Here is a 72,089-nt window from a genome sequence, read left to right as displayed (position 1 = left end):
CCATCTTTAAGGCCCTAAAATGATGCTTAAACATTGTGGACATGAAACATGCTCAAAAATCTGCCGGATGTCGGTTCGTTTGGTCGTACGATCGCGATGTTCGGTTAATTACGACAGAATGCGCATAAGCGCGAAAAACGATCCAAAATGCGAGACGAATGGATTTTTCTCATGCTAAACACTAAGGCATAATATTATGATGCTTACATAAATTTTTGGATGTCCGTATGTATTCAGAACGTAAGTTATGCGCGAAAGTGCAAACTTATGTACTTTTTGACACTTTTAGTCCCTGAATGATCCAAAAGTTTATTTTAGCACACCGAACCCCTCAAAGCCCATTTCTAAGATATATAAAGGATATTTAAGGTGTGTTTAACTTATGGTCATGTTTCGGAATGTCTGTTTTAGTACGAATAGTCATACTTTTGCAGTTTGTCAAGTTTAGTCCCTGTAAGCGAATTAACTTGTTTTTGCCATACCAAAGCCTTCAAAACTTATTTCTAAGTTATGTAAAGGTTATTTAAGGTATGTTAAGTATATGTTGATGTTCCAGAGTATTTGTCGCATTAAACTGAGTACGTTTACGCACCAGTTTGCGTATAATTCTCCAGAAAGCGATGTAGAGTTTAAAATTGAACAAAAGTCAAAACATGAAAAATGTAAAACATAACCAAACAAACATTGGGATCAAATAACTTTGTTTTATAGATAACTGAACTGTTCACAATGATTTCAAGCACAAATGTTACAGTCTCCCCTACTTGTGGAAATTTCGTCTCGAAATTTTATTTAGAGGAAACTCGTGGAAAAAGATGCGGATATTTCGCCTTCATTTGATCTTCGCGTTCCCAAGTAAACTCGGGTCCACGTTTAGATTCCCAGCGAACCTTGACCAAAGGAATGCGCTTGCGTTTAAGCCACTTTACTTCACGTTCCATGATTTTCATCGGTTTCTCAACAAATTTCAGTGTTTTATCAACACGAATTTCGTCAAGCGGTATGTGGAGGTTCTCATCAGCTAAACACCTCTTGAGATTGGACACGTGAAAGGTTGGATGAACATTTCCAAGTTCAGGTGGTAACTCAAGTCTGTAGGCTACCTTACCGATTTTCTCGACGATCTTGAATGGTCCAACGTATCTAGGTGCAAGTTTTCCTTTCTTCCCAAATCTGATCACACCTTTCCAAGGTGAGACCTTAAGTAATACACGATCACCGACTTGAAAATCCAAGGGCTTGCGTTTTAGGTCCGCGTAACTCTTTTGACGGCTTCTAGCTGTCTGAAGGTTATCACAAACTTTCTTAACTTTATCTGTTGTCTCTAAGATGAGGGCAGGTCTAGTAAGCTGAGCCTCGCTGATCTAATTCCAGCAGATTGGTGAACAACATTTTCGACCATAGAGAGCCTCGAAAGGAGCCATGTTGATGCTGGAGTGATAACTGTTGTTGTAGGAGAATTCAATCAACAGAAGATGTGAATCCCAACTACCACTAAAATCGATCACACAAGCTCTAAGCATATCCTCCAGAGTCTGGATTGTTCTTTCAAACTGACCATCCGTTTGCGGATGATAAGCTGTGCTCAGATAAAGTTGGGTCCCCATAGCAGATTGCATGGTTCTCCAAAAATGAGAAGTGAAACGAGCATCTCTGTTAGAAATGATGTTCAAAGGAACACCATGTCGAGCTACAATTTCATCCACATAGATTTTAGCAAGTTTGTCAGCCGAAAAATCCTCACGGATTGGCAAGAAATGCGCTGATTTAGTAAGACGATCAACAACTACCCAGATGGCATCGTGACCTTTCTTGGTGCGCGGGAGTTTAGTAATGAGATCCATAGTAATGTTTTCCCATTTCCAAACTGGGATCTCTGGCACGAATCCCTTTGACATGTGTTTAAGGTTTTGTGCCATTAACAATCTCATATCATAATGCATAACGGTTAGCTAACTACTAGTAATTAACGTTTGATACCCCAAAAATTAAGGTTTTGTACCATTGTCAATACCCCAAAAATACTAGCAGTTAACGTTTGATACTGCAAAGCCTCATAATGTTACAAATCGCTCTTGATCTGTATTAAAAGATCATATTACTCTTTAGTATTAAATAACCGCAAGCCCATTTCCCGAACCACATCCGACGTATATGTATATGTTTGTATTTTATAAGCCGCCTAAGTACGTAACCAGTCTCGTTTATACCAAAATTGACAAAGAAAACAGTATGGGTGGTGAAATATGTAACTTTTAATGACCAGAATTAGTTTTGTGTATACAATATAAAAGGACTAAAATACCTGAGTGCTCAAAGGGTTAAAGGGTTCGAAGGTCAAACAGTCGTAGAGGTGAAGTAAAGTAGTGTGAAAACAGTAGCCAGTCACATCCCGGGATTCCTTCACCAACCACAGCCGCAAAAGCAACGCAGGTCTGCAGAGCACATGCTATTATCCAGGGGTCAAAAGGCTTCAACCCCCGAAAGGGCAAGCCCCTCGCTGCAAGCTAGGTCACTAGTCAAATGAATGCCTCTTTGGGAGATGTCTTCTCCTATATAATTGACACTTCATTTACTGAGTTGGGACATTCCGGACCAGACCTGTTTCCTTAAAACTCTGGTCATTCACATCGTGTACTTGCTTCATGCAAGTTACTCCCTTTCACATCCAACTCACCCATATTCTATTTGTTTCTTCATCTGAATCTGAACACATTTCAGAGAAGGATCCTCAGCAAACAACAAAAATAAACTAGTGAACCTCCTTCCACGTCTTGCAAATGTGGGGGGACCCCACGACCTGCGTTAGGCAAGGTTAAACCCTTTAACCCTTTTGCCTAACCATCCCCGCTACTACGTTTGGTCTATTATTTGTTGCTTCAACAGGGGGAAAGCAACATCTCAATGATTTTCGAATCTTTATCTGTTAATAACTTAAACAGAATGAATAGTAGATGTTGTGTTGTTGATCTTAGACCGGGCCTTTTGATGGCGTTAGCCTCATCACCAAGGTGATGTGTTTTCCTCAGAAATAGCCATTTTATTGTCATTTGGTTTCATCTGGGTCACATTAGAGAGAAACCGAAAGAGAGAGCGATGAGATAGAAGGGGTCGTGACCAGCTTTTGAGCAACTCTGTAGACACGTTTAAGTAAAGATGAAGACGAGTGGAGTGGAAGGGGTTGCCGATTGTTGATTAGGGATGGAATGGTGTCCTGGTTCGACAATGGCGGTGTTGGTTTTGCTGCGATGAAGACGAGTGAAGACGGTGGTTTGATTCCACCGATATGGTATCCGACCACCATCCTCGCCGCCGTTAAGGTTTCCGACCACAACCAACACCGCCATCGTCATCCACATCCATATTTCTTCTAAACGATTCCGAGTACGTGTTTATTAATTGTACGATTGACCTTTGATGATCTAGTTATAATTTGATTCATATTGTTTGCTTTTTAGCTTCTTCACATCAATATCTCTTATTATTTGTTTGAATTTTGATGTTGATTGAGTTTTTTTAACTCGATTTAATTTGGGGTTTTTAATTAAATTGTGTTTCTTTGATCATCAATTTTGAATTTGAGTTGTTTGGTGAATTTATATAGCTAGAGGGGTCAGATTCAGTTCGTACCATTTTAGCATGTACCGTTAAGTTTCCCTTTCATTATTAATGAAAATGAAAATGTTGGTTTGAATGGGCAGCAGCAGATTCATATATACGTACATTCTTCATAGGGTCAACAAATGCTAAACTTTAGCAGATCAAGAACTTGATCGAGGCTAAACTGATCTCATCCTCTGGGAGGTAATTCATTATACACATTTTGTTTGGATCATTTTGCCTTAATATTGTATTGTTTGTTAAACATGTGTTTTGTCACACCCGCTAATAGGCGGAAGCACGAGTGTGATCGTGATTGATTCTCATTGCATACGAATTAGCAAACGTACTATATGAATAAAATAAAATCCAAAATGCCATTACCATAAGTTTCAAACACAAATATAAGTTAACAATATTGTTTACAACACTTTCAAAAGAAATTAAGTTTTTTTAAAAAGTCATACGACATAGTTCAAGTTCAAAAGGTCAAGGTTTTGTTCCCCATATCACCACAAGGAGGCGGATATAACGAACAAATCCTCCAAAAGGTGGCATGGAGTTTTATCACTTGACATCTTGAAGCAAAGTTCCCGCAAAGATCCACTAATCTCCTGAAATACATGTAAGTTGAAAAAGTCAACAAAGTTGGTGAATTCATGTAGATATTATGTATTAAATGAGTATTTGAAAATGTGAGATGTATTTGTATAAAAATCGGTACGTAAACATCTATGAAACCATGATCATTAATGTTTAGCTAGGACATTAACATGTGTGACGACATAGGAAGCAATCCAAACCTTGACGATTTTTTGCCGATTACCCTCGACTGGAACACAAAAGCACTCTTCCATGTGAGTCCTATGGACCAATATTGGGGCTCGTCAAAACCCAATAGTCACACCCCAACTCATGGCGGAAACACCGGGGTGAGGCACTGAGCGAAACAGATTGTCAAGAGATTCCATAACAACTATAATTACCAAATATTTCATCATTACGTCCCATACCGTAACATATAAAGTAACACAGTTATTACAGAGAAATTGTTCTCAAAGACAGATAAAACTATTCCGACAACTCATAAATTATTTAATTTGTTTCTAGACCACCTAAGCTTGATTCCATGACATCCAGCAAATAGAAGCATCCTAAACACCTATCACATACGTTAAAATAGGTCAATACACATAGTGTAAAGGTGAGCATACAAGTTTAATAGCATAATAGATAGTGAAAGCGGTTTACGCACAACCAGCATGTATCATGTTGAAAGGTGAAACTAGCAGGTTATCGACAATGAAATATGCACAGACATGACTGCGAGTTGTAGAATGCGCAACACATATCACCACCGTGACACGTGAAGTAAAACCCTTAACTACCCCTGTCCACGACAGGTGCTGAATCCAAACTATAGTACTATCGCTGCTAAAGTGTCAGGCAACAATCACTGTGTAAATATAACATACAAGCATTCATCGAATAACACGTATAACATGCAGTAACGGTTAGCGTATAAAAGTGTTTGCGTTGTGTGTCGATTGTGATTTGAAATAGGTAACGTATGTAACACCCAAAAGTGCGTAAAGCAAAAAGGGTTCGAGCGTTTAAATGAATAAACACAAGCTTGGATTGAAGGGAGCGCTAGAGAGTTAGCTTGATTACAGAATGATAGCATAAGCGATGAACTGTGCGTTAATCAGTACGAGTGGAATGAGTGACGGATAGTGATCCGACAGGATGACCTTCCGGACGAATGGTCATCCGGATGGATGGCCATTCGGTCGGAGGGTCGTCCGTTTGGGATGGATGTGTTTGTGTATGATGTGAACTTTGAAGTTTTCGTTGTAGCATTTTAAAAAGTGAGAAGTATCTCTACCTATCAGGTCATCCGGTCGAACGGTCATCTGGACGGAGGGTCATTCGCTCGGATGGCAATCCGTTCAGTGAGATGTTTCAAAGATCCGAGTCCCTTGGTAGGATAGTCATTCGATCGGATGGTTGTCCGATCGGATGACTATTCGTTGGAACTGATATTCGTTGAAGTTTTGTAAAATTGTTCAAGTATTGGAAATCACAAGTCATCCGTTCGGATTGTCGTTCGATCGGACGGCAATCCGATCGGACGGCAATCCATTCAGCGACCTGTTCATTTGAAAACTTGTAAAATTCGTTAAGTTAGAAGGTTTTGCGATTGAACTGAGACGGTAAGACAGCGTGTTAAACAACGGAAACCCCATCAGGCCCAACTCATCCGGTCGAACGGGAATCATCCCGTTCGATCCAAACCAGCTGTTCATGACGGTTGTTCATGTTCAACCCGTGAATCGGTTGTCTCTTTAATAGAAACTCGTTCTCAGACCGGCACTTCACTAGAGAATGAGTTGAAGACCCGAACGAGCTCAGATTCTATCAGTTTTATGTGAAAAGTTGAGAATGTTGAAGAAAAGTTTGAAACATTTGAACTAGGTTTAGATTTATGTGAAATCAGTGTTTAAACATTGTAGAAATCTGTTAGATTCGAGTTATTCTTGGTGGAATGAAGTCATTCTCCAGAGTTCATACTAACCCGTGATGACGTCACCCTTGAACAGCCCGAAATCAAGTGATTTCATGGTTAAAAGTTGTGATTTGATGGTGAAATTGATGAGAAAGTGTGTGTGCATCAAGGAAGTACAAGATTTGAGATGAAAACTTACAGGAATCGCGAGGAATCGAGAGAAAAAGGGCCGAGAATGCGCTGGTCGGAGGAGAGTTGTTGTAACACCCCGTGTTTCGAAAGTCAAAGTCAAAGTCAAGATTGACGTCAAAGGGAGAAAAGATTGCTAATTGCGATCTGTCTCTCCTTGCTCGAATCCTGTTTTGACTTCTTTGACTTATAATTAGTCGAATTAACCGTTTACGTTCATTGTATTATGTGGTGTATCTCTTAATAATCGAAGTTTATTCGCTATTTATCGATGTATATCGCTTATCGCTAATCGCAATCGCGCTCGCAACTCGAAATACGCATTTTGGTTACTGTTATGTGTGTGCGTGTGCCTTATGTGTTACTTGCGCATGTTTATTTATGTTGTGTGTGGTAGTCAATCGAAACGCAATCGAACTCAATCGCAATCGAATCGCAAACGCTAAACGAATATGAAATAAGGATGCTTGTATGTTGATATAGTAGTTGGGATTAAAAGTAATTTGACTAGGAAATTCTGTCGCATCGCATCGCAACGCTCGCAATCGCAATCGAAACAACAAGATTTGTCGCACCGAACACACGAACCTGGTGGCCGATCGACCAGGAGACCGGCCAATGGAACAGCCGCTCGACCGATCGACCAGCTGTCCGATCGGACTGCCTAACTGAGCGACCAGCCCCTCTTCACTCCTTTACACTTTGGGTAACCCTATAAATACCCCTTGTCACTATCATACTTACTACTTTTTGCAACTGACGTCCGACCAGTGCTCTTGCTCGTTTTCTCTTCGATTTCTCGCAATTTCGGTAAGGTCTTGTCCTAAATCTTGTACTTCCTTAACCTACACGCACTCCTACACCTTTCTATCTTTTGAATCTTAACTTTTAACTGTGAAATCATCAAGATTCAAGGTGTTCTAGGATGACGTCACCATGTGTTCTTGAGAACTTCATGTTTTGGCCTCAATCTACCAAGAACAACTTAGATCTAACCGATTTCCACATAAACAAACAAAGATCTTTCATAGATCTAGACATATTCACAGTAAAAAGGATTGAAAGATGGTTTTCCAACTTTCTTTCAACCCTTTTACACTCAATGCATAAAAACCGATAGAATCGGAGCTTGTGCCGACATACTACTCATTCTTGTGGAATGCGTGGCCAAGATCTGGATTCTATCCACGAGGTTACCAATCTCGGGTTAAACATGAAACACCGTCTCGAACAGTTAACTAATCGGATTTGGGTGATTCTTGTCCGATCAGGAGTACCAAGTATTGACGTGGTTTCTGTTGCTTAACACGTTATCAAAACATCTCGAGAAAGTGACAAACAATCAAAACTGTCACACCCCCAAAATCCACAAGTGGAGTATCACCGCAGGAGGCGCGACTGACCAGGATCTAGCCACCAATCACGTTGAACTCATAGTTATATTTAAATAAAGCTTTCTTTTATTAACATTAAGTGTTACAGCGTTACAATTAATTCACAGTATACAGCGGAAGCATTATTCATTCGTTAAGTGTTTAAAAATCACATGTAAAAGCCATTAGTCTTGTGTTGCGATCCCATGTATCTCGACCCATAACCACTCCAGCATCCCAGACGGCATTCCAACAATAAGCACCTAAAGGCCTGCAAGGCATGTAACAACGAATCAACAACAAAGTTGAGCGAGTTCACAGTTGGTTGTCCATTTTAAAGTTGTTCCAAGAATCATAAGTTCTTTCGAAAACCAGTAGTTAATCAGTTCCTTGTTTCCCAAACCATAACCAGTGGGGGCTACCCCATGTGAACCACTTATAAGTTGGCGTCCTTCCCAACCGAGGACGGAGGTACGTACTCTACCCAACCGAGAATACCCAGGATTAAATGTGGTCATCCTTCCCAACCGAGAACGAAGATACGTAAGTCATCCTTCCCAACCGAGAACAAAGGTACGTACTCTACCCAACCGAGAATACGCAAGTTAAATGTATTCGTCCTTCCCAACCGAGGACGGAGGTACATATTCTGTTAGAGGTGAATATGTAGGTTTCTTTTTAGCTTCTTAACCCATTCCCAACCACCGGGAATCCCATGCCTTGTAGAAAGTGTGAACTCACCTTGGTTTGCTCGGTTTGACTAATTACATGTTCAGTTGCTCAAATCAATCCTAACATAGTTACCGATAACAATTAGTTCACGTGCACTTAAGTCACATAATCAACATCTTGCATATTATGCATCTAATCTCATAACACACCCTAGTCATTCAGTGTACGTAGCGATTCATAACACGGATTCAAGTTCCCATTTATCAATTTAGTATGTCATATCGTTTATCGCATATCATATTTACAATAACAGTTTGGTGTCACATATAACACCTCAATCACATATCCTTCGCTCACATCTCACAAGTAACGTATAAATAAGACACATAGCCATACTTATTCAAATCATCAGTACACAACTAAGCAAGTCTCGTGTACGTTACATAAATAATAATTCAGTCAAACCTGTAACTCCTAAAATGTACGGCCCCTATAGCTCAAGCCCAACCAAGCATATAATCACTTTAAATACCATGCCCGTTACACAAGTCCAATTGCCCAACCAATTTAACGTAATCCATTATGTTTGACCCAAACAATTAATCACATAAACCAATTCATGTTCACCGTTATCATTAACAATCAGCACTATGATTTCGTTATCATGCACATTCACCAAGACAACAACTTTGTCCATTGTTCAACATGTTAACCTACTCTATGAAAGTCCCATGCAAGTTTCTATGGTGAAAGGCTCTGTGACGAAACTCTTAAGTTTCGTGGAGGTTGCATGTGACGAAACCCTCCAGTTTTGTCAACCACCTATTTCGTCAACCTATTCATTTGCCAAACCCTAATCATTACATAATGAAACAGAACATGTCATGAACTCCATCCTTAGACACAATCATTAAGTCATTAAGTCATTAATTAACGAGAACTCTTTGCAGACTACATCCCATCAAATTTCACATGCCAAACATTACCAAATTGTACACATATAAACAATCATATGTTCCCTGACAATTCACATGCACATATGAACACAATGGCCGACAACCTAAAGTAATTCTTATCCACTTGGCTGCACATTCTAGGCATCTCACATGTATTATATGTAATTCATTCAAGATAAACAACAACCACCAACTGTCAACATATAACGTACAACATATACTACTTTCCTACCTACCAATCATATAATATGTGATCACTCATCATCGTATAGCATCATCATAACAATCTGTATATAATTAATCAACAATTAACATTACATAACAACAAAGACTGAGAGCAATTGCACTAACCGGAGGTTCTATCGAATGGACAAATGCTTCGAAGAAGGGGGGGTCTACTGCCGCACACACTTGGGAGGGGTAGGGTTTTGTTATGTTTGATTTATCAAGTTACATAACTTACATGTGAGTATATATTCTACAGTCAATGGCCGACCCCATCACACAATTCACTTGGGCTCTACCAGGCCCAACATAAATACAAAGCATACTTGTGATCGGGTTGGTTGGGCTTCGGGTAGGGGTGTGTGTCAAGATACAGCCCAACATGTGTAACTATAATACCCGGCCCAAACGTGAACATGTGTATGCTGAACGTACTTGTGATGTAGGCGGCCCAAGCATATTCGGCCGAGATACAAGGAATACGAGTCTTATATATAACAAGCTTCACATATCACGCATAAACACTCATAAACGTTCAATATAAAATAATACATTAACTAGTCACGTAAAGTCCGTATGGGTTACATCCGAGTACGACAAAGGCTCTAAAATACGAGTTGTCACATCATCCCCAACTTGAAAGAAATTTCGCCCCAAAATTTAGCATGTAGCTACTGAGGATGCTAGTTAGGTTGCATGGTTTTCCTGGTTTTCCTGGGGTGTCACATCATCCCCCGTTGGTTTGGAATTTCGTCCCGAAATTCTACAGTTGCTTCTGCCTCAGTAGTGGTTTCATTGTTCTCGAACAACTGGGGATATTTGCGTTTCATTTGGTCTTCTCGTTCCTAGGTAAACTCTGGGCCATGACAAGAGTTCCAACGAACTCGAACAATAGGTATCTTGGTGCGTTTGAGAATCTTGACCTCCCGGTCCAAGATTTCCACTCTTTCTTCGACAAATCGCAACTGATCGTCGATGGTGAGCTCCTTGAAAGGAACTATGAGAGTTTCATCTGACAGACACTTCTTCAGATTTGACACATAGAATACGTTGTGAACTCCACTGAGTTCTTCGGGTAGATTCAATCTGTAGGCCACCTTGCCGATTCTCTTCGTGATTTGGAAAGGTCCAACATGTCGCGGGTTAAGTTTGCCTCGTTTACCAAAATGAACCACACCTTTCCAAGGTGAGACCTTAAGTAGTACTCGATCCCCAACCTGGAACTCGAGTGGTTTCCTATGCTTATTAGCGTAGCTTTTCTGACGGTCACGAGCTGCCACCATCCATAGTCGTATCTGAGCAGTCCTCTATGTTGTGTCTACAACGAGTTCTGGGCCAGTGATTTGGCTATCGTCAACCTCTGCCCAACAAAGAGGTGATCGGCACTTCCGTCCGTACAATGCCTCGAACGGAGCAGCCTGGATGCTGATGTGGTAACTGTTGTTATACGAAAACTCCACTAAAGGTAGATGTCGTTCCCAGCCGTTAACAAAGTCGATTACACATGCTCAAAGCATGTCTTCAAGAGTCTGGATGGTGCGTTCAGTCTGCCCATCCGTCTGTGGAAGATATGTTGTGCTCATGCCTAGACGTGAGCCAAAGGATTTGTGTTCGGCTTTCGACTTGGAATAGATCAGGATATCATCGATGAACACGATGATGAAGCGGTCAAGAAATGGTTTACACACGCGATTCATCAGATCCATGAAAACCACGGGTGCGTTGGTTAAACCAAAAGGCATAACAACGAATTCATAGTGGCCGTAACGGGTGCGAAAAGCGGTTTTGGGTATATCCTCCTCTTGGATGCGTAGTTGGTTATAGCCTGAGCGTAGATCGATCTTTGAGAAACATGAGGCACCTTGTAGCTGATCAAACAAATCATCGATTCGGGGCAAAGGATAGCGATTCTTGATGGTTAGCTTATTCAATTCCATGTAGTCGATGCACATCCGAAACGACCCATCCTTCTTTTTGACGAAAAGGACCGGTGCGCCCCAAGGAGAGGTGCTAGGGTGAATGAAGCCTTTATCAAGTAATTTCTAGAGCTGACTCGAGAGTTCACGCATTTCGGACAGAGCGAGTTAATAAGGAGCTTTAGCAATAGGGTTGGCTCCAGGAATGAGGTCGATACGAAAGTCGATATCACGACTTGGCGGTAAACCTGGAAGTTCATCAGGAAACACATTTGGAAATTCACACACAACGAGGACATCGATTACACCCCGACTCCCTTTCTTTTCTTTCTCCGCTACTACAATGTTAGCCAAGAAAGCTCTGTATTCCTTGCGGAGATACTTACTAGTTTGGAGACATGACATGAGCTTGAGACCCTTCGAAGCAGTTTCACCATAAACACATAATAAATCACCATTAGCGAGCGAGAATCTAATCATCTTATCGAAGCAAACAACTTCAGCATGGTTTTCACGAAGAAAGTCCATGCCTACTATGACATCAAAATTTCCGAGCTGCATCGGAATAAGGTCGATCGAAAAGATGTGATTGTTGAGTTCGAGAGTACAATCACGAAGAACAGAATTGACGGCGACAATTCTTCTGGTGGCAACTTCGACATCGAACGACGAGGGGAGATGGGAGCGCATACGATTAAGGAGCTTCTCTGTAACACCTCGTAAAATCATACCCAATAAACTAAAGACACGTGTCATGTAATTCAAACGTGTTATAAACTCGGATCCAGATAAAGATGTGCGGTAGGATTTAAAAGTGTCAACATGTTAATTTATACCTCTGAGCGACCTATTAATAAGTCCCTAACCATGATATAGTTAATCAACATCTAAAATTTTGCAAATAAATCTGGTTATCCTAAATAATAAATTGATTATAGCCTAAGACATGGATCCAATGTAAATTCTCGGTATATTCGACATTTTAAAACCTCCCACAAGATCCAAAATGTGTAAGGTCATGCAAAGCATGCAAAGTCTGAGCATTTGGTCCCCACTTGGTCCCTCTACTGAAAAGGAGAGCATAAGATTCGGAATTTAAAGAAATGCATGGTCAAAGCTTGGAAGTTTACAAATTTTTGGACTCTGGTCATCGGATACGGACCGTATGGCCTTAGGCTTACGGTCCGCAAGCTCTGCAACTGGGCGACAGAATTCAAGTCGGTTACGGACCGCAAAGCCGAAGGCTTACGGTCCGTAAGCCAGTCGCTGGCAGCAAAAATTGGACAGCTGCGTGTTCAGCAGGTTGCACCGCCTTATTTAGGTGGTTTTTGAAATCAGGGGCTTTGCAACTGGTATTGGGCAACAAAGGGACACCTGGGATGATCTTGCAACATTAATAGACTAGTTTGGCATCATCTTGTGACATTTTGTTCACTATATAAAGAAGTGAAGTTGCAACCATTTTTCACATTCATTCAACTCACTTCAAGACTGGTCTGTGGAGCTTTCTGGTCTGCAACCAACTTCTCTTAGGCTCCATAATCATAATTAGGACACTTGTAAGTGTCCTTAATCCTTTTTAATTCAGTTTGGCTTAGTTAATTAGCTAAAAGTCAAACCGTCGTAATTAAGGTTTGACTTCGAGATTAGTCCATAATTATCCAGTCAAATCTCAAATTAAAAATACCTTTGAGTAGGTAATTATGTGGGTATCAAAACCTTAAAAGGGTACCTTCTGATTCCCACTCTAACTATGTCAATTGTCGGGTCAAAGCTAATTACAAAAAGTCAACAGAAAGCTTTATTCCAAATTAATACATAATTAGCAATGTAGGATCCATGCAACCTGTTTTATCATTAATATAACTTGGTAATTAATGTAGGAACATGTCTAAACATGTTCACCCTGACAATTTTCAGTTTAGGCTCGATTTGGAACCGAAAGTCGCGTAGTTTGACTTATACTTTGACTTTCAGTTCTTACCCGTTTAAGCCAAGTTTAGGATTGCCTTAGAGCTTCTTTTGGACCTAGTTACATGTTAGTATAACCCTCTGTGATTATACGGCTTCGTTCATTAGTTGTCCAATTATTATGCAAGTTTTCGTTAATCGCCTAAATGTTGACTATTATGCCCTTTTCACCTTAAATTATGTTGGTGCACTTACGTCTGTCGACTATGTCTTACATCGAGTCTTAGAGTTGGACAGATCAGGCATGACATGGAAACCTAGAAATACTAGTTTGTAATAGATTCGCTTATATGTACTAGGCTAGGTTCGCTCATATGTCCATGTCTTGATCAGGTTCGCTTATTTGGTCTTGTAATAGGTTCGCTTATATGGGTTGAGTATAGGTTCGCTCATATGGTTGTCTGTATAAGCGAATCTCCTTAGTCTATATATAGGGGTCACTCGAGCGAACCTGAAAACACATAGTTACGGTGTATTTGTTCCGGTGAGCCACGAAGTGCTGCCGAAGTGCTGTCTAACCGTGTAATTGAGCAATTGATCAATAAAACAGCAAGATTAAAGTGAATTCAGCTAGAATAGCACCAAATCATTAGTTTCCGCCTCTTGATTTGGATAGGAATTTCTCTGATCGACTCAAACAGGGCCGAACGCGATCCTACAAGTGGTATCAGAGCTCAGGAGGAGGAGTTCTTGCCATTTTAGCTGCATTTCATCTATTTTTCTACACTTTCTTTACTTTTTCAAAATTTTTCACGGTAAAATCGGCTCAAAATCACACACTGCACTCGGAATCATGGACTAGTAAACCCTTGAAGTTTTCAGATCTAAAATCGACCTAGAAAGTAGATTTTTAGGGGGTTCGCTCGTACGTATTTGTTCAAACAGTGACATCAGCAAGTGGTCCGCTTGAAAAGTATAGGGTTGGTTCGCTCCAAATTACAAACTAGATTCGCTTTTAGTGACATTCTCAAGAGATAGGTTCGCTCAAACTTACTTGAAGTAACAGGTTCGCTCCAATAACAAGACAGGTTCGCTCGAAGCAACAGTAGATCCGCTCCAAATCAGATTCGCTCCAACAGTAGGTCCGCTCAACCGGTTCGCTTATTTGATCCGCTTGATTGGTTCGCTCGACCGGTTCGCTTATCTGATCCAATTGTTGGTTCGCTCAACTGATTCGCTTATTGGTTCGCTCATCTGGTCCGTTTCAAATAACAATTCTGGTTCGCTTTACTGGTTCGCTCAAGCACATATAAGTCCGCTCATTTGGTTTGCTTCAAAGGGTCCGCTTTTGTGACAATTTGGATTCGCTTATTTGAACAGTTTGCATAAGTTTGGAAATTTTTGTGAATTTTGGACATTTGAACAATGGATTCTGAATTCTAAAACGCTTTTGCAACTCCGATTTCAGTGACTCAAAGTGCTTTGATTGAAAATGAAATTGGAACATCTCAGAAACCACCTAAACTTATGGATATTGATGACTATAATGTGTGGTCTGAACGGTTTGCTAACTGGGTTGAGGCTTATCATCTAGATGCATGGGAACACACTGAAGTGCCTTATAAAAGACCGGTTACAAATGGTGTGCAGCAAACAATTCGTGAAATGAGTACTGATGACAAAAAGAAATATCGAGATGAGAAACTCATGGTTAGTCTACTTCAGCAAGCAATAAAAGAAGATATTTTGATTCTGCTTCAACATGACGGAACTGCACATTCAATTTGGACAGAACTGGAAGCAAAGTTTATTGGAAGTGATGATATGCTCAAGAACAAGATGTCTCTCATGAAGAAAGAGTTTGATTTGTTTCGTGGTTTAAAGTCTGAAAACACCAAGCAGATTATTGATAGATATTGTAACTTGGTGAGAAATATGACAAAACTTGGTATTAAGAAAGATACTGATGAATTAGTTGAAAAACTTGCAGGTGCGCTTCCACACGAAACATGGGGAACATTTCTGATGATGCTGAGATCTAACAGAAAAGATTACAAAGCTATGACTTTGGGAGATTTCATCAAGCATCTGGAAGCTCAGGAGATGGAGCAGGAAAAATAGCCAGGATGAAGAATTATGATGGAGAACAGGATATCAGTTTGTAATACAAGAGTGGTGCTACTGATTCAACAAAGTATTCTCCGAAGATCGAAACTGCTTACAGTGTTAAAGATTCTCCTGAGAAGAAGCCATCCCAAGGATCAAGCAGTAGCACAAGATTTTCATCTTTTGATCCAAACATTTCTGTAACAAAGAATGGTAGAAAACTTCAGTGCAACATTGTGCTCAGTCTTGAAAATGATCAAGATTACACTGAAGAGATTGCTAAAAATCAAATGTCTTTGTTGGGAATGATTTTAGAGTCATACAGTTGTTTTGTAGCCGGAAAGATCGGTAATCCAATGCTCGCGAAAGAGGATTACGATCAAATTGATGCTGAAGAAATGGAATTAATGGACATAAAATGGTGCATGGCTAGTGTGATGAGACGTGCTGAGAAGTTTAAACAAATTACAGGCCGAGATGATTTTCGTGATGCAAATGTTTCAACTTTGGGTTTTGATAAATCTAAAGTTACGTGTTTTCGTTGCAGGGAAAAGGGGCATTTCAAGAGGGAGTACAAAAATCGTGAAGCTACCGGAGCCCAGAATCCTTTTGGAAACAACGATTATCACAAAAAGGCGATTTATCATCAAGTCACACCACCAGCACAGCATCAGGCACAAACGGCTCATGGGAGAGATCTGGTTAATAATTCAAAAAGAGCATGTCTAGTTAGTCAGGGAAAATATGATAATTTTACCTGGGAAAAGTATCTTCCAACAAACAGCAAAGTGTGCTTGGCAGAACAAGATGATGAGAAGTTGGCTGAAGGTTTCAATTGGGATGATTTTTGCCCAGATAAAGATCTCATGGCCAAAGAGATGTCCTAAAACACTTTAAATGCTTTCTTTGCTAATGCTTATGATTTGAAATGTGCAGAAAGAACCAGGAAAGTCATAGAAGCTGCTGAAGCAAGACGAAGAAAGCTCGAAGAAGAGGAAGAAGAGGAAGAGAGATTGAAAGCCGAAGCCAAAGCTGAGAAAAAGAGAAGAGCTGAGTTTTTACAATCAATCAGAATTGTCAAAGAGGTTCCTGAGTTTGAAGTGAAAATTGATGCAGAACATGTTGAAGTTCCAGAAAAGTGCATGAACTGTGATTCGTTAATCAAACAAAACAATGAGTTGTTGCACAATATTCACAAACTGAAAGAATCTTATGATACAATGAACAGAGAAATCAACAAGTATACAGATTCGAGTGGAGAACAAGCTGTAGCTATGAATACTTTGAAAGTAGCATACCTTAGACAGCTTGATGATGCTAACTTTCATATCAAGAAATGTGTTGATCTTGAGTTGGAGTTAGCAACACAAAAGATAGAAACTGAGAAGGTTAAAAGGTTATTAGAAAGCTACTCATGTTCTTCTTTTGTTGTTGACAGGATTTACCCGGTTGTGGAGAATTTGAAGACGTTTAAAGAAGTGAAGACGTCTGAAGAAGAGAAATCTGTGACAAAAGATGAAGAAAAAGTGAAAACTTCTGGTAAGAAATCAAGTGTGGTCTACAATAGATGTCCGCCCCCAGTCGAAAATGGATATTCACCTCGAAATCCAAATTCAGAAAGAGTCAATAAAGCAATCAATTTACAATGGGAGTCAGGGCCATCGGATAACTTGCCAGAAAATATTGATGTCACGTACACGTCATCCGACACTGATCATGAGTCAAAGTTGATAAAAAGTGTGGTCGATCAGGTGTTAGATAAAGATGACATTGAGGAGTCAAACACGGAGTCCAAACCCAAGTCAAAGTATGGGTCAAATGTGTCAAAGCCGACATTCAAAAAGGACAAACGAGTTTATGATAATGCGTTTTTACTTTCGAAATCTAATTTGAATGATGAATCGGTCAAAGTGGCATATACTTTGAAAGGTTCTGACAAATTATATTCTGATGAAAGTTTTCCAATAAGAAGTGTCAGATTTGAAATGATTCAAAAGGTTTTCAAAATAACAGAAACTAATATTTCTGAAATAAAAGATTTACATCTTAACGGAAAATCTAAACAATACACTTCAAGAGATCAACAAAGAATCAACAAGAAAATGGGTTACAATTGTGGTTACAGTTTCCAAAAGAAACCAAACCATAATCGTAATTTCAAAAAGAAAGGTCTTGGTTTTGTTCCACTGAAAAACTATAAAAATGAAAAAATGTATAAGCCAAAAACTGTTTTTGTTTCAGGAAAAACGACGGAGGCCGAGAAAGAACAATCTTTCAGAAAGCAGACAAATCGAGAATTCCTTGCCAAGAAACAAGAAGAACTGAAGAAGAATGAAGTTTCAAAGAAAATTGAAAAGAGAACTTGTTTTTAGTGCAAGATTGCTGGTCATGTGGCGAAGGATTGTCCGAAGACATTCAAGACAAAACAGGAAATCTCTGGTAAAATGAAAGAGAAGTTTGTCGAGAAGACTGAATTGTCAACCCGGAAGTTCACTGGCTTTGAAAATTCAACTTTTGAGAAGGGAGAATGTTCAAAGAGTGCTTCAAAAAGAATAGACAATGCCATAAATCGGAAATGGGTTGTAAAAGGTTCAGGTAACAAATCTGGTGATGATTCTGTTCCACAAAGACAGAGGAGCCACAGGTTGTTGTAAAGATTGAGAAGAAAGTTCCGATAGTGGACGATGTGAATTTTCCGCCACTGAATGCTAAAAATTACAAATCCACAATCGGAAAAGTTGAAATTTCAAATCAATTCTTTCCTAAAAAGAAAGAATTAGATGTTGAAAAAGCCTTTAACCCTGCTGTTAAGAACATTTTTGGTAAAATGATTCAGGGGAAGGCTAAAGGGGTAAAAGAATTTTATCAAGTTAAACGGAAAATTGAAACCCCGATTGCAACTGAAAATGTTACACCCAAGGATGGTCAGGCTTGGGTGGACATATTTTTTATTGAATAAGCATCTGACTTGCCGGAGATCCCTAGTTGGTAATCGTGGATCATGAATCGGCATCTTTCTAAATCTGTGTTTGAGGTTTTGCAGGACTTGCCGGAACTCCCAGGTTTGTAAGCGAGGAGTAGGAATCGGCACCTTGAGAATTCAACCAACAGATGGTAATTGATTGAAAAACAAGTTTGAGTTGTATGTGTTAGGCTCTAAAGTGTGAGACTGACGCATCAAATTAATACAACGGACTATGGTTACGAAATGGGTCTTACCGGGTTAGTTTATATTAGGTTTTGGACCTTTATAGGTCACTTGGGCCAAGCTTTAGGCCATGTGGGCCAAGCAGGCCCAAGGGGAGTCCATGTGGGAAGTGGGCTTGAGTTAGTATATAAACAAGTTTCTAACTTGTTTTAGGGTTCGATCATTATTGTTACAATTTCTCTAGAGAGGGAGGTTTTTGATTGAAGTTGTGATCACTTGTACTAGACGGTTTTGCTTATTCAAGTAATAGAATCGTGTGCAAGTGGTTAAAGGTGATTCGGTATTGTTCTTTGTTTTTCATATTTTTCGGTTTATCTTGAATCATCTTGTGATTGGATTCCGCACTCTCACAAGATTAGGTTTGATATCATTGAAAGATCCGGTTAACGGGACTTACAAGTGGTATCAGAGCCTTTAGAACCTATTTCTAGGCTCGGTTTGATATCAAATATTCAAGATTTTCATTGTTTTTGGTTTGGTGTTCTTCACGTTCTTCGTGTTCTTCGCAGTGTTCATCCTAATTTTATTGAAAATTCCTTTATTTTGGTGTTTTTGATCTTCTGAAAGGGTGTTAACAGATTGGTCCAAAAATTTTAAACTTTACAAAATTGTTTTTTTTTTTAAGATTTGATAAAATCAAAAATTGATTTGAAAATCCGAATTTTTGGAATAACAACTGTTTCCTAATTTCCCTTTAAGATTTAGCTAAAATTTTGGAAAAAAGGTTGTTTACACACGGTTTCGAGTCCAATATTTAAGGAAAGAAGGTGCAAAAGATTTCGACTCGTCTTGGTCTCGAGTTGTCTCGAGTCGCAACCGGGTTACATCACCACCACATCATCAGCATTTTGGTCTCGAGTCATCTTCTCAGCAGTGGTCTCGACTGATCATTCTCCTCAGTCGCAACCACCAACATCATTATCATCGTTCATCTCGAGTCGCAACCGTCGTTCCGAGTCGCAACCGTCAAAACCTGCAACTCATCTCCGATCATCATCGTCAAACAACTTCAGAATCTTCACGGTCTCGACTCATCATCCTTCGAGTCTCGAGTCGCAATCTCGATTACGGCCCGCAACCGCTCTCGCCGTCTCGACTCGCAATCTCTTGTCTCGATTGATCAAGTTTCAATATCATCATAACTCGTTCTCGAGTCGCAACCAGCTATATCCAGGTTTCGAGTACACTTCTATTGTTTCTCGAGAGATAAAACGAAGAAGAAGCTAATTTTTTTTTTTTTTGTGACATTTGGTTCCGTCGGTAAAGAAAGAAGTGGAGCATATTAAGCGACAGATTCTTAAAAAAAAAAAAAAAAAAAAAAAAACAGTTTTTAGTGACTGCTCTATTGTCGAGAAAGATAAGAAGAATTGCTAATCACGATAAAATTCGATTCTTTCGTCATCCTCCGACCACCGTTAATCACCATCCTCATCATCGTTGTTCACAACCGTAACCATCATCGTTCAATCCTCGTTCACCTTCGTGCATCATCACTACTCATCACCTTCTTCATTGACCTGCAACTGCCATTATCGACTGTCTTCATCATCTTCGTCGCCGCCGAAATCTCCTTCATAAACATTCCCTCCGACGGAGCTCCGGCGACCATTCCGGTTGTTGTCGTTGAGAGTAAAACGAAGAAGACACGTACAGTTATGCATTTAATGACAATTTAGGTTTTGTTTTAATTTAATATTAATATAATAATTATAATCTTTTGGTCATCATTAGATAATCATTGATTTTATAATAATAATAATAATAATAATAATAATAATAATAATGATAATAATAATAATAATAATAATAATATAATAATAATATTTGTTTAATAATAATAGTTTAGATTATAGATTTTAATTAATTAAAATTTAAAAAAAAGGGTTTGTTTGGTTGTGAATTCGGTTTGACAGGTTTTGAGGCGCGGTTCAGAAAGCGGGTTCATTCGTGTGCAAAGGGTTTGAGTTGGCCAGTACACGGGTTCTTGTTTGGTTTGTGTTTTGAGGAGAAAGACAAAAGTATCAACCACCCGCTGAAATCATGACGTTCATATTTCACAAACCTGTGGTTCAAGAAATGACTGTTGAAGATACACTTTCTGTTTTCTGTACTCCTGAGTGTAGGGAAAGGGTTGAAGCTTATAGAATACACAATGCTGAGCTAATTCAAGATTATCAAGATATAAAAAATAAAAATTTTACATTATCAAAAAACGAAAAACTTTATAAAGAAAAGATTGAAGCTCAGCGAAAAGATATCATCAAACTCAAAGATGATGTAAGTGTAAAAACAGCCCATTTTCTTGAAGCTCAGGAGAAAGTATGCATTTTAACTAAGGAACTGGAAGATATCAGAGATAGATATCAAATAAATGAACTTAATATTAAGAAATATGATTCTTCCAGCAAACTAGTTAAAAACTTGTGTGATCAACAGCTTGCATACAAGAAAAAGAAAGGGTGTGGTTTGGGTTTTAATCAGGCTCCTCCTCCTTATAATGACAATTATACTTATTTACCTATGACAGAGGAGGAGATGATGAATGAAAGTAAAATGACTTATGGTTCCAAAAACAACAAGTCGTCTTCTCATGACAGACAAGTTGAGAAACAGAAGTCTACTCCATTAAATTTTGTTTCCAAAGGCTCAATTGATCCTAACGTTTCGTCTTCATGTGCAGATGATATTTCTGAAGTAAAGTGTGGAGATGTTCATGGGAGTGAACCAGTCGTTATTTCAAATATTTCTGAACCTTATTCTGAACCAACTGAATCTGACATTGCTTTTAGTCGTTCTTTATTTGCGTCGTTTTCTGCTTATGTTTCGTCTTGTGAGCCTGTTGTTTTGGGCAAAACTGATGATGTTTGTGTTGATAATTTGAACAATAAGTGTGGTGATGATTGTTTTTCAGCTAATGTGTGTGATCCTAACGTTTCTAATGTTTCAGTTGATGACAGTGTTACAGGTGAGGTCCCTCAGGACACATTCAGTGAAACCACTGAAACTCCTTCTCAAGAGTATCCTGATTCCTCTTCTGAATCTGTCTCAGTGGGTGTCCCTAATGTTGAATCTAGTGGGACCCCATTGGAAACCGTAGCTGAAAGTAAACCACAAGTAGATTCACATGATACGTGCGTTGATGAAACACGTGTTGATGAAACTTCTACATCTTTTGAAATTAAAACTGAACCAGATTTTGAAACAGAAGAGGTGGTCACATTGAATGAAAGGTCACAAGAAAATGTTTCTGATAAGGGAATTAAAACAGAAACTGAATCGTCTTTTCAAAATGATCCTGATAAAATTATAAAAGACGAAAAACATCATCTGTCTGAATCTCATGCCTCTGCTAGTTCTGATCAACAGGTACAGAAAGAATCAGAAAAGGCACATGGAACACAAGCAAAGCAACCTAAGCAAGCTCAGTTATCTAGACCCATCAGATCAGCAACTGTTGCTAGCATTCCGAATCTCCATACATTGAAGCGACAGACTTGTTTCAACTGTGGAATTCCTGGACACATTGCTAGAAATTGTGTTCATCGTCCAAATGTGCAACAAAATGCCAATACACGCTCTTGTGCTGATGTTTGTGAGCCGGTTCACAAAAAGCAAAATGAGCCAAAACGAGCAGATCAAAGTCGAGGGTTTACGAAGTCTGCTTATCAAGGACAATCACGATCTCATAAGGCTCGTGACAAGGTGATTGAAAGCTCCAATAAGGGAGAAAAGACGAATAATGGTGCTCAGAGCAACAAGACTTCTGCAAACAACAAATACAAGCACCCAAATTCGTCTTCGTTTAAGAGAAATGTGCAGGCGCATCCAACGCAAAAAGGACCGGTTTGTCCTTCAGGACCTGCTAGAGCAAATTAAGTTGCTCAAAATGTCTTTCCGATGAAAAGACAAACTTGCTACAATTGTGGCATTGCGAGTCATATTGCAAGAAACTGCACACATCGTCCCTATATACCCTATCATGTGCAAAATCAGAGGGTTACACCAAAGGGTAACTACCATTCCAAGCCAATGAAGGTTTCTTCACCTAAGGCAATGAAGAATGTGAATCCCAAGGTTAAACCTTCTGATGGGGATTGGAATGCTGCTAAAGCAAAAAGAAAACAAGCTTTAAAACCTATACAAATTTCGAAAAATAACAAGGTTGATAAGCCAACCGTTTTGCCAAAGGCCTCTAAGAAACTAGAAAAGCCTAAACAAATTTGGAGAGCAAAACAAAAAGCAGCTACATCTCCAATCCTTGAAACAAAAGGGGACTTGTGTTTAAAAGAAGTGTCTTATTTTGATGCTTCAGGAAATCCCAGGACCACGATGGCCTGGGTACCCATGTCTTACTAATCTCCTTAATTTTCAGGAACAACCAAGGAGGAGCTGTTGACAATCTCTGGAATGTTGATAGCGGTTGTTCCAGAGATAAAAACGGGTAACATTTCACTGTTGCAAAAAGTTCAAATTTTTTTTACAGATGATATGTTTCCTTTGGAGGAGATGAGAGAAGTAAGAAAAGATCAGCAAAAGGTACCGTTTAAATTCAGTACTTTGATTTGAATATTGATTAGTCTTTAATATGATGATAGAACGGTTAAACAAAAATATTTTCCTCTTTTCTTAGTTTATAACCTTGTATAGAAAGTGTCCTTTCTCTTGTAAATGGTAAATTTGCGCAAAAATACAAGATTTATGCACAAATTTAGGGGGAGAGAGAGACATATATAGAGTTTAGGGGGAGAAAATGAGAAAAATACAAAAACATTAGAAAAATGAAAAAGTCAAAAAGAAAAATTGCATGATATGGGAAGTGAAATAAATGTTCGTGTTAAAGGGTTTTGACTAACACATGTAAGGTGCCATAGCTGAAAAGACTAGGATCTACTGCGATATGTCGATAGGCTTGACGCTCAACATGATAAAAGATACTAAGTGATATAAACATAACGAACTATGTATCATGTGGGTAACATACCAACGGCGTATGATTTTATGGTCTTAAATCTTGCGTTGATAGATAGCCAATATCTGAGGTTTCGGGTCTTTATATTGTTGAATCATCCGGGGATATCTTGGTTGTTCTTCTGCTTAGAACTAAAATTGTACATGACCCCAGGAAAGAAAGTCACTTGGAATTAGCTCATTTCAATTTGAATGTCTGTATGTTGTCCCGATACACACAATTTTGATCTGATTCTGAAATCTTCTCTGAAAAAAGTCGTGTACCTCCTCTGCTGCATCCAGATACATGCTGACCTGGAGGTGCTAGGCAACGACAGCTTCTGCTGCATCCAGATACATGCTGACCTAGCTGTACGTTGTCGCGCTATAGATCTAATACACCCGAAAGAGGCTCTCTAGTGCCCAAAAGAAACCCCAAGAAACCTATATCAAATTGAGAAAAACTCATTTGATCTGTATATTATACCATCTCTGCAAAAGATCTATTCTGTTCTCTTCTCAACCTATTCCCAGTTAAGATTTCAGAAATCTGGATTGGACTTGTGAAATATGTGGTTGGGAAGATACTTGCATGATAGAGTGTGCTGTTTATATTTCCGGGATTTGATTAGTACTTATTTGGGTGTTCATTGTTAAGAAATCAAAACATGATAAAACAGATTATATGCAGACCTAGGCACAGTCAGGATATCTTAAAGGATGACATCAGTATATTCACCTGCTATGATGAATCGTTGTGCTTACCTTGATCGCGGGGGTATGCCTTGGAATGGGACACACAGGTATAATAGTATAATATTACCTTAAACATATCATGAAGTTGAAAAATTGAAAGTTGAGCGTTAAAGTTTAAGTGGACAAACATATTGGCAATCGCATAGACCAGTTTGATTAGGCTCGTACTGAAAAGTGTTCCTTAGTCTGCCTGAGAACGAATTTTGATCCCATTGCAATTGTAATTGTATATTATGGTAGTTGTTTATATTTCGAGTTTTTATTTGTTTTTAGTTCTTAAAATTAAAAAAATTAAAAAAAAATGAAAAATTCAAAAATCCAAAAATAGAGTGCTTATTTGTTTCTTAAAATTAAAAAAAAATTATAACCGTTCTTGAAGATTTGACTGATCATCAAAGGTTAAAAGAATTTAAATTGTGAAATTTTATGTACCTAGTGTTCATGTGGTACTCTCCCTGTTGCATAAGAAATGTTTGCTTATGAGTTTGTGAGCATGTGCAGAACTTGATTTCAATCAAGAACAGGGGTTGATGAAGACTGAGATGCTGTTAGTTGCTGAAGAAGCCTAAAGCATCACAATAACAAGATGTACATGAGTCAGAAGAACTGGATACGAAATGTCGTCTGACAGTGAAAGTACATTCGAAGAAGTACCATGAACCTGCTTGAAAGACAAAGATTGCAGAAGAAAAGAGCTGCTGAGAATCCTCCTCTCACATTCTTTTTAACAAGATTTTCAAGCAAAGCTGATCGTGATCCTGATATGAAGCTAACCACAAATCTGAAGAAAGATACCCAGTGCTGAGAGTTCAGAAGTCAAGAACTTCCACAACATCTGCAGCTTAGAGATAACCATAGATTTCGTTGAAGACGTTGCTGAATTCAAGTTATGAAGACAATTTGATGGCATCAGTCTAGGGGGAGATTGTTAGGCTCTAAAGTGTGAGACTGACGCATCAAATTAATACAACGGACTATGGTTACGAACTGGGTCTTACCGGGTTAGTTTATATTAGGTTTTGGACCTTTATAGGTCACTTGGGCCAAGCTTTAGGCCATGTGGGCCAAGCAGGCCCAAGGGGAGTCCATGTGGGAAGTGGGCTTGAGTTAGTATATAAACAAGTTTCTAACTTGTTTTAGGGTTTGATCATTATTGTTACAATTTCTCTAGAGAGGGAGGTTTTTGATTGAAGTTGTGATCACTTGTACTAGACGGTTTTGCTTATTCAAGTAATAGAATCGTGTGCAAGTGGTTAAAGGTGATTCGGTATTGTTCTTTGTTTTTCATATTTTTCGGTTTATCTTGAATCATCTTGTGATTGGATTCCGCACTCTCACAAGATTAGGTTTGATATCATTGAAAGATCCGGTTAACGGGACTTACAGTATGTTTGTGATTGTTATAAGTGGTTCAGAATTTGAACTAGGTTGATCTTACAAGTGGTTAAATCAAGGTCATTAAATTGAACTTGAGTTAACTGTCATTCATAAACTTGGCAAACAATGTGATGATTTAATCCCCAATTTTACAAGTGGTAAAATCAATAAAACTTATTTTTCGGAAAAACCATTCTGATTAAAACAAACTTGAGTGTTTTGAGATCATTATGGAAAATAGTTTGTTGTGAGGGGGAGTTCTGATTGTTTAAGCCAAACGGATGGAGAATTGAAGTGTTTCGATATCAGTTGTCATGTTCTGTACAGTTTATTTTCAATTTTCATTAGATGTATTTGAATTTTAGGGGGAGTAAGAAATTTTAGAAAATCCAAAAACATCAGAAAATTTGAAAAAGCCAAAAACATGATAAAACTGAAAAATGAGTTTTGTTGCGAAAAAAAGGAAATGATAGTACATCAGTGGACTATCACAGCATGCTAAAGAATTGTAAATCTAAAAGTGATAAACAATCTTACTACGGATGTGTCAGTAGGTTTTCTCACATTTAGTAAATTGAAACGAGATATAAACCTAAATTTGAACTTGCTTAATTTGTGGGTAACTATTCTTGAATATATGGGTAACCCCCGAAATCTTGTTTGAAAGGTCCCGTATTCTGAGATACTAGGTCTTTATGCTCAGTGATATCTGGGGTATTATTCCAGGACTTCTGTTGTATGGAAATACTGACCTAGTCCCCGAATAATACTTTCTGCAAAAAGCTTTGAAACATAAGCTCGCCCTCAGCAATTTGATTAAACAATAAAATTGATAATCTTTGTTGTTGTAATAAAAGATCCTCTAAAGGGGACCCACCAAAAGTCGAAGCCGTCATCTCTCTGCGTATACGGAAGTATCGACCTGAGCTCTCACGGCCCTCACACATTACCCCTTTACAGATATCAGCTGTGGTATACTCACCTGTAAGACTGAATATTTGGGATCTGGATACGAGAGTATATTCAAGTGGAGTGATACACAATTGAGTTTTAGTTTCTAAAACATTAATATCGTATCTCGAATCAATTGAAGTCTGTGTGAAAATTTAAGTGGACAAACATACTGACAATCTAGGTAAATTGTTTAGAACTTAAAATGTAATCAAGCTTAACGGTGTTGGTGATATGTCTCAAAAACTGATATGATCCTCTTGCACAAACTCACAAAAATATTGTCTGTAAATATTTCGTTTATGCATTTACTTTTATTAAAAAAAATCGAAAAGATTTTTGGTGTGTTTTAGCATAAATTTTGAAAAAGCAAAAAGATTTTTGACAACTGGTGTTGAGATACTGATTTTCGAAATTCAAAGTGCTAAACTTGAAGAACTGGTTTGGGAGAGTATATGTGAAGCTGAGCCAGTAAAAGATCCTGAATGTAAAATCATTAATATAGTTTCTGGTACAAGTTTCTAAAAAGTTTGAAGGTTTAATCTTTTAATAGAAACTTATGGTTGGGTAGAGATTGTGCAGGACTTGAGCCAAGTGACGATTCTGTGCTGAAGTGCCAGGTTACAATCTAAGAACCTGTGAAAAGTGAATTCCAGACTACGATCCCAGTTATTTGAGAGGGGGAGTCTGAAGACACCGTGTCAACAGTTGAGAGAGAGGAGTTTGGTGATGATGAAGAAAGAGAACGAGGATTCTTGAAATGACAGATACTTCAAAGGAAGATCGAAGACAGATAAAGACTGAAGATTGACGTTTTGTGAAGACTCGAAGACTCTGTGAAGACTCCGTCAACATCCGAGGGGGAGTCTGTTGGTGCACTTACGTCTGTCGACTACGTCTTACATCGAGTCTTAGAGTTGGACAGATCAGGCATGACACGGAAACCTAGAAATACTAGTTTGTAATAGATTCGCTTATATGTACTAGGCTAGGTTCGCTCATATGTCCATGTCTTGATCAGGTTCGCTTATTTAGTCTTGTAATAGGTTCGCTTATATGGGTTGAGTATAGGTTCGCTCATATGGTTGTCTGTATAAGCGAATCTCCTTAGTCTATATATAGGGGTCACTCGAGCGAACCTGAAAACACATAGTTACAGTGTATTTGTTCCGGTGAGCCACGAAGTGCTGCCGAAGTGCTGTCTAACCGTGTAATTGGGCAATTGATCAATAAAACAGCAAGATTAAAGTGAATTCAGCTAGAATAGCACCAAATCATTAGTTTCCGCCTCTTGATTTGGATAGGAATTTCTCTGATCGACTCAAACAGGGCCTAACGCGATCCTACAAATTATGATTTTTGAAAATGTAAAAGAGTAGACACTTTAGTTACTGATTTATAAACTTGTACCTAAAATTTGACATCAGTTTGAGGTCTAGATTTAGAGTTATGCTCATTAGCGTAATTAGAAGCTTTTTTAGTAATTAAATGGCGCAATTAGCTTATAGCCTATCAACCCAAATATTAATATCAAACTTTTTACCTACTGATATAAAATAATATTTTGGAATTTTTGGAGATTTTTATTTATTTTAGGCTGAGCATAACTTAGAGTTCTAAGCTTATTTCGGTTAATGCCGGTTTTGCCCTTTTGAGCTATAAAATGAGTTTTATAAATCCTTTTGACCCCAAACATTTTTCTACTGATCCAATATGTTAAATAAAATATTTTGAGCCTTCTGGATTATTAAAAATATCAGCTTTCTATACAAAACCCGGAAATGGCTCCAAATCGCCTTTTTAAGCATTTTAACGACATAGTATGTATCAAAACTAGGATCGCCACATGCGAAGCAAACTTTGGCGTGGATTGCGGGTGCTGGAGCTGCTTGTTGTTGACCCTAAGGGGCGGTAAGAAGAGCTTGCTGAGCAGGAGCTGGAGCTGCGGCGTTGCGGGGGCCTGTTCGACAATTGGCGGTGAAGTGGCCATACATATTGCAATGCACACAATATCTGCAGGCGATACCCACCGGGTGATGATAAGTGCATGTCGGGCAGGCAGGGTGAGGGCCAGTGTATGCACGCTTTGCAGGCGGTGCATAGGTAACTGGTACTGCAGCTGGTCGGTGTTGTTGTTGTTGCTGAGCCGGTACGGCTTGAAGCGGGGCAGCGGTAGTGACAACACAGTTCTTGTTGACGGAGTTGCTGTTGTTGCTCTTCCTCTTGCGACGAGAGGACTTTGACGTTTGCGGAGCGGCGGTGGCGGTTTCAGCAGATGTGGCGATGGTAGCTTGATGCAAATTCTTTGAGGCATTGTCCCAGACACCAGTCTTGACGCGCTTGTCATTGATTTCAGCGGCGAGCAGATAAGTCTCCTCGATGGTAGTTGTCTTGGCAGCCTGAACAAAATCAGCCACACAGTCCGTCAGAGCACGGATGTATTTCTTGATCGTGATCTCAGGCATCTTCACTTGATCAGGACAGATGATACTGAGCTACTTGAAGCGAGCAGTTAGAGCAGCGTTGTCACCATCCTTCTGCTTGATATGCCAGAATTCGTCCTCCAACTTTTGGCGCTCATGGGGAGGGCAGAACTCTTCCAACATGACGTTCTCCAACCCATCCCATTTCAGACCATAAGCTGCATCATTTCCGCGTTTGTTCCTCTCGGTCGTCCACCAATCTAAAGCGCGGGACTGGAAGACGCCGGTAGCATTCAGAGTGCGGAGATTGTCTGGACAACCACTCTGGCGCACGGTGACCTCGATCGAATCGAACCATTGAAACAAAGTCGTAGGGCCATCTTCGCCAGTGAATTCTTTCGGTCCGCAAGCTTTAAACTGCTTGAAGCTGAAAGCAACTTTAGGGGTTTCAGTCCTGGACTCTTCAGACGATTTGCTCACATTCTCGTATAGTTCGCTCACAATCTGAGGAACAACTTTCGCCAGCTTAGCGACGAGAGCAGCAAGGCGATTGTCTTTCTGGCTCTAGCGAGCAGCACGCGAGCGACAGGATCCAAATGACGACATTGTCTGCAACAGACATCGCCATAGGACTCAGACACAATATAATCGAATCTCACCTCACACGCCTAGTACTACTAAAGCCCAGGAACACAATCACATAACATAAACACATAGGTCACATAATCACAGATTCACATAGGCACAGAAGCACATAGGCACGTAATGCATAGAAGCACAGAAACAAAGAAGCACAAGAGGTAGTCAGAATACAGAAACCTATTATTCAAGTCCTCAAGCGTTCGAAAACAACGATTGCGATTAGCGAATACACAAGGGGCAACATAGCGTAAGGTCATCCCTCAAGTAGCAGCGATTTGTTAGCGTATTGAGATAGAGGTGCAGGGCGAGTCGTGTGTGTCGATCAATGCGAAGAGCGAAAAGAGAATAAATTACCAAAAATCGAAACACATAAGCAGATAAGACCACATAAACACATAAAAATCAAGAATAGATTATCTGCGACTGTTAGACGTCGACTACCCAAAGTGATTCGGCTATTCACAAGAACCTTTGGTACACACTTTGGCATTTGGGACTGTGCTCTCGCCTCGATTTTGGGCGAATGACATGCATCCTTCCAGTTACAACGTGACTTCAAGTTGTTGGAGTCCGTCGAGACTTTGGTGAGAGTTTTAGAAAACCAAAAATAAGGGCGGAACAAGTCGTCAAGGTTCGGGTTTCACCACTGACTTAACAACTTCGCTCCTGTTTTGATAAAATAGAAAGAAAAATTTGCGTTAAAGTACGGATTTCACTCCTGATTCAACGTAAATTCTCGTTTTTATAGATAAAAATGCGGGTCGAACAAGCAATTTAGTCGAGAGTTTGCGGTTTTCACACCTAATCTCGGCCTAATCACTTGTTCACTTTCGAAAATTAGAGTGCAGTGATAGTGTAGTGCAAGCGAGAATAGCGAGATATAGCAAGCAAGCTCGTACAATACCCCTAAGAGTATGCACAAGTCAGTCTGTTGGTTCTTAACTATAGACTAGGTTGTTTCTAAGACATCGACCCGGACTAGGTCGAGTCTTGCCTAATTCCCTATAGTTATGGCTCTGATACCAATCTGTCACACCCAACCGATGGCGGAATCATCTGGGCGCGACACTGAGCGAAACAGATTGTCCAGAAGTTTCCATAACAACTACGATTACCAACTAGTTAAACATCACGTCCCATACCATGACATACCAAGTAGCATAGTTATTACAGACAAAATCAAGACAAATATTTTTGTTCCGACAACTCAGATTTCAAATAAAAATAAATTGTCTTTGTTTCTAGACTATTTCCTAGCCTCGATTTCACAGCAATCCAAGCATTTAAACATCTTAAGCACCTGCCACATACGTTAAAGTAAAGGTCAATACACATAGTGTAAAGGTGAGCATACAAGTTTAATGGATATAATAGGGTTCGAAATCGTTTACGCATAACCAGCACGTACGGCATATGAAATGAAGCACGTAAGTTATCGACATGATCCTATCAATACCAATGATTGCGGGTTGACTGCGCAAGGCAGTTTGTAATGCATGTTCACCACTGTGAATCATGTGATTAATTGTCCTTAACAACCCCTGAGTGAACAGGTGCTGAGTCCAAACTATAGTACTATCGTTGCTAAGGCAGGTAGACAGCAATCCATGTGTAAACATAACAAACAAGCATTCATTGAGTCACGTATAACATGCAGTATCGGTTAGCGTTAAAGTATTGCGTAGTGTGTTTGATGTGATTTAGAATAAGTAACGTATGTAACACCCAAAAGTGCATAAAGTAAAAAGGGTTCGAGTACACTCACAGCGATAATGGATTGAAGGGAGCGCTAGAATGAGTTTAGCCTGATCAGAACGATAGCATAAAAGATAAGCGGTGCGTAAAATGGTCAAAGTGTTAATGGATCAGACGGTAATCCGATTGGATGGCCATCCGATCGGATGGCCAGTCGATCGGGTGACAATCCTTTCGGATGGTCATCCGATCGGGTGACCATTCGATTGGATTGTTACCTCGTTTGGGATGGTTGTGTTTGTGTATGATGGTTTGTACTTTGAAGTTTTCGTTGTAGCATTTTGAAAACAGAGAAGTGTCTCTACCTTTCAGGTCGATCGATCGGACGACGGTCCGATCGGGCGACAATCCGATTAGTAAGATACTTCAGTGAGAACAAGTTCACAACAGTTTGTCACTCGATCAGATTGCAATCCGATCGGGTGGCAATCAATGCATTGAACATGTTGAAAATTGTTTAAGTGTTGAAGTCCAAACATCACATGGTCGGGTGGTAATCCGATCGGATGGCAATCCGATCGGACGATAGTCCGTTCGATGTTCAAGACCTCAAAAGTTGAAATAAAAGTTAAGTGTGGGACCAAGGTGCAAGCCGATCGGGTGGCAATCCGATCGGACGGCAGTCCGATCGGACGACAATCCGTCCCGGTAGCCTGAACGTCTTGATGCTTGGTCGTTTTGGTAGTTTGCATTTTGTTCGAGGCAGTGTGATTACGTGCTAAACAACAGAACCTCGTTAAGACCCTTGTGAGCCGATCGGACAGGAATCACCCAAATCCGACCCGTTCACTGGTTCGTGACGGTAGTTCATGTTTAACCCGGAATCGGTTGCCTCTTCGTTAGAACCAGATCTTGAACCAATACATCAACAAGAAGGAGTAGAAGATCAGAACAAGATCCGATTCTATCGGTTTTGAGTGCATTGAGTGTAAAAGAGTTGAAAGAAAGTTAGAAACCATCTTTCAATCCTTTTCACTTTGAATATGTTCAGATCTATGATAGATCTTTGTTTATTTATGTGGAAATCGTTCAGATTTAAGTTGTTCTTGGTGGATTGAAGCCACAACATGAAGTTCATAAGAACACCATGTTGACATCATCCTAGAACACCTTGAATCTAGTGATTTCACGGTTAAAAGTTAAGATTCAAAATATAGAAAGGTGTAGGAGTGCGAGTAGATCAAGAAAGTACAAGATTTAGGTTGAAAACTTACAAGAATCGCGAGAAATCGGAAGAAATAGAGGCTGGAGCGAGCTGGTCGAGTGAGAGGCTGTCAACATCAACTGATGTGACATATGAGGGGTATTTATAGGGTTTCCATAAAAGGAAAGTGCGGAAAGTGGCTGGCTGGTCGGGTGGCAGCCCGATCGGGTGGCAACTCGATCGGGTGGCAACTTGATCGGTTGGCCACTCGATTGGAGTGATCGGCGCAACGAGTTTTGCTGTTTCGATTCGCGTGTTGAGCGTTGCGATGCGATAGAGTTTCCCCTTCAAATTACTTTTAATCCCAACTACTATATCTAATATATAATCATCCTAAATAACTTGCGTTTAGCGTTTGCGATTTGATTGCGATAGCGTTGCGATTGCGTTTCAATTAATCACCACAACATAAACATAAACATAAATAAACATGCACAAGTAACACATAAGTAGCACACACACGTAAAACAATATCCAGAACGCATAATTCGAGTTGTGAATACGATTACGATAAGCGATAAAACAAGCGATAAACATGCGATAAATAACGATAAAACCTCGATTATTAACAAGTACTCCACGTAACAACACAAATAGACTAGCTACAAGTCAAAGAAGTCAAAACAGTAGTTGAGCAAGGAGTGACAGATCACAATTAGCAATCTTTTCTTCCTTTGACTTCAATGTTGACTTTGACTTTGACTTTCGAAACACAGGGTGTTACACTAGGGGTGTGAAAAAAATGAGGGCAAAACTCGTATAGGGAGGCTGAGTTCTCTAAGTTCTCACAACTCGAGGGAGTTTTCCCTTGATCTTGATCCTATATATATATGTGTGTGTGTGTATAACTTTTAATAAATGAAAAGAGACCCACAATAATAATGTTTGGCCAAAGATACAAATAGAGCCCATTTAAGTAATTAGAATTGAAGTCTAATACCAATAGTCAATTGTCCAATACTACAATGTCCATTTGAGTGATTGAGTCAAGATGTCAAATAATAAAATGTGAAGCGTTGATCGATACTCTAAATTTCTATCCGCCATTTAATTCGGAAGCACAAAATCCTAATCAAACTCTCCATCTGCCATCATTATTCGATTTCTGCATCGCCACTTGCCAAGACACCAACACACTAGCCTTTTGCTTCAAGCATTTGTCTTCCCGCTCAGTTGATCTCGATAGAACCAATTTAGTGTTTTTTATTCCTTGTTATTTATTAAATTTATACTTGTTATATGTTAAATCTATACTTGTGTTTTGATTGGACGAAACCTCAAGGACGAAAAATGCACTTTACTCTAAAAACTAACACCCCCATCGTCACTTCCCTTTTTTTTGTTTTGCGACTATCTATACTTGCTCTAAAAATAATCAGATCGAAAGATGCTCGTTCGACTTTGAATCCCATTGAAAAAACGCTCAGTTTAATTCGGTTTAATTTGTAAATACACCAAACACGAGCAAAGATGCGGTCACTTGAGTTTGGCTCATACCTCTAATAACGTTAAAAGTGTCGGATGAAAGCCCGGGCCGTTTTTTGGTAATGATCCACAAAAGCCCAACATGAATCAAAACCAAGCAACAAGTGTAGAATCGGTTGCCCTACGTCCCTGCTCCTCCACTCCTTCTCAACGCCCCTTCTTCTCTTTTCCGGCTCTCGTGCGAACCGATTGAAGTAAGTTTCGTTGCTATTGTTAAGGTAAAAATTGTTGGAATATCTATCTGTCGCCTGTATAACTCCTTCTGGTTGTGTTAGATGATCATGCAATGTTGGTGTTTTCTGTATTGATATTGGTAACTAGGTATCAGAGTTTGAAGCTGCAAAGTTTCAACTTAAGCTGGGTGGTTTCTGTTAGCTTTTAGAAAACCTATATTTTAACTATTATTAGGCAGAACTTGAATAAATTAAGATCTTCCGACCGAGGAGTCTCAGAAGTATGGCTGCAAACGAACCGAACGAACACGAACAAGACCTTGTTTGTGTTCGTTTGTTAAGAAATATATGTGTTTGCGAACCGTTCATGAACACTTATCGAACGAGATTTTATGTTTGTGTTTGTTTGTTAAGGAAATGAACTTGTTCGTGTTGGTTTGCATTTGTTTGTTAGTTTTAGGCAACGAACAAAAACAAACGTTGACGAACACAAATGAGCACAAACTAATGTTCATGAACACAAATGGAAACAAACGAACACAAACAATCATTCATGAACAAAATATATAATACACTGACACTTATTAGATATTTAATTTGTGTTGGAATTTTGAAGTATTTAAATACATATAAAAACTAAAAACACTAATTAACTATCGAACACGTTACCGAACGAACACGACCTCTGTTCATGTTTGTTCATTTAACTAAACGAACGAAATTTCTTGTTCGTGTTCGTTTGTTTAATAAACGAACAAACACAAACAGACTTCCCGCCGAACGGTTCACGAACTGTTCGCCAAACGTTTGGCTCGTTTGCAGCCCTACTCAGAAGATATAGGATCAAATTTCTACTTGTGAGTTTTGAATTTGATATTTTCTTAACAGACCTGCACTTGCCACTGCTTTGCTTTGTCCTCGAATGACCTGTTACGAAGATATTTACAAGGTGTAGTTGATCATGAATCCTCATAACAATTCCAATCAAAATCCAGCATCTACTTCTGGGGTTGAACAGGTACACCGATTGTTTTGAGAACATGTCAGTTAATCTTTAAAACACCGAATTCCATCTTTTATATTTATTTAATGATGAACAAACAAACAGGTCATGAATCAGCAGATGTTCAGCTGTAATATGCCAGTTGTGGCTCCACCCTTTCCTATGCAAACTGCCACTGGTCCATTTCCAAACAGTATTCGTGGATTCACTCCGCAGCAGAATTTAATTCCGTTTCCCGTAAACCAGTTTAATCCTGTTCAGCAACAACAGGTTCTTGTGCAGAACACAATCCAAAATATCTATCAGCTTCTCCAATTGCAAAACTCCAATTACGCACAATGTCCTCCTGGTAGTTTTCCCGTGTTCCAGAACCCTGGATTTCCTATGAATCAGCAGTTTGTCATGGCCGGGCCGCAGACTATCGGCCAGCAGTTGCAAGGGAACCCGTTTTTACCTGCTGCTTCTGGGTCAGTTCAACCACATAATTTCCAGGTATCGGTTTTGATTTTCATGCTAAAAGATGATTAGGGTTTGGTTAAAGAGAATGTTTCGACAGTGACTTACGACAAAATCTTCATTTTGTTTCTGGTAATATTCCCATGATTCAGAACCAGATTCCTCAAGGCGTGGGCCCTCAGAATCCCAACTTGTTTCCAAATCAGATGTTTGGCATCCCTAGTTTGAATGGCCCTTTGCAAAATGTTAATCAAGGACAACCGGGATTTGTTTCGCCCAGACAGATACTCAATACGGGTCAAACACATAATCCCTCTCCAACTCCCAAAAATTTTGAGGTATCTTTTCCGTTTATACTTCTTTTTTGGTATACAAAAATGTATGCAAATTACTAGTGCGTTAGTTAGATTACAGAAACAATATCAATCCAACAAGCTTCGCTATTGGTTAAGTTTTTTTTTTTTTTATTTGACCCAAATCGCCTCACAAGTAAACATGCCAAAATTTCCAGTTTTAACTTTTAGTATTTCGGGATTTACTTGTTGAAAGTATGTCATGCCGTAATTTTTGGTGATATAGCAAATCCATTAGCTTTAAATTTCATAAAATATTGTCAGGACAATCATAAAAGCGGGCCTACCAATGTCAATGGCGGGTGGACTGAAGGTCAACACAAAAAATTTACAGGGCATAAAACATATGATCCCTCACAAAAGGGGTATGTTTTATATGTAATAATTTTCTTACATGATTCATTCATTAGTTGATTTGCTAGATGACATAGAGTCTGAGTGTGTGCAGATCCAAGATCCATAAACATGCGAAACAGAAGTTTGGGAGCTACAAAGGAAATATGAATAAAGGTGGACACTTAATATGTTGCATGATTCAGTTGATTAACAGTTTTAGCCTTGGTTTAAAAGAGCGTGAAGCGCTCCGAAGCGTGTTGGTTCCAAAAGCTTTAAGCGAAGCGAGAGCTTCACGTATACGAAGCGCTCAAAATTAAAAAAAATATATATATTGTACGAAACGCTTCAGCGCTTCACGCTTAAAGCGCGCTTTTTTAAACACAGCTTTTAGCAACTTCATAAACTATTTAAATGATAGTAATGAACAACATGTTAAATGTCTGTCTTATTATTGTTGATATCTTTCAGCATATAGGATAAAACTTATCATGATGTTAAATATCTCAGTAATCTTTTATTTTTTTATGATTGTTGAATAGCAGAGGGTGGCAGCAATTTGGAAGTAGATTCGGTGTCTCGAAATTTCACCAACTTTGAAAAGAGGTAATTTCTGTACCGATTAATATTAAAACTTTCAGTTTCAATATTCAATGTGGTATTGTTTCATGCATTTTTTATTTATCAATCAATTCACTAATAACTAAACAAGCTTTTAAAGGTACGCACATCTTTAGTTCTTCACCGTGGCGCAAGTGACCATCACTCTGGCCAAAAAGATAAATTTTGAATAATTGATATCTTTTTAGCCACTTTTTCAACCAGTAATATCATACCATTGCTTAGCTGTTGTCATTTGGCTCTATGTGCGGAATGGGTCACGGGTTTGGGTAAAAACGAAGCTTTTTTTTAGTACGGGTCAAAATGGGTCAGTTTTTGTACAGGTCAAAACATGATGGGTTGTGTTGACGCAAAAACACTTATTTATTGTCCATATATATATATATATATATATATATTTGTAATAAGTGGTTTAACGAAATAAGTATGATTGAAAAAACCACGGTATAACAACCAGAATCTAAATTCTTGACTAAAAATGCTTGAGGTTGTATGCACTAACATTTAAGATAAAATTGACCCATTTTAAGTAGAGTAAATTACAAGTTTTGTCCTTTACGTTTATACCAAATTGCAGGCGGTGTCCTTTGCCTTTAAAATTGACGGGTTTTGTACTTAATGTTTCAAAATCTTGCACGGTATGTCCATTGAGCCTAACCCAATTTTTTTTTTGTTAAATCTGGTCATGTGCCATGCACATGAGGGCATTCTTATCATTTGATCATTTCAGGGGTTATTATGTAAATAATATATAGATAGGGACTGTTTTGTAAAAATAATTTTTTACCTCTTTCTTCTTCTGCTCTCTCTCTCTCTCTCTCTCTTAACTTTCTCTCCCTCTTTCTTCTCTCTCTCTAGCTCTCCACATTCTCTCTAAAAAAAAAAACACTGCCGGAGTGGTGGGTTTAGCGGTGGTGGGAGATGTACGGTGGTGGGTGGTGAATTGTGGTGGGTTTAGCGGTGGTGGGAGGCATACGGTGGTGGGTGGGTGCAATGGTGATGATGGGTGGCGGTGAAAGAGGTGTACGGTGGTGGGTTGTGGATGGTGAAGGTTAGCTTATGTGGATGATTTGGATCCATCGCAATTTTATAACTTTAACCTTCCAATCAAATCTTGCTAACAAAATTAGTTCAAAATAAGTATGTGTTTTGAATCTGCAACAAAGCTCAAAATTGTAAAGTAAGAAGTGCAATACACCAGCAAATATGAAGTAAGGACGTCTCCGTAATATAAAATTCGGAACAATATCAGTCATAAGACCCCAAAGAGGCTTAATAATCCAAGTTATCCCAATAATCCCAGAGTAAAACTGTGCTTCTGAAGGTTGCAACTTTAGCACATCTTTCATATAATACTGCACACTTACACGATACAAACCTATACTTATACCCTGATTAATCCCAAACACAATAATCACATACATACAAATCCACATGAGAAAGAGGGAGAGAAAGTTAGAGAGAGAGAGTGCAGAAGAAGAAAGAGGTAAAATTTTATTTTTACAAAACAGTCCCTATCTACATATTATTTACATAATAACCCCTGGAATGGTCAAATGACAAGAATGCCCTCATGTGCATGGCACATGACCAGATTTAACAAAAAGAATAATAATAAACTGGGTTAGGCTCAAAGGACACACCGTGCAAGATTTTGAAATATTAAGTACCAAACGCGTCAATTTTAAAGGCAAAGGACACCGCCTGCAGTTTGTTGTAAACGTAAAGGACAACTTGTAATTTACTCTTTTAAGTAAATGGGTTGAAACCCTCACCCATTATGTGTGGCCTTCATTTTTTAAACTTGTAGCGTGCTATAATATTCTTAATAATAATAATTTACTACAAAGTTGACTTCTATGTACTGTACTGAAGAGTACCCTCTCTGACTTACACGGAGCAAGAAATAAAGGTGTGGCGTGAGGCTCGTAAGAAGAACTACCCCACAAATGGGGCCGTATTAGAGGTTAGATTTTGAGTGTTTGGTTTGATCTTCGTTGTCTGTCTGTTTGGCACCTTATTGTTTATCATGCAGAAGCATAAGAAAGAAGAGACATTGTCTGATGTCACCAACCAAGACGCCGTGTTACGTCGCCAGGTACAGCATCTCATCTGCCTGGAAAACTGGGCGGGTAGGGTAAACAGGCTTGGATTGGGTTGACTGGCAAATACCTGTCCTTTTTTTTTTATGAATAGTTATTGCTTTAAATATTGTTATTGTAATAATTATTTTTTAGTTTTTAAAATATATTGTTATTGTAAAACTGAGAAAATCAAACCGAGGAACCCAAAACCTGAACCATTGAACACCTATCATGTTAATTAAACCGAACTGAATTCAAATTCGGTTTGACTGTTTTGAGTTCAGTTTGACTGAATAAATAATCAAATTTAAGGAAACTGAAACCCGAACCGATGAATACGCTGACGCACTTTGTTTGCAGCAATTAAAGGAAATATTGACAAAACAAGCCGAGTTGGGTTGTGAAGTTGCGGAAATTCCAGTGTCTTATTTATCTAGTCCTGATAAACAAAACCCTAGAGAGAGAAAACGCGAAAGACAACAACGCTACAAAAAGGGGAAGTTTAATAACAAAAGAAGAACATCATTTCAAGATGCTGACCGGATGACCAAAAAAACAAGGCCGGGGGACGAAGATTCCTTCAAGGGCAATCATCAAACCAAGCAAAACAAGCGAGAACCATCACTTCTACAGAAGCTATTGACACGTGACGTTAAGAGAGACAAAACTCATCTCTTGCAGGTTTTAAGATTCATGACAGCAAACTCGTTTTTCACTACGGAATCTTTGAAATTCCCACCTGTCGTTGTGAGAGAAACAAATGTTGACGTGCCCTCCATAGAGACGACATGTTCTGTTGTAAAGGGAGAGGAGGAGGAAGAAGGAGAAATCATAGATTAATATGCTATTATAAGTATAAGCCCATGCAATGCATTGTAGATGTGTTGGGGCTCTTTTGCTTAGGAAAACCGAAAATGTACTTTGTTTATGGCAGCCTTAATGGTATGGACTTGTAGCTGTTACCATAATGGCAGCCTTAGTGGTTTGAAGTTTATTGTTTTGTTTTTTGTTTTTCCTTAAAGAAGAGAAATATCGTTATCATTTTCAATTATCTAAGTTAAAGTGAAAATTTAAACCAATAATTATCTCAAAAATTAGTAAAACAAGACAATAGTTAAAGAAAACGGTTTAGATAGTTGAACATGTGCTTGCGGAGTATCAAGCTTCTTTAATGTTGAGGTTGAGTTTTGAAGGAGATTTTTAGATTATTGAGTTTTGAAATGGTAAATAATGTTTTGAGTGTTTGGGTAAAAAAAAAAACTGATTATTTGCGTTTAGAAAGTTACAAAACGCAATTTTCCAAAAGCAGCTCCCCCCTACTGCAACAAAACGCAGTTTTACAAAAATTGATTATTTGCGTTTAGAAAAGGATTTTCACTTGTTTATCTTTTTAAATATATATTTGCCAAACACCCAAATAGTTGATTATCTGATTATTGTGATATCAAGCAATATAATCAAATCCAAACACTATCTTTCAACATCACGTTTTGTTACAGTTAATTATCTGATTTTGATTATTCAAAACGCATAATCTATTTTCAAAACTCAACCCCAAACACCCTCTAAATAAAAAACCATGGCAGTGTTTGGTAAATAGGAATGAGAGGCGGAATGAAATGACCCATTATATGAGAATAAAAAAAAACAGGTGTTTGGTTGGTTAATGCATCACCTATTATTATACCAGGATCCTCGCACCCTTCACCAAATATTACAACAAAGTAACTCTATTTCTCTAATTTAGAAGTATTATGAACACTTGTATTTTTTAGGGTAAATTGCATTTTATGTCCTTTAAGTTTCAGCAAATTTCAGGCGTTATATTTTAACTAACAAGATTACACGAATGTTCCTTATGTTTTAATTTCTTTATAGCAAATATCCATTATGTTCTAATTTCTTTACATCAGATATCCATTTTTGTAATCTTTATATGGATAAAGGACACCGCCTATAAAGAAATTAGAACATAAAGGACATCTGCGGTAATTTTGTAGGGAAATTAGAACATAAAGGACACCCCCTGCATGGCCTAGCCGCGTATGCGCACCATGACAACTCACGAGTGGAACAACCAAACATATGGCAGGTGCCTGCAACCAATCAGCGCGATGCGAGGCCCTACCAAAATGATCCCCACGACAGACAATCGTGCAGGGGACAAGAAGTATCAAAGGACAGTGACGTGGATCCAATCAGCTCTCATCACTTGCTGCTCCACAATCTCCACCCAAGGCTGATGACAGACACGACAACAAGTACACTTGGATGATGACGTGTAGCCAATCACGTTGCGCATGTCGCCTCCACCTCTACAGACACTACCTGTCGTGTCAAAGGGGACTAAGTGGATATTCCATGAAAGCGACGTCTGGCCCAAGACCCGTCAGCCCACACTCTTCTCCAAACCCTTCGGCTATAAATACTCTATTCCTCCAAACGTTTAGAGATCCGGTTTCTCTCATTCTCATTCTTAACACACACTTTTATTCTTCTTAAAGCGATACTTATTCTCACACTGGAGGGTGTTTACAAGAAGAACCCCCACCTCTCCTTCTTGTAACGAGCTCACGATGTTACTGCTTTGCATATTAGCTCTTAAGACACCATCGGCTGTCTGATCTAGAAATGATTAAGGATGAACCCCCTGTTGAGACTACCATCTTAGGTTCTATCCCCTACTTATTAGAACTAGTGTTTCTTCAATTTCTTAGTTCAAAAACCTCTTAATATACTTCATAGACATCTAATCATAAATTCCAAAGGTCAAGATAAGATACTACATCAAAAGTCTCTAAGCATTCGAGACTAAGGGGTTGTTTTTTTTTTTTTTCTTAAAAGCTCTTCCTGGTCTCTTTTGTCTGCGCCGTGCAGACACGCACAGACCTTTTGTTTCGCAGAGTGTTTATTTTTTAAAGTGATTCCATTTAAAAACATTTGCTTGTCCTCTTATTCCAGTAGACCTGGACTTCCCTCTTCTAATCTCTTCATACCACTTCCAAACCCTAGTTCTCCTTCCCTTCTCACCTCTGACCCCTCTCCTCCTCCCAAAACGGCTTCCACATCTCTCCTCCACCCCACAGCGCCGCCGCCACCCTCTCCTCCACCCCACAGCTCCGTCACCTCCCCCACCTGTAACGCCCTGCGTTTTGATACTTTTACTATCTAGCAAGTCTCGTCATACTTCCTGTCTTGTGATGCTTTTACACTCGAGACGATCGATCATAATGAGAAATGATACTATTTGAATCTCAAATTTTGTTAAACTATGTGAGACTTTTGTGATGTTATATATATGAACAATATGAATCTTGACTCTTGTGATGCTATATATATGAACGATGTGAATCTTAACTCTTGTGATGCTTTGAATCTTGACTCTTGTGATGCTTTGAATCTTGACTCTTGTGATGCTAGGAACTTGACACTTGTTATGCCTTGATACTTGATAAACGAGAGACTAGTTTTAACCCAAATCCAAAACACGAAGTTACCCTTGTTATTGGATACCTAGAGGAATAATAATGCTATAATAATGATCATTCACAATAATACACAACGCAATACTTAACGTAGCTCGCAAAACGAACCAAAGTCGGTAAACTAACAAACGCGAATCGGCTGTCCGAATGGACATCCGATCAGATGACCATCCGCTCGGATGACCATCCGCTCGGATGGCCATCCGACCGGATTGCCATTCGACCGGAACGCCATCCGACACTTGACACTTTTGCACCGATTTAACCCCATTCGACTAGCCCTGCCACTATCACCTATAAATAGGGCACTTAACCCTTCATTCTTACCTTTCACTCGGCCATCCAACCACCTGCACTCAAATCACTCTCAGTCACTTTAATCGCGATTCAAGGCGATTTCGTAAGTATTTCACCTCAAATCTTGTACAACTTTGATCGTTAATCACTTCTACACCACATTCTTCATCAAAATCACACGGACACTTCAATTTTTTCTCGAAAACCAACTGATTTAGGGCTCGTGAAGGTGGTTTCCACTCGGTTGCTTGTGCAAATTGTGGTGGAGCACCATTTAACCAAGATTGGTACCAGATCTAGCGGATTTTCACAACTTTTATACAAGATCTAAAGGATTATCACACTTTTATACCAAATCTAACGAAATTTCACATGTTTGATAAACCTCACGTTTTACAACTGATTTCCGAACTTTTCTTTAGTTTTTATACAGAACCTTGGTGAAATCGGACTCAAACAGACTCTCGACTCGTTCCTTAGTCGAGAGTCGGCTTGAAAACCGATTTCCATAGGAAAAACGGCCGATTTACGGGTCCAAACATGAAATTCCATCAAAGACAACTCGTCGGTTCGAAAGGGGTGATACCCATCCGACCGAAGTAGCTGGGTTAAGTATGTGTCCATTGTTTGACACGTTGTCACACCGTCTCCATGAACCCAAAACTTAGAAAATTTTACAAAACTTCACCCACTGACCATCTGTTCGAATGGTCATCCGATCGGATGACCATCTGTCCAAATGATCTGATTATGATAACACTTGTTGTTTGCTATACAGGACACTAAGATCAAAACATCGAAAACCTTAACAGTTCACAGAACACACTGTTCGAATGGCCATCCGTTCGAATGGTCATCCGTTCGTGTGGCCATCCGTCCGGATGACCATCCGCTCAGGTTGTAACACCCCGTGTTTCGAAAGTCAAAGTCAAAGTCAAGAATAAAGTCAAAGGAAGAAAAGATTGCTAAATGCGATCTGTCACTCCTTGATCAATTCCTGTTTTGACTTCTTTGACTTGTAGTTAGTCTTTTTATGCTTTTATGTTAGTTGTATTATGTGGTGTAATTAGTAATAATCGAGGTTTATTCGATGTTTATCGCATGTTTGATCGCTTTATCGCTTATCGCAATCGTACTCGCAACTCGAATTACGCGTTCTGGATATTGTGTTATGTGTGTATGTGTGCCTTATGTGTTACTTCTGCATGTTTATTTATGTTTATGTTGAAGTGATTAACCGAAACGCAATCGAAACTGAATCGCAATCGAATTGCAAACGCCAAACGCAAGATAGAATCATCCTAATTCACTAATGATTGTATGTTAGATATAGTAGTTGGGATTAAAAGTAATTTGAATAGAAACTCTATCGCATGGCAACGCTCGCAATCGCAATCGAAACTGCAAAACTCGTCGCACCAAACACTCGAATCAAGTGGCTAATCGACCAAGCAACCAGCCGATCGATCAGCCTCTCGATCGAGCTACCACTCGATCGACCAGCCACTCGATCGGGCTGCCAGCTCAACCAGCCACATTCCACCCTTTCCTTTTTGGGAAACCCTATAAATACCCCTGTCAACATCACCACTTACCACTTTTGCACTCTCTTGTCCGACCAAGCGCTCCAACCTCACCTTTTCTCCGATTTCTCGCGATTCCGGTAAGATCTCGTCCTAAATCTTGTACTTCCTTAATCTACATGCACTCCTACACCTTTCTATCTTTTAAATCATAACTTTTAACCGCAAAACCACTAGATTTGAGGTGTTCTAGGATGACGTCATCATGGTGTTCTTATGAACTTCATGTTTTGGCTTCAATCCACCAAGAACAACTTGGATCTAACCGATTTCCACACAAATAAACAAAGATCTTGCATAGATCTAAACATATTCGCGGTGAAAAAAGGATTGAAAGATGGTTTCTAACTTTCTTTCAACTCTTTTACACTCAATGCACTCAAAACCGATAGAATCGGGCCTTGTTCTAGCCTTCTACTCTATCTTAGTGATGTGTTAGCTCAAGATCCGACCTCTATCCACGAGACCACCGATTTCGGGTTAACCAAGAACAACCATCTTGAACTGGTTAACTGGTTGAACTTGGGTGATTCCTGTTCGATCGGGCTACTGGGGTCAAGGTGGGGTTCTGTTGATTAACACGTTGTCACACCGTCTCGATAAAACTGCAAAACTACCAAAACAACAAAGGAAGAAGACGATCAGGCCGACCAGAACGGAGTGTCGACCGATCGGACTGTTGTCCGATCGGATTGCCAACCGATCGGGTTGCCACCCGATCGGCTTGCACCATTGGGTCCCACACTTAATTTTGTTTCAAGCTTTAAGGTCTGGACATCGAACGAGGTGTTGTCTGATCGACCTACCATCCGATCGGATTGCCACCTTAACCATGTGATGTCTTGACTTCAACACTTAAACAATTTTTCAACATGTTCAAATACAATGGTTTGCCACCCGATCGAACTACAATCCGATAGAGTGACAAACTGCTGTGAACTTGTTCCCACTAAGTGTCCAACCTACCGGATTGTCGCCCGATCAAACGGCCGTTCGATCGATCGACCTGAAGGGTAGAAACACTTCTGTGTTTTCAAAATGCTACAACAAAAACTTCAAAAGTCAAGCCATCATACACAAACACATCCTTCCCAAAGGAGGAAACAATCCACTCGAAAGGTCACCCGATCGGATGACCATCCGAGCGGATTGCCACCCGATCGACCCACTACCCGATCGGATTGCCGTCCGAACGGAGTACTGACCGATCCACTGTCACCTCTCACCCTATTACGTATCGCTTATCGTTATGCTATCGTTTTGATCAGGCTAAATTCTCTCTAAGTGCTCCCTTCAATCCATCATTGTTGTGAGTATACTCGAACCCTTTTTGCTTTCGCACTTTTGGGTGTTACATATGTTACCTATATTCAAATCACATCAATCACACAACACAACACTATTTAAACGCTAACCGTTACTGCATGTTATACGTGACTTAATGAATGCTTGTTTGTTATGTTTACACATGGAATGATTGTGACAACTCGAGTTTCCGACTTTCACTTTCGCATTTATTGCACGTTGACTTTGACTATTGACTTTGACAGTTTGGTTGTTTGACTTGTTTGACTTGTAATTGTACACTTTGTGTTATAATAAAACGTATTGTGTTTGCATGATTATCTGTTTGATTGTATAACATGAAACCTGTTGAAAAACCTTAAACGGTTAACACATGAATAAACCCGATGAAACAGAAGTTGATTCGCCAGAACATCACGACGAAACAGAAGTTTGTTTCGTCAACTCAATCTCGACGAAACAAAGTGTTTCGCCGAGCCCAGATTCGCCGAAAGCCCAGTTCGGGCCCAACTCGTTACGTGACTTTATATACTTAGTGTTCTATTTCATTCGCCACTCTTGGCAAATATCAGAAACCCTAGAGCACCCCCTCCTCTGTTGACGGCAATCGTGTGACCCCGAAACCCCGGATCAATCAAGTTGTTATTCCATTCTTCGTGGTTAGTGTCTAATAATTGCGTAATTGTTTGATTTGAATCCTTACTATCTGTTTTGCTTGAAATCGATGTAGTAGATGCTGAATAACGTTTGTGTTCATGTGTGGCAATGATTTTGACAACAATAGGATTTATGCTATCGGTTACAATTGTAATATATCAAGATCGGATTTTGTGACACTCTAGGTTTTTCCGAACGAACACCTTGTAATATTTTGTGTATATAAATATTATTAAATGGAAACGTGATCTTTATTTGCTTAATGTGTGTTGAATGTACGTATTATATATAAATGTACGTGAGTCGAGACCATGACTCGCAACCGGGCGGTTGCGAGTGGGCCTTTGGGCCGTAACCGGTTTGGGCCGAAACCACCCTTAGCCTATTTGATGCTTGTATATAAATCCCCACTTTCCTTCATTTCCTTCATTTTACACAACACACCAACACATACACTCCTTATTTTCTCTCAACTAAGAAAACCCTCAAACAACATTACCATCTCCTCCAATTTTCGGTTCAAGCTCAAGGATCTCGGACAAGGACTCGGTCAAGACCATCACTCGGACACTCCATCTTCTCGGTTCCTTTCTCTTTGTTTTCGGCTCCTTCTTCTTCTTCACAACCGGTTAGTATTATCCTTGTGCATAGGATTTATGTTATGTTGAATGGACTTGTATGCTTGGTTCATAGTGTTATGTATGAATTTAGGATGATTTGTGAAGTTGAATATATGTGATAACATGTTTAAATGGCAAGAAAAAGGGTAGTTTAAAAGTGTTCATAGCCAAACATATTATGCTTTATTATTCTTGCAAAATGATGTTGCTAGACTTAAGATTTCGGCTACAAATAATATGTTTCTTGTTCTTACATGACAATCTTGTTTGAAATATATGATTTTTGGTTCAAAATGTGTGATTATGTTGGCATGAAAACCCTAGAAAACTAAGAACATAAGATGAACTTGTTGAATATGGTTTGAAGGTTTTAAAAATGGCAAAGTTTGATCTATTTGGTTTAATGGTCAGATTTGGAAAAGTGTTTGTAGAAACCTTATTGGTAGTTTCCTAATCTGGGTCTGATTTCATATGTACAAATTGGACTGTCATATCTGCATCATCACGTGTACATGAAAGGGACAGCTTCCGACTCGCAACCACACGATTACGACTCGAGACCACGCCGTTGCGACTCGCAACCAAAGCGTGACAACTCGAAACCACACGGTTGCGACTCGCAACCATAGCAGGACAACTCGAAACCACGAGATTGCGACTCGAGACTACGTCGGTTGCGACTCGCAACCACAGCATGATGACTCGAGACCAAACGGTTGCGACTCGCAACCATAACGTGACAAGCCGAGATCTCCTGGTTGCGACTCGAGACCTCCTGGTTACGACTGGGCTGTCCATTTTGGTTATTGGGCCATTATGTGTTATGGGCTATCTGTTGACTGGGGTTATGTGTTACTGTTGACTGCTTAATTGTTTAGGCCGGCCCAATAACCCCATGACTGTTTGTATTGTTTTGCATGTTACGTGCCAGTTATGTGTATAGTTTTTACGCGATTGCTTGTGCACCAAACCTGACCTATACCGGTAACCATGTTAGGACGTGGTGACCAACGTGATTGACAAGTAACCTAAACCTACCGAGCAACCCAAGGTGAGTTCACAACTTAAAAGCATGCGTCCCGGTGGTTTGGGACACGAGACTAACAACCCTATCCCCTGGTAAAAGGGGATACCATTTACATACTTTCCCTGGTTATTGGGAACAAAACTTACTTTTCCTTCCCTGGTATTGGGAAACCTTTTGGACAATCCTATCCCCTGGTAAAAGGGGATACCATTTACATACTTTCCCTGGTTATTGGGAACACAACTTACTTTTCCTTCCCGGGTATTGGGAAACCTTTTGGTTAATTACTGTTTATACGGATTGCAACTAACGGCACTAAACGAAACTCTATCACTCAAGTCCCTACTACAAATACCGATTAGTCGCCGGGTTCAGGCGAACGGGTTATTAGTTGATAGCGCTATTTAGGTGTTTACCAGCCTCACACCGTGCCCTGGTCTGGGACGGGCGTGAACTAATAGACTCAGAAATCCGTCAATGATGATAGAACATTGGCAACGGGGCATCCTGCGGATACGCAACGGTTACCTAGTGTTCGGTATTGGAAAAACAGTTTAGTCGCTAACTTTTGGGGTAGCTCCCCAGGGCATGTATAAACGGGTAAATTAACCGGTGAAACAAGTTTTTGGTAATTAAAACTGGACAACTAGTGAACTCACTCAGCATTATTGTTGACCCCTTACTGCATGCTTTGCAGGTAACCAATGATTCAGGAGCTGCTGCTTGGGGATGTGTAGTGTTCGTCAAACCCGTGTGTCGGGATAACTGTTTTGAACAATGAACTGTCTTTAAAACTATTTTGGTTTATGCTTCCGCTGTTTTGTTAAACTAATTACCGAATCTAAACTCTAATGTTGCTAATTACTCCGGATATTAAATACTTCTACTATTAATTAAATGCTCAGTATAATTGGTGGCTGGATCCTGGTCAGTCACGCCCTCGAAGCGGGTGTTATCCGCAGGAGGAATTTGGGGGTGTGACAGATTGGTATCAGAGCCATTGGTTATAGTGAACTTGGTTTAAAAAAAAAGGGGAAAATCTTTTTGGAGAAAACCAGACTATAACCCGTGACTCGTGACGACACTACACTCCAAGTACAAGGCTCAACACTTTTGACCTCATAGCTCGGACCAGTGTTTACTTGTTTGCTTACTTTATGTTTCCTGTTTCGCTATACGTACTAGTATGCCTAACTAGTGAACGCCCACATACGATATTGCATGTGATTGCACGTTAGCACACCAATATGAATTCATGTACACTTTCTCGTATCATGTGATTGATAGGGTGGTAATTCCCTAAACCTCCATGACTTACACTACTTGATACTCTTTGAAATCTACTCGAGTGTGGGGAACCATTTGACATGAGTTAAGAGGAGCTGAGATGAACATGCAAATCACAATATTATTGTGGGTGCACACATAATAATATAGTGGGGTGGATGTGAGTCCCAGTGAGGCTTAACAAGTGAAAAAGGGGTTCCGTTTCGTTATTTGTATGATGAGAAACACAACAGTCCATAGGAGCCGTAGCAGTGATTGTCTCCTACTCGAACACGATCTTTTCACTTCTCACTGCATCCCTTTCGAACCTCGATGCTATCGAGTATTACCTGAACACCCATATGAACGCCTAGCGAACTGTGTAGAACATTAGGTGCTTGTACGAACATCCCTGGGATGGATGTTGAAACGACAATGATTGGTCTATATCCTTCTCACCTTTCTTCGCTTGCTGGAACTTAACGTGTTGACGTCTTAAATCCCGAAGTGCGATCACTTCTGCAACACTATCTCAACATACCGTGTATTACTCAGTCAAGAGGGTAGACGTAGTACCTTACTGGCTTCAGCATTTGAACGACCCTAGTCACCGACAACGAGCATCAGCGAATTGACTCCAATCGAACCCTTAACTCCAGTCAGCGGCTCATAGGAGCCAGCTCTTACGAATCAGTCGGGCCATAAGCGATGACAATTGACAATGGTGCGGAAATGCGTAACGGCCAGCTCAATAAGTACACCTTGGGACGCGGCACGGAAACGTGACAAGATGGACTTGTCAGTGAAGGATCGTAGCGCACCATTTCAAGCAACGCCATCAGAAACAACAGTCGCGACAACATCAAGGTCAACAACCAGGGGAATGATAATAGTAATGGGAATCCTCGCAACCGTAACAACAACATTGGAAATGATGCTCGTGGAAGGGCATTTAGGATTGGCGCAGGCGACGCCAGGCGTAGTAGCAACATGGTAGCTTGTATGGGTAGTTGTTTGCTTCATCTCTATTCTGCTTGACCCTGATACTTCTTGAAACCGAACCAGATGTGGAATCGACTGATGGCAAGTCAAATAGAATCTCAAAAGTTCGTTAGGATGTAAACACGACCTTGTGGGACGAGTGTCCGATGACGACCTTCCTTCTACCACCCTCGATGGTTACAACGCAGTAGTTAGTGTGAATTGGTTACCCAGGAATCACGCGAATATACCCAGTAAGGAGAAAACTTTGTGTGGAGAATCGGCCTTTGTTCTAAAGCATCAGAGTAGTTCAATAGTTAGCGCCATTTCAGCTGTGAAGGCCAGAAGTGTCTACAGAGGGATTACTCCGCTGTGTTAGCAACCGCTACGGATGTTAAGGCTAAGGAAAAGTGGATCGAGGATCCACCAGTTGTTCGTTGTTTCTCTCGGCGTGCTATCCGAGGAACATTCAGTTTTTCTTCCGAAAATTTGTTAGGCGGAATCTCAGTTTGATCTCACGTCTGAGGCAGCCCTGATTACTTGTACTTTTACCATTTTGCGCCAGGAAGGTCGCAAGATCTATCAAAGCAACTATAGGAACCGTTGGACAGGAGTTTTGTAGGGTCTATTTCTTCGCTTTGGGGGAGCCCCACTTATCCTAGGGAAGATGGACCTTGTCGTGTGTATACTGACTATTAAGAACTCATCAAGGTGACAGCCCATAACCGTTTGTCTCGATCCTGTATTGACAACCTGTTGACCAGTTACATGGGTCATGCTCCTATGTGAAGATTGAGTAGCGAACGAACTAACATCAGATGGAAGTCCAAAGGGAGGATGTTCCTAAAACGGCATAGTAAACGCAATAAGGCCATTCCCAGGAGACACCGGATGAATTATTCCATGACCTTTTGGGGTGAACAACCCACCAGCTGCTTTATGGATCACACTGCAACTGTGTTTATCTAGTACGTTTTGAATCACTTCTAGGAGAAAGGGGCACCATGAACAACACTTGTATTCCATTGTAGAGCTTCTAGGGGAGGAGCGTCTACGTGCGAAGTCTACCTAAGTATGACTTCAGGATTCGGGAAGTACACATTTTCTTTTTATCAAACAACGAAGTGGGAATACACATGGATCTCGCTAAGATCCATTTTGGTTAGGAACTGATCAACATCAAAGATCCCTTCGAGGATACAGGAGTTTCTTGGTCCCACTAGATACTATCGCAGCTTAATCACAAGATTTTCGAAGGTCGCACAGCTTAAGTCTCGTTGGCACAGCAGGGTGTTGTGTTCGTGAAAGACCAAAACAGGAGGACGTCTTTTCAGCTTTCGAATCCCAACTTTGTAATGCACTGAGCATCATCTTCACCCTAGGGTACGGGTGATCTAGCGGTATACCATGATGCTTCGAATCAGGATCCCAGTTACACACGGATGCAACGCGAGAAGGTTATTGCTTACGCCTCTCGACAACTTAGGACGCACGAAAGGAACTACACAACGCTTGATTTGGAACTGGGAGCAGTGATCTTCGCACTTAAGTTATGACGGCATTACCTATACGGAACCAAGTGCGCCACCTACACCGACCACAGAAGTTTAGAACACATATTCAAGCAGAAGGAACTGAATATGCGACAGCGACGATGGGTCGGACTGCTGAATGATTACGAGTGCTCTATCAGGTATCACCCGGGCAAGGCCAATGTAATGACAGACGCCCTCAGTCGGAAGGGCACTACGCCTAAGCGCGTAAGAGCTTTACAACTCACGATCCATTCTAGTCTACCTTCGCAAATACGAGCTGCTCAGATAGAAGCACTGGAACCAGAGAACGTTAGAGCTGAAGCCCTACGCGGGTCAAGGCAACGCTTAGAACAGAAGGAAGACGGTGCTTATTATGTAACAGGACGCATTTGGGTCCCACTCTATGGCGACTTACGAGAACTTGCGATGGATGAAGCGCACAAATCTCGCTACTCAGCACACCCTGGTTCGGACAAGATGTACCACGATATTAAGACTACGTATTGGTGGCCTAGCATGAAGGCCCACATAGCAACTTACGTCAGCAAGTGTTTGACTTGTGCGCAAGTCAAGACGGAATATCAGAAACCCTCAGGCCTACTCCAACAACCAGAGATACCACAACGGAAATGGGAGCAAATTTCCATGGATTTCGTTACTGGCCTACCTAGATCACAGCGCGGAAACGATACTATCTGGGTGATCGTGGATCGACTCACGAAATCCGCACACTTCTTGGCAATCAAAGACAACAGATAAATTCTCCACTCTGGCGGAGATATACCTCAAGGAAGTTGTTCGAGGCACGGGGTGCCCACCTCTATCATCTCTGATCGAGATGCACGTTTTACTTCGGAACTGTGGCAAGCAATGCACAAGTCTTTTGGCTCACGTCTAGATATGAGCACAGCGTATCACCCACAGACGGACGGGCAGTCCGAGCGAACTATTCAAACCTTAGAAGACATGCTTCGCGCTTATGTAATCGACTTTGGCAACAGCTGGGAAAGGCATCTGCCACTCGTGGAATTCTCGTACAATAACAGCTACCACACCAGCATTAAAGCTGCCCCGTTTGAGGCATTGTACGGACGTAAATGCCGGTCACCTCTTCGTTGGGCAGAGGTGGGGGGATAGTCAAATCACTGGTCCAGAACATGTGGTAGACACTACTGAGCGGATTGCTCAAATACGACAACGCATGGCGGCCGCTCGTGACCGTCAGAAGGCCTACGCCGATAAGGGCAGGAAACCACTTGAGCTCCAGGTTGGGGAGCGGGTATCACTCAAAGTTTCACCCTGGAAGGGTGTGGTTCGTTTTGGTAAACGAGGCAAACTCAACCCACGGTACGTTGGACCTTTCGAAATCCTTGAGAAAATAGGCAAGGTGGCCTACAGACTGAACTTACCAGCAGAACTCGGTGTAGTTCACAACGTTTTCCATGTGTCGAATCTGAAGAAGTGTCTGTCAGATGAGACGCACGTAGTTCCTCTGAAGGAACTCACAATCGACGAACAGTTGAAATTCGTCGAAGAACCTGTCGAAATCACGGACCGGGATGTTAAGGTCCTCAAGAGCACTAGAATACCTCTTGTTCGAGTTCGTTGGAACTCACGTCGCGGCCCAGAGTTTACCTGGGAGCGGGAGGACCAGATGAAGTCCAAGTATCCCAGTTATTCCCAAACGAAAACCCCAGCACTGAAGCTACAACCGAATTTCGGGACGAAATTCCAAACTAACGTGGGGATGATGTGACACCCCGTTAAAACACGCTAGCTTGGCAGTGGCTGCTTCAACTTTCGGGACGAAAGTTCTTAAAACTTGGGGATAATGTGACACTCTAGGTTTTTCCGAACGAACACCTTGTAATATTTTGTGTATATAAATATTATTAAATGGAAACGTGATCTTTATTTGCTTAATGTGTGTTGAATGTACGTATTATATATAAATGTACGTGAGTCGAGACCATGACTCGCAACCGGGCGGTTGCGAGTGGGCCTTTGGGCCGTAACCGGTTTGGGCCGAAACCACCCTTAGCCTATTTGATGCTTGTATATAAATCCCCACTTTCCTTCATTTCCTTCATTTTACACAACACACCAACACATACACTCCTTATTTTCTCTCAACTAAGAAAACCCTCAAACAACATTACCATCTCCTCCAATTTTCGGTTCAAGCTCAAGGATCTCGGACAAGGACTCGGTCAAGACCATCACTCGGACACTCCATCTTCTCGGTTCCTTTCTCTTTGTTTTCGGCTCCTTCTTCTTCTTCACAACCGGTTAGTATTATCCTTGTGCATAGGATTTATGTTATGTTGAATGGACTTGTATGCTTGGTTCATAGTGTTATGTATGAATTTAGGATGATTTGTGAAGTTGAATATATGTGATAACATGTTTAAATGGCAAGAAAAAGGGTAGTTTAAAAGTGTTCATAGCCAAACATATTATGCTTTATTATTCTTGCAAAATGATGTTGCTAGACTTAAGATTTCGGCTACAAATAATATGTTTCTTGTTCTTACATGACAATCTTGTTTGAAATATATGATTTTTGGTTCAAAATGTGTGATTATGTTGGCATGAAAACCCTAGAAAACTAAGAACATAAGATGAACTTGTTGAATATGGTTTGAAGGTTTTAAAAATGGCAAAGTTTGATCTATTTGGTTTAATGGTCAGATTTGGAAAAGTGTTTGTAGAAACCTTATTGGTAGTTTCCTAATCTGGGTCTGATTTCATATGTACAAATTGGACTGTCATATCTGCATCATCACGTGTACATGAAAGGGACAGCTTCCGACTCGCAACCACACGATTACGACTCGAGACCACGCCGTTGCGACTCGCAACCAAAGCGTGACAACTCGAAACCACACGGTTGCGACTCGCAACCATAGCAGGACAACTCGAAACCACGAGATTGCGACTCGAGACTACGTCGGTTGCGACTCGCAACCACAGCATGATGACTCGAGACCAAACGGTTGCGACTCGCAACCATAACGTGACAAGCCGAGATCTCCTGGTTGCGACTCGAGACCTCCTGGTTACGACTGGGCTGTCCATTTTGGTTATTGGGCCATTATGTGTTATGGGCTATCTGTTGACTGGGGTTATGTGTTACTGTTGACTGCTTAATTGTTTAGGCCGGCCCAATAACCCCATGACTGTTTGTATTGTTTTGCATGTTACGTGCCAGTTATGTGTATAGTTTTTACGCGATTGCTTGTGCACCAAACCTGACCTATACCGGTAACCATGTTAGGACGTGGTGACCAACGTGATTGACAAGTAACCTAAACCTACCGAGCAACCCAAGGTGAGTTCACAACTTAAAAGCATGCGTCCCGGTGGTTTGGGACACGAGACTAACAACCCTATCCCCTGGTAAAAGGGGATACCATTTACATACTTTCCCTGGTTATTGGGAACAAAACTTACTTTTCCTTCCCTGGTATTGGGAAACCTTTTGGACAATCCTATCCCCTGGTAAAAGGGGATACCATTTACATACTTTCCCTGGTTATTGGGAACACAACTTACTTTTCCTTCCCGGGTATTGGGAAACCTTTTGGTTAATTACTGTTTATACGGATTGCAACTAACGGCACTAAACGAAACTCTATCACTCAAGTCCCTACTACAAATACCGATTAGTCGCCGGGTTCAGGCGAACGGGTTATTAGTTGATAGCGCTATTTAGGTGTTTACCAGCCTCACACCGTGCCCTGGTCTGGGACGGGCGTGAACTAATAGACTCAGAAATCCGTCAATGATGATAGAACATTGGCAACGGGGCATCCTGCGGATACGCAACGGTTACCTAGTGTTCGGTATTGGAAAAACAGTTTAGTCGCTAACTTTTGGGGTAGCTCCCCAGGGCATGTATAAACGGGTAAATTAACCGGTGAAACAAGTTTTTGGTAATTAAAACTGGACAACTAGTGAACTCACTCAGCATTATTGTTGACCCCTTACTGCATGCTTTGCAGGTAACCAATGATTCAGGAGCTGCTGCTTGGGGATGTGTAGTGTTCGTCAAACCCGTGTGTCGGGATAACTGTTTTGAACAATGAACTGTCTTTAAAACTATTTTGGTTTATGCTTCCGCTGTTTTGTTAAACTAATTACCGAATCTAAACTCTAATGTTGCTAATTACTCCGGATATTAAATACTTCTACTATTAATTAAATGCTCAGTATAATTGGTGGCTGGATCCTGGTCAGTCACGCCCTCGAAGCGGGTGTTATCCGCAGGAGGAATTTGGGGGTGTGACAGATTTCTTGTTGATGATCATCATAAAAGGGTTTCGATAGGCTGGTTATGTAATTGGGCTCTTGTGCAATGTCTAAATCATATGTTAAATCGTCTAACAGTAAAACCGTGATTATGTTATGGTTAGTAATCGGTAACTATGAATGAATTGCTATATGATTACTGTATGAATTATGCATGACTGTATGATCGATGATGTTGTGACGGCAGATTAGGGTTTCCTGTGATGATGGTGTAACTGTTAAACGATGATTAACCGGTCGACGTAACTGATTAGTTGATGAAACGGGATTTACGGCGAAATAAAAGGGGGTGTTTCGCCAAGGTTAATTGACGAAACAAGATATGTTTCGCCAAGAGTGTGAACGACGAAAGCACAGTGTTTCGTCAAAGGGGCTCACGGCGAAACAAAGGGGTGTTTCGCCGATCTGGATAACTTGCACTGTAACTTTAAATAATCTGTTGAACTTAACTGAGTTAACTAACTGCTGTTAATACTATGCATGACTTGTGTGATGTTGCTTAGTGATGGGTACTATTTGGTGAGCATTGTTTGTGCTTATACGTGAACTACTTGGATATAAACTGATCATGTATACATGCGTACCTTAGGACGTGATTGATTAACGTGAGCACATACCTAGCATACCGAGCAAACCAAGGTGAGTTCACACAGCCAAGGCATGGGGTTCCCAGGGTGGGAATGGGTTTGGATTATTTACTTGCACTTACCTAGCTTATGGAACTTAGTTATATGGTCCTCGGGTGAGGAAGGGTGATTGATAAGATACGACTAGACTAGTGATACTTATAGAACTGATCTTCGCACACACGCCGGGGTTGGCCGCGATATGACTAATCTTCGCACACATGCCTAGAGAGGCCGTGAACTATACACTAAACTTCGCACACATGCCGGGTGGTCGCGATACAAATATACCTAGTCTAGAATACTTGGGATACTTCCCCTAATCTTCGCATACATGCCTAGAGGGCCGCGATACGAACTAATACGATACATGACTTAATGAACGAACACAAGGCTTACTATTCTATTACAATTACTGAACTATTAACTGTGAACTCGCTCAACTAGTTGTTGATTCTCTGCTGCATGCCTTGCAGGACCTTAGGTACATATGGAGCTTGCACAGGGAGGAGCAGGTCGTTGTGGGACATGGATCGTGGATGCCATGTTAAAACATTTAAACATTTGAACTTATGTTATACATTGGGTTTTCATACTTATGCTTCCGCTACACTTTGAACCTATAATTATGTTTTGAACACCTATCGTATTGAATGATTGGTTTGCTTTTACTTTTACTTGATATTAATTACATGTTCAATATGATTGGTGGCTTGATCCTGGTCATGTCACGCCTCCAAGCGGTGGTACTCCGCGTGTGGATTTGGGGGTGTGACAGATTGGTATCAGAGCCATTGGTTATAGAGAACTTGGTTTTAATATGGGAAAAACGTTTTTATTAAAACCAGACTATAACCAGAACAGTGCTCTCAACGATCCACAACGACGCTTCGCTCCACGTGCAAGACTCAACATCCTAGGTAACAAGGTTTATGTTTATTACCTGCTTGTTAGAACTACATAGAACTTTGCTCGTAGTATGCTTAGATTACATTGCCTACTATACGTCATTACATGAGAACACCTATGTGCTTACACTCTTCTGTCATCGCACTACTCGCGAACCATTCTCACTTATTCTACTTTTACTATGAAGATCATGTCTGGACGTGTGAACATGACTCAAGCCCAGTTGACGGCCCTTATCAACGAACAAGTAGCTGCGGCACTTGCAGCTGCACAAGCAGGTAGTATACCCTGCGGATGGGATACACATTAGGATCTTTGAATCCTACATTCCTAAATCAACCTTTGTATTTAATATTGTCCTATTCTATGCACAATAGGTCAAAACGCTCCACAACCTGTCTGCACATTCAAGAACTTCATGGACTGTCGTCCAAGCACGTTCAGTGGCACGGAAGGAGCAGTGGGACTACTCCATTGGTTTGAGAAGCTCGAGTCAGTATTCGAGATGTGTGAATGCCCTGAGGCTCGCAGGGTCAAGTACGCCACTGGCACGTTGGAAGGGATTGCGCTAACCTGGTGGAATGCGCAAGTTCAGATTCTAGGGCTGGCAGCTGCTAACGCCACCCCTTGGAACGATTTTAAAGAACTGATCAAAAGGGAATACTGTACACGCGACGACATCCACAAGTTGGAGGTGGAACTGTTGTTGGTGCACTTATGTCTGTACTTTGTCTGTTTTCGGTCATGATGTAAAACGATGTCTTTATTAGTCTGTAAGTTGACCAAGTCAACCGTCCTCCTGGTTTGACTTGGACAAACAGTTAGAATTATGGTTGTTATTGTCTGGCTCGAAGGATAAGAGATCGAAGGATGATTTAGATCCTTCGATCTGCTCGAAAGATATGCTTCGATGGAAACTAATAGATCTCGAAGGATACACCATCCTTCGAGGTGCCTAAGGATCCTTCGACATCGATAGATGATCCTTCGATCATCTATCGGATCCTTCGGACAGGCAACCTTTGCTGGGTATATATATACCCATGCAATGTGTGTTCATCATAGCTAGACACAATTGACAGAAAGATACACTCGAGAGACTGAGAGCATTCTGTCCAGGAACACACACACACTTTAGAGAGTTTGCAATACAGATTTGTAAACATTGAGCTTGTAACCGAACCCCTCATTCGTATTAATACAAGTTGTGTTAATCGGTGAATCTTTGTGTGTTTGTATTTGTGCTTGTCTTCTCCCGGTTTGCTTGCTAGCTTGGATTCCGCACTCGCTAGTGGGTTCGTATAACAAGGTTTGAGGTTCGTCATCCTCCGAAGAGGGACCTATAAGTGGTATCAGAGCCTTGGCTCTTTACCTTGTTTAAAACCGGGTTTTGTTCAAGTTCTTGGTGTTTTTGGACATTTGGTTTAGCACCCGTTTTTGGAGTTTTTCTTGCATTTTTAAACTGGAAAACGTGTTCTAAACCTTTAGGGAGTGTTCAAGTTTGGGTTGGGTAACTTAAAAATTGTTTTTAAGGAACTTTGTAATTTCCGGCTAAGTTCCGGTCATTATTCCGGTGACTGTGTTTCTGGATAGGGTTGTCCATTTTGGGTAATCTTTTCAAAGTTGGTGAAAAGTTGTGTCTGCACATACCTTCTGCCGAAAGTTGTGCACCAACCCATCACCTTTCCCACCTACCCGTCAACCTTGTGTCAGTGTGTCAGAGTGTGTTCGAAAGATATCTTTCGAGCTCGACAGATCATCTTTCGATTCAGGAGATTCGAAAGATAACTATCCTTCGAACAATCCTTCGAAGTCAGTGTGCCATCTTTCGAGTCAAGGAATCTTCTCGAAAGATCCATCATTCGAGTTACTGTTTGTCTTCGAAAGATAAGGATCCTTCGAGTAGGGGAATCTTTCGAAGTTTTTGTTCGAAAACTCAACAGTAGTCTTTCGAATACTGTTGATCTTTCGAACAGTGTTATCTTTCGGGCCATCTTTCGAGTCTTATCTGGTTGAATTTAACAGTCTGTGATTTCAGGTCTTTCGATCCTTATCCTTCGGCTGTTGTCATTTGTCAAGTTTTAATATAGTTTGTGAAAATTAATTTTCTAAATTTATTTTCACTTAATATATTAATTTTTATAAAATGGGAACAAACGGTCAGTGGGATCCATCTGCATGGACTACAACAACGTTGACTCCACAATCGTCGGCTACGCAATCTACATCAGATTTTGACAAAGCTGCATGGATGCGAGCTATTGCCCCACCTCAAGCTGCAATGATAACTGCAAATCAATGGGCTTTGGTCACAAATCAAAGCAACAGTATTCAAGCAATGATGCAGAACGACATTGAAACTGGTACTAGCACAAAACCGCCAAAGCTAAATCACATCAATGATTGGGGATGGTGGAAAGAAAGGCTGAGAACCTATGTTCAGGGGCAAGGTCAAGATCTATGGATGTGTTTCTTTACTCCATTTGAGAACGAGTTGGAAGTTGCAGGATCTAATCCGGAAACTTACAGCACGATGTCTAATGATGACAAGAAGAAATATGAGTTAGAAAAGAAAGCATTCATGATTCTTACACAAGCTCTTCACAGAGATATTTATCACCAGTTTGTCTATTGCACAACCACTAAAAGCTTGTGGGATATGCTCACGCTACGATGTGAAGGAAATGCCCAATCAAGAAAGATCAAGCAAGAATTACTGAAGAAAGAGTTTGAAGGATTCACGTGTTTGGAGAATGAGACTTTGGCAGAGTTATCTACAAGGTTTCATCACTTGTTGAGCGAAATGTTCGCCTTTAAGGTCTCTGCCACTCCACAAGAAATGGTGAAGAGATTTGCTGACAGCTTACCAGCAAAATGGAGCAGTTATCTGGAAATTCTCAAAGAAAATGGTGTTCTGGACACAATCACCGTTTATGAGCTAATTCAGAAACTAGAGAACAAAGATGTGGAAGAAAAGCTTAAGGCAAAAAGAACACAAACTCCTCAAAATCCAGAAATGTACTTTGGAATTGCAGGAGGTATCAGTGGAGAAAGACCAGCCTCTCAACATGCGAAGCTTCAAACAGCCTTCATCTCAAACACCGGATCTTCCACAACTAACCAGTTTGATCCTTCAGCATACACGCAGATGTATTCAAGACAAGACTCTTCTTCTCAACAACAGCAGCCACAACCGCAACAGCAAGGGTTTTATGGAAGCTCTTCAAGCTTTCAAGCCACCTCCAAGCCGAACACTGTCAGATTAGACACTTCCAACTTTTCAAAAGTCACTGTGGAAGTAGCCAAGGAGCATATGGAGATGTTGAACACCTTGGTTAGTGCTTACTGTGGGTTGGTTGCAAGTCAGATTGGAAATATCAATCTAACCAATGAAGATTATCAACAAGTTGATAAAGAAGAGTTTGAGATGATGGATATCAAATGGGCTCTTGCTAGTGCTATTCGAAGAGCAAAAGAGTTCATGGAGAGAACGGGTAGAACCAACTTGGAAAGCACCAACAACACCAAGTATGGTTTTGATAAGAATGCTGTCACCTGCTTCAACTGTGGTGAAAAAGGTCATTTCAAGCGGGAATGTCAGAATCCATCTAAGCAAGGCAATCAGAATCCTTTCAGGAATCAGAGACAGCCTCAACAACAACAGAACAACAATTCTGACAGACAAATGGTTCCCGTGGGAGGAAATACATCTGGATCCACAAACACTAATTCCCACAGAGGGTTAGTGGTTCAAGCTGATGAGATATGCAACTGGAGTCTTCAGCTCGGAGAAGGAGGAAATGGTGGAACAGCATGTTATGCTAAGGTGGTTGAAAAAGTTGTTGAACCCGTGTCTGCTGGTGAATCTTCGGAAGATGAAGATAGCTCGGGTTATAGTGGGAGCATGAATGGAGAATCACGTGATGCTGGTGATTTGTCAAGTGATGCTTTGGATTTGGAAGTTGAGGAGCTTTTGACTGAAGCTGAAGCGTTGTGCAAGAGGAGATCTATTCTCTGCCAGAAATCTGCTGGAGCTTCCGAGAAGCTTGCTAAGTTTTTCTCTGAAGATGGATCTTTTTCTTTTCATTCAGCCTCTATGGCTCACGCAGAAGGTCAAACTTCTCAGGTATGTGATACTAACTCTGACTCCACTTCTGCTTCAGTTGAATGTGCAAAGTGTTTAGAATATGCAGAAAAGGAGAGTTTGTTTGAAATCACACAGAAACACAATCAAGAATTGATTGTGGACCTTTCTAAAGCAACCGAAGCTAACCTAGTTTTAACCAGAAATGAAAAGGAATTTAAAGAAACAATTGCGTCATTAAAATATGATGTTTCTGAATTACAAAAGGCTGTTTTGCGGAAACAACATGCTAATAATAATCTTATTGACACAATTGAAAAACAAATGGTAGAGTTAGCAACAGCTCGATGTGAATGTGAGACAATCAAGCAGAAATTGGAAAGCTATTCCAATTCCCGCTTTGTATTGGATCACATCATTGATGTTCAAAGGAAAAAGGGGGATACCAAATGTATTGGTTACAAATCATGTCCTCCCCCAATGAATCACAATTATTCCAAATTGCCTAATGACGAGGATATGCCCCGTTTTGAACCTAATGTGCCACTCGGTCCAGATGACTTTGCAGCAGGCCTCGGGTTCACAACTGGTACATCATCCTCGGGGCAATCAAAATCTGAGAATGTGTCAGATACATCGTGTGTTAAGGAACAGAGTCCTCCCATTATTGAGGATGCTGATTCTTCGGACGATGAATCTGATGAAATTGTGAAGCAACAGTCTGACTCGGTTACAACAGATATTCCTATCGAGAATCACATTTTGTGTGATCCTCCAGTGAAACCGAGTAAGACTGAAAAGTCAAAGGCAATGGAATCCCTTGTAGTTAGCCCTGAAGGGAATAACTTGTTGTATACGCTCAAAGGAGATAGCAAGATCTACTCTGACAAAGATTTTTCAATTAAAAATGTAAATCAAGATTTAATTGAACAAATTTTTGAAGGACGTACTGATAAGTTTTTGGGAAACAAGGGTAGCAAAGTAACCGTAACCCAATGTGATCAAATTCCGTGTGAACAAGTTAGAAAACAATACGGAAACCAAAAACTACCAGTTGAGCGAAAACAACAAGTCAATTCTGGAAATGGTAAGGGCCAAGTACAGGGAAAGAAAGCTCAGAACAAGAATGCTCAAGCACCAAAAATTCAGCAGCCTAAGACTGAACAACCAAAGGTTGAACAACCTAAGGTTGAACAGTCCAAGGCTACTCAACCTAAGGCTGCACAACCTAAAATTCAACAATCTAAGGTTGGGCAACCTAAGGTTCAAAGGGTGCAAAACAAAAGGGCTCCAGCTAAGAAAAGAGAACAGAAAGTGAACTTTGTTGGATCAAAGGGTACGGACAAACTTGAAACATTTCAAAATAAATCTAACATTGATTTTGTAAAACAAGTTAGAATTTTAAAACGAAATGATCAAAACAATTATACCCAACACACCAATGGATGTGACTTAGGTCCAAGCACATCTAGATCACAAAGTTCAGTGTCTGGTTCTCCATCTGGTCATCAACATGTTTCTCCGAGGCTTGTAGAGCGGAGAATGTGCTTTGAATGTGGAACAATTGGGCACATTGTAAGATACTGCCCATATCTGCAAAAGTTGAAGGCAAAAATGAGTGCTCCCCAAGAAACCAATTACCAAAAACGACCTGTTTCCCCGAAACAAGACCCACGTGTCTTGAAAGAAAGGGAAAAGAAGTTAAAACAAAAGACTCAAAAGGTAATTGAGAAGGCCTTAAAATCTGAGGTCAAAGAAGAAAAACCTGTACAAGCAAAATTCACAACTGTAAAACCAGTAAATGCAAAAGCAGTTAATACAAATACTGGTAAAGGAAAAACAGCTTGGAAACAAAAACAGGTAATTCAATCAAGGGGGACACCACAAATTCTTTTTCCTAATCATCAAGTGATTGAGATCACTTTCCTTGATGATCAAGGACGACCCAAGTCCACAAAGGCTTGGGTCCCCCTCTCCAACTAATCTCTGAATGAGTGTGCAGGATGTTCCAGGAGGAACTATTGATAGTCTTAGGATTGTTGATAGTGGAGCGTCCATGCACAAGTTTGGCGACATAAGGATCCGAAATATTGGTATATCTAGGAGAATGTTGTTGCCATTGATGGAGAGAGAGGAAAGAAAAAGAAAAGAAGAAGGAGATGTTGGTGAAAGAATGTGGTTGTATGAAGTTGCAGAATTCGACCAAATGAAGAACATGCCAAAAGTTGGTTGTTATGGTTTTTAATCAGGTCTTCAGGAAAGAATACAAGGAAATGTGTGCAGAAGCCTTGGCATGGATTGAACATCCGCACACCATTTCTGAAAGAGAAAGTCAAAGACCTTCGCTGGTGCAATATGGAAGACCAGCCGGACCTGGAGGTTTATGATCTTGTTGCTGTCAAGAGATTTCTCAGTAGCTGCAGATTCGACCTTGAAGTCCACACCGGGTGGATATCAAGTTTGGGAGAGCATTCAGATTCCTTGCAATGCATGAAACAGTTGCAGGATACGGTTTAGAATTTCTAATCTCTCCTATGCTTGTCGATATTTAAGCTGCTTTATGAATTATCATCTCATACAGCACTCTTTGACCTGACACGTTGATCTCGTATATCACCTCACACGTGATTGTTTCTTTATGAAACTCGTCGATGTTGTCATGGTCCGCACTGCTTACCGACGTGCCAACTGATTTTTCCAAAATTCAATTAAATCATTTCTGATTAAAATTAATTTTGGTAAACGGCATTGAGGTAAAACACGAGTCAAAACCAACATCGGAAAATCATTTTTGTAAATACCTTGTGTTTTAAATTTCTCTTGTTTTTTTTGATTTTAGGGGGAGTAAATCCAAAATCCAAAAATATGAAAATCCAAAAACATCGAAAAATTTCAAAAACACAAAAACAATAGAAAAACAAAAATGAGTTTCCTGGAGAGCAAAAGAGAAAATGATAGTACATCAGTGGTCTATCCAAATCTCTTTAAACCTTAAATGAAAAACGATAAGCAGCTCTATATAAGATGTATCGGTAGGCTCACAATCATTTTAAAGTGTGCAGGGTGATATAAATCTTAATCGACTGAAGACCAGGTGGGAACCATTCATTGGCATATGGTCTTAGTACCGAAATTTCGTTTGATAGATTGCCGAGGTTCTGAGATATTCGGTCTTTATGCTGATTATCATCTGGGTATCATGGTTGTATCTTTTACCGAAAAATAACGGGGACGCAAGTCTAGATCTTCCATGATACTATACTTACGTGTACATAATACATATTGCATTCGACCTCAATAAGTGATCAACAATCACATGTCCAAATCAAATAAGTGATAAAATATCACATTTATCCGGGAGTCAAGTTCGTCTCTCTGCTGTACGGAAGTACTGACCTGTTCACGGACTTGCTCCTGTGCCCTCATGCATCGAAAATCAAGTTCCTCATCAATAAGTGATTATATCACATAGGGCTTGTTTTCAAATCAAAATAAGTGAGAATCTCACATCATATACGGTCAAACAGATGATAATCGGTATACTCACCGGTAAGATGAACCCTCGTGCATACCTTGATACGGGAATGTGTCGTGATGTGGATGAACACCGGTCGGTAAGTATAAATCATACATTAACGTATCCTCTAAACATGATTACATCTGATAAGTTGAGCTTAAGTGGACAACAATACCGATAATTGTTATAGGATGCTTATCTTAATGTTAACTAACTGAACAACAAGAGTGTTTTGGCATGACCGTACACTGATATGATTCTCTTACCCTCGAAACTCGCAAAAAGAATGTATGTATATATTTATTTACTGCTTTCAGTATTTACATTTAGAAAAGTCAAAAATACCAAAAAGATTTTAGGTGTGTTTTAATATAAACTTTATAAAAGCCAAAAAGATTTTATTTCTAATTTATTTTCGATCGTACGATGTTGGAACTCGAGTCTTCGTTGCCTGAAACCTGAACAAAAATCGAATTGACAAAATCTTCATAAACGGTCGAAATTTGCAAGTTTTTGAAAGTTAAATCTAAAACTGACAAATTTATTAAACTTTCAAACTGTCGGACGGTGTTTGATTGAAATATGGTCATACGTGTGTCACTTGTTTATACTAACTATATTCCAAGCAGTTGTTCTCATTACGCGTTTAGATTTCTTGCATGTGCAGATTCTAAAGGCAAGGAGAACATGGCCGATGACAAAGCTTCGGAATGAAGACACGACGTGAAGGCACTCAAAGGATGAAGATGATCGAGTTGCCGCTGACCATCATCAACACCACAAGGATCTCACTTCATAAAGATCAAGTCATTCACGAGCATAACTCAAGGGGGAGCTTATGTTAAGGGGGAGTTTATCAACACACTTCCTACATGATACGGGTAGTTTGTTGATACACTCACTGCTTTCAAAACGTGAAGACTTTGAAGATCCTCCGACATTGAAGACTTAAAAGGACATCAGAGTCTTGAAGACGCGAAGATCAAAGATGACCAAAATCGAGACAAAGCTACAGCCAAGGGGGAGTTTGTTGGTGCACTTATGTCTGTACTTTGTCTGTTTTTGGTCATGATGTAAAACGATGTCTTTATTAGTCTGTAAGTTGACCAAGTCAACCGTCCTCCTGGTTTGACTTGGACAAACAGTTAGAATTATGGTTGTTATTGTCTGGCTCGAAGGATAAGAGATCGAAGGATGATTTAGATCCTTCGATCTGCTCGAAAGATATGCTTCGATGGAAACTAATAGATCTCGAAGGATACACCATCCTTCGAGGTGCCTAAGGATCCTTCGACATCGATAGATGATCCTTCGATCATCTATCGGATCCTTCGGACAGGCAACCTTTGCTGGGTATATATATACCCATGCAATGTGTGTTCATCATAGCTAGACACAATTGACAGAAAGATACACTCGAGAGACTGAGAGCATTCTGTCCAGGAACACACACACACTTTAGAGAGTTTGCAATACAGATTTGTAAACATTGAGCTTGTAACCGAACCCCTCATTCGTATTAATACAAGTTGTGTTAATCGGTGAATCTTTGTGTGTTTGTATTTGTGCTTGTCTTCTCCCGGTTTGCTTGCTAGCTTGGATTCCGCACTCGCTAGTGGGTTCGTATAACAAGGTTTGAGGTTCGTCATCCTCCGAAGAGGGACCTATAACTGTATCATTTGAAAATGACGGGGTCGGAAATCGAAGCTTACACGAAATGGTCGAACGAACTGGCCATCTTGTGTCCAACCATGGTGGACCCCCAATCAAGCGTATCGAATTGTACCTCAAGGGTCTAGCCTCAGAGATTCAGAGCCATGTGACATCGGCTAACCTCGACAATATCCAAGACATCCAACGTCTTCCTCATCGCCTCACCGATCAAGCAGTGGAACAGAACAAGTTGCCAAAACGCATCAGTGCTACCACTCCAGCTGCTACTTCTGCTACACCCAGTGACAACAAAAGAAAGTGGGATGGGGATTCCAGCGAGGGATCAGTTTCTGTTCAGTCTCAAGCACAGCAGCGCAAGACAAATGACTACCAGAATCCGAGTCAGCAATCATCAGGCAGTCAGGGGCAGGGTGGATATCGTGGATTTCACCCACTATGCAATAGGTGCAACAGACACCACAGTGGACGGTGTCGCAAGGAACGTTGTCAGAGATGCCTCAAGTTAGGGCATGAAGCTAAAGACTGCAGGAGTGCGCGACCTGCGAACCAGAATCAGCAACTTCCATTACCAGCTCCACAGAACCAGCAGCAGCCACAGCGAGGAAACCAGGGATGTTTCCAGTGTGGGGCTGAAGGTCATTTCAAACGTGATTGCCCTCAATTGAACCAGAACCAGAATCGCAACTGTGACAACTCGAATTTCCAAGATTTCTATTACGCATTTATTGCACGTTTATTGATTGTTTAATTGTTTGCTTGCACAACTGGTTTGCTATGAAACTGTATACGTTTTGATATAATATAGTGTTTTGTGGTTGTGCATGGGTATGTATTACTTGTGAAAGATTTGACAAATAATGGAATGTGGTGTTGAAACTGTAATAAATAATACTTAAGGGTGTTTAGGGTTGATAGTGAAACTTTAACAACTCATAACCCTAATCCCCTTCCCTAATCATTCACTAATCATTGACAAAGAATCAACACACGTACACCCACATTCCCTAATCCTCTCTACAACCACCTTCTCATCATTCTTGGATTCACAAGTTCTTTTGCATCAAGTTTGATTGCCAATCCATCTAGAATCGAATCAAGGTAATTGTGTAATCTTTGTTTATTGGTTGTTTGATTGTTATCAATGCTTGATTTTTGTGATTCTTGTAAACCCTAGTTTTCACATGCTAGCTCTGTAGTTGTTGATTTGATTCTGTCTATTGTGATAATGTTATTGATTGATTGTATAATCGTCTGCCTGATGATGATTGGATACGTGATGTGCTAAAATCATTGATTTTGGTTAAGATCATCGTACTGAAAATATATGAGAAAATGAGGATTCACGATCGTATGAATACTGAAACGTAACTGATGGAATGATAGAACGTAACTGTTTCAATTGTGTTTGCTAGTTGTCTGAGTTTTGAAATGATGAATTGGTCCGAGGATTACACTTTGTATCTTGTCCGAGTTTTAGAAAGGAAATAAACAAGGTCCGACCTTTACTTGTTATTATGTGGTCAGACTTTTAAATGGATCTCCTCCGAGTTTTGTATCAAGAATACTGTCCGACTTTTTGAGACACATCACATATGCCCGAGTTTAATTCATTAGTGTGGTCCGAGTTTTGTAAGTGCAATTAGGACCGAGTTTCATGACCATAGTGTGGTCCGAGTTTCACACAACAAATAAAGGTCCGAGCTTCCTCCTCATGTAGGTCCGAGTTTCATTGGGCAGCCTCTAGTCCGACTTTCTAAGATAATCAGGGCCGACCTTTTGTATATTACCTGGTCCGAGTTTTTGCCTTGAAGCCTTGGTCCGAATTTGTTGAGGGGGAGCCCTCTGTCCGATCTTTTTAGGGCCTAAGGCTGTCCGAGTTTAAAGGGGTGGCCTCCCTTGTCCGACTTTCACTTTATAAGGACTTACCCGACCTTTTCTTTGAAAGATACAAGGAGATGAGGCCCGAGTTTATGTATGTAATGCATTTGGGTTCGGATTTGTTAAGTTAAGTATGTTTACTCTAATAGCGATTAACCTTGTTAACTTGTTGTTCAGAATAATCATTGATGTCGGTTAGTCCTGTTAGTCTGCTAAAATTGTTAAACATTAACTGTTAGTCATTAACTCTGTAGTTGTTAAATTATTAAACGTGTTAACTCTGTTAGACATGAAACGTTGCTAGTGTGCGAATCCTGTTAAGTGTGTTATCTTGGTGATATATGTAACTGCCTGATAATCCTGTCAAGCATGAATTTTACGGTTTAGACTAACGGTGTATATGAAATGTGATAAGGGCATAAACACACACTTTGTGACATCAATGACATATGAACTTTAACTGATCATATACACGTGCGTACTATAGGTCGTGATTGATTAATTTTGAACGTGTAACCCTTTGAGCATACCGAGCAAACCAAGGTGAGTTCACACAGCCAAGGCATGGGGTTCCCGGGTGGGAATGGGATTTGATGAACTGTTGTATATACCTCGCTGATAGAACTACGACTAGACTAGTAACACTTATTGAACTGATCTTCGCACACCTGCCAAGAGTTGGCCGCGATATTATGACTGACTTCGCATACCTGCCTTTGGAAGGCCGCGAACTGAATTTACTAATCTTCGCACACCTGCCTGGTAGGCCGCGATACAGATAAACCTAGTCTAAAATACACGGGATGAACATCCCCCTAATATCTTCGCATACCTGCCTGGGAGGCCGCGATGGAAGCTAATACGATACATGACATAACGAACGAACATACTACTACTCACGCTATACTATTACTGAACTGTTAACTGTGAACTCGCTCAACTAGTTGTTGATCCTCTGTTACATGCCTTGCAGGTCGTTAGATACATGGAGCTTGCACAGGGAGGAGCAGGTCGTTGTGGAGCATGGATCGTGGATGCCATGTTAAAACATTTAAACATTTGAACTTATGTTACACATTGGGTTTTCATACTTATGCTTCCGCTATACTTTGAAACTATGATTATGTTTTGAACACCTATCGTATTGAATGATTGGTTTACATTTATTATACTTGATATTAATTACATGTTCGATATGATTGGTGGCTTGATCCTGGTCAGTCACGCTCCCAAGCGGTGATATTCCGCGTGTGGATTTTGGGGGTGTGACAGATTGGTATCAGAGCCATTGGTTATAGAGAACTTGGTTTTAATATGGGAAAACGTTTTTATTAAAACCAGACTATAACCAGAACAGTGCTCTCAACGATCCACAATGACGCTTCGCTCCACGTGCAAGACTCGACATACTAGGTAATAAGGTTTATGTTTATTGCCTACATGCTAGAATTGCATAGAACTTTGCTCGTAGTATGCTTACATTACTCTGCTCATTACTTGTTATTGCTTGAGAACACTTACGTGCTTACACTCTTCTGTCATCGCACTATTCGCGAACCTTTCTCACTTATGTTGCCTTTGATGTGAAGATCAATGGCCGGACGAATCAACATGACTCAAGCCCAGCTAGAGGCTCTCGTTCAAGCTCAAGTTGCTGCGGCACTTGCAGTTGCTCAAGCAGGTCAACACGTGCAGCAGCCTGTCTGCACTTTCAAGAACTTCATGGACTGTCGTCCAAGCTCATTCAGTGGCACAGAGGGGGCAGTGGGACTCCTCCATTGGTTTGAGAAGCTAGAATCCGTGTTCGAAATGTGTGAATGCCCTGAGGCTCGCAGGGTCAAGTACGCCACTGGCACTTTGGAAGGAATCGCGTTGACTTGGTGGAACGCGCAGGTACAGATCCTAGGGTTGGCAGCTGCTAACGCCACCCCTTGGAATGATTTCAAGGAATTGATCAAAAGGGAATACTGCACTCGTGAAGACATTCACAAGTTGGAAGATGAACTGTATCACTTGAAAATGGTTGGGTCAGAGATCGAAGCCTATACCAAACGGTCGAATGAACTGGCCGTGCTATGCCCAACTATTGTGGACCCTCCAGTGAAACGCATTGAGTTGTATCTCAAGGGGTTAGCACCAGAGATCCAGAGCCATGTGACATCGGCTAATCTTGATAATATCCAGGCTATTCAGCGCCTTGCTCATCGTATTACAGATCAGGCAGTGGATCAGAACAGGCTGCCAAAACGTGTCAAGGCTACCACTGCTGCTGTCACCACTTCTGCTACTCCCAGTGACAACAAGAGGAAATGGGAGGGGGATTCCAGCAAAGGATCAGTTTCTGTTCAGTCTCAGCAGCGCAAAACAAATGACTACCAGAATTCGAGTCAGCAATCATCTGGCAGTCAGGGGCAGGGTGGATATCGGGGAATTCACCCACTGTGCAATAAGTGCAACAGACACCACAGCGGAAGATGTCACAGGGAACGTTGTCAAAGATGCCTCAAGATGGGTCATGAGGCTAAGGATTGTAGAAGCTCACGGCCAGCAAATCAGAACCAGCAACTCCCACCGCCAGCTCCACAGAACCAGCACCAGCAGCCACAGCGTGGAAACCGGGGATGTTCCAGTGTGGGGCTGAAGGCCACTACAAACGTGATTGCCCTCAACTGAACCAGAATCAGAATCGCAACAACAACAACCAGGGCAACGGGAACAACAACAACAACAACGGGGGAAACAACAACAACAATGGCAACGAAGCTCGTGGTCGTATGTTCGTGCTGGGTTAGGGCGACGCAAGGAACGATCCCAATGTCGTTATGGGTAAGTTTCTTCTCGACGATATCTATGTTACTGTCTTATTTGATTCGGGTGCTGATACAAGTTATGTGTCCTTGAAAATGAGTAAACTATTAAAACGTATACCAACACCCCTAAACACCAAACACGTCGTAGAGTTAGCAAATGGTAAGAGTGTAGAAGCCGCACATGTAATCAAGGGTTGTAACATTGTTTTAGCTGGTCAGACCTTCTCAATTGATCTTATACCCATAGTTTTGGGTAGCTTCGACGTTGTCATCGGTATGGATTGGTTATCCCAACATCA

At 40.4% G+C, this 72,089-nt stretch overlaps 1 protein-coding gene across 4 annotated transcripts; it reads left to right on the top strand.

Annotated features, from left to right (window-relative positions):
* The first annotated feature begins 34,248 nt into the window (after nt 1-34,248).
* On the top strand, nt 34,249-40,238 carry LOC110877967. 4 transcript variants are annotated; one of them, XM_035977309.1, is made up of 10 exons: nt 34,249-34,396; nt 35,264-35,393; nt 35,484-35,870; nt 35,987-36,172; nt 36,452-36,552; nt 36,636-36,697; nt 37,066-37,126; nt 39,017-39,107; nt 39,177-39,239; nt 39,586-40,238. In XM_035977309.1, the coding sequence occupies exons 2-10, from the start codon at nt 35,337-35,339 to the stop codon at nt 40,063-40,065; spliced, it is 1,488 nt and encodes a 495-aa protein (XP_035833202.1). In that variant the 5' UTR covers nt 34,249-34,396; nt 35,264-35,336; the 3' UTR covers nt 40,066-40,238. The 4 variants fall into 4 exon arrangements, with proteins under 4 accessions (XP_035833202.1, XP_021981898.1, XP_021981899.1 ...); XM_022126206.2 differs by having other exon boundaries at nt 37,063-37,126; XM_022126207.2 differs by having other exon boundaries at nt 34,265-34,420.
* The last annotated feature ends 31,851 nt before the right edge of the window (nt 40,239-72,089 follow it).

The sequence above is a fragment of the Helianthus annuus genome, chromosome 9, assembly GCF_002127325.2.
Source record: "Helianthus annuus cultivar XRQ/B chromosome 9, HanXRQr2.0-SUNRISE, whole genome shotgun sequence".
In the NCBI taxonomy this organism is placed as follows: Eukaryota; Viridiplantae; Streptophyta; class Magnoliopsida; order Asterales; family Asteraceae; genus Helianthus; species Helianthus annuus.
Note: the sequence above shows the minus strand (reverse complement) of the source record. Positions and strands in the feature narration are given on the sequence as shown.

Excerpts from the sequence above, each read along its gene's own strand:
- LOC110877967 (XM_022126206.2), top strand. The coding sequence starts at position 35,337 with ATGAATCCTCATAACAATTCCAATCAAAATCCAGCATCTACTTCTGGG. Across the intron at positions 35,394-35,483 it reads CTACTTCTGGGGTTGAACAG|GTCATGAATCAGCAGATGTT; the intron begins GTACACCGATTG and ends ACAAACAAACAG. Across the intron at positions 39,108-39,176 it reads CAAATGGGGCCGTATTAGAG|AAGCATAAGAAAGAAGAGAC; the intron begins GTTAGATTTTGA and ends TTTATCATGCAG.